This window comes from Pteronotus mesoamericanus, unplaced genomic scaffold (genome assembly GCF_021234165.1).
Source record: "Pteronotus mesoamericanus isolate MK-2021 breed Mesoamerican mustached bat unplaced genomic scaffold, CSHL_Meso_final contig_75, whole genome shotgun sequence".
Lineage (NCBI taxonomy): Eukaryota > Metazoa > Chordata > Mammalia > Chiroptera > Mormoopidae > Pteronotus > Pteronotus mesoamericanus.
In genome coordinates this window covers 1807570-1879658 of record NW_026555249.1, presented here as the reverse complement: position 1 = coordinate 1879658, position 72089 = coordinate 1807570, and positions in this window count along the sequence as shown.

Below are 72089 nucleotides of genomic sequence, written 5' to 3'. Positions count from 1 at the left end.
CAGGCTTCTGTTTTCTTTTCTTGCTTTATCACATTGGGTAGAATTTTGAGGACAATATGGAACAAGAGTGATAATCATGACTATCTTTTTCTCATTTCCAAGTTACAGGCAAAAATATTAGAATAAATAGAAAAAATATCAATATTATTTTGATGTTATGTGATTTATATCTTTTCCTATTGGTATATGTGATTGAGTGCATCTTTTCCTAATTTGTTAATAGTTTATTATTAACAGGTTTTGGATTTTATAGAATCCCATTACATTGATAAACTGATATTATTGTTAGTAGTTTATTATTAACAGGTTTTGGATTTTATAGAATCCCAATACATTGATAAACTGATATTATTATGTTTTTTCCTTAATTTTATTTTTGATAAATCACACTAATTCTAAGATGTTGAAAATATATTTTAAAATATTAAATCTAAATTTTACACAATGCTTTATTCATTTCATACAGTGCTGGAATGGGATTGATAATATTTTGTGTGTGAGTTTTCAACTATGACAATATGTGAAATTAGTCTGTAAATTTTCTTTCTTAAAACACCCTTGTCAGCATTAAAGGTGTTGGCATTAAAGATGTTTTATAGTCTTTATTTATTACAGAATATTCTGTTTCCTTTTTAAAGAATGTTCCTCCCTAATATTTGCTTTATATATTAAACATATATTTGTTTTATTTATAAAATATACACACATAAATATAATTGGTTTTGATGAATTTCTTTAATAAGTATATAGGAAAATTCATATTTTTGTGAATTGAACAACAATTTAAAAAAAAACAAGTTTCAGGAGATGTGGGGAGATAGGTGAAAAAGCTGAAGCAGATTAAACGGTATAAAGTTCTAGTTATAAAATAAGTAAAGCACTGGGATGTAGTCTACAGCGTAGGGAATATGTCAATATAATGACTTTGTATGGTGACAGAAGGTTACTAGAAATGATGTGGTGATCACTTTGTCAAGTATATAAATATTGAATTATTTTGTACACATTAAATTAATGTCATATTTGCCAACTATGTTTTAATAAAAGTAAATACAAATATGAATATAAATAAACTAGTTCCCTATTTTAGCTTATCTTTTATTTAACTAATTTATGCTCTTTATTCTACCATACTAAATTTAATTTTTTCATGTATTTCTAAATATCGTGATGTATGTTTAGTTTTCTGCATTTTAAACTTTCTTTTTTTAATACTTTTGCTTGAGACCACTAAATTACTCCTAAACTTAACTTTTGTAGGAACTCACATTTTTTTACTCATTGTATTTTTATTATCTATCTGACTTAAGAATTATTTAGAAGTACCAGTATTAATTTCCTATATGTTTAGGTATTTTTCTTTTGTATGTTTATTCTATGCAAATGTGATTATATTTAGACATTAATAACAAATTGTTATATCAATTTCTTCCCTGGGATGAATGTACCTCAAAATGACATCACTATTCCCATAAACAATTAACTCTGTATTTTTCTACTCTTTTATATTCCAATGAGTTGAATCGTTCTTTTTTTTTTTTAATGCTAGTTCCTGGAAAACAATTTGACCTTTTTTTGAAAATACCTATCCCATTATTTATGCTTTAATTTTGTTTAGTAAATACTCTTTAATTCTAGTCAGATGGAGAGTAATGCTAAAAATTAAAAAGAAAAACTTTCTTTTCCATTTTTTAATATAATGTTGATTCCTTATTCTTTCTGAAGTTTTACTTTTGGGAGCATATATAAATTTTAAACATAAAATGTACTACTAATGGAAGTTAATAGATAGGATAATTTACTCATTACAATATTTGTTCTAGATATGTACTAAACACTAAATATGTATTTATCAGTATTTAATAAAAGAAACTTATGGAAGAATCTAATTTTAATTAAATTTTAATTATATGGAAATATCAAAAGTGAATAAATATTATTGTTTACATTTCTACTGAAAGAAAAACTGATATTTTCTTTTCTTTTTTTTTTTTTAATTAATTTATTTACTTTTTAAATACATTTGTCTCTGCCTTCCCCCCACCTCTTTCCCTTGCCCCCTCCCACCTTCCCTCCCTCAGCTCTTCCCCTTTGGTTTTGTCCATGAGTCCTTGCTATCTGTTCCTTGACTTTCCCCTTCCCTTCCCTTTCCCTGCCCCCCCCTTCCCTCTTGTCTCTGTTGATTTCTTTTCCTTTCAGTGTTGCTGGTCATATTTGCCTTGCTTCTTTGCATTGTTGGTTAGGTTCCGCTTATAGGTGAGATCATATGGTATTTGTCTTTCGCCCCCTGGCTTCTTTCGCTTAGCATGATGCTCTCCAGTTCCATCCATGCTGTTGCGAAGTTTAGTACTTCTTTTTTTCTTTCTGCTGCGTAGTATTCCATTGTGTATATGTACCATAATTTTTTGATCCAGTCATCTACTGATGGGCATTTAGGTTGCTTCCAACACTTGGCTATTGTAAATTGTGCTGCTATGAACATTGGGGTGCATAGGTTCTTTTGTATTGGCGGAAAAACTGATATTTTCTAAGTAGCAAATGCATTAGTTATAAAATATAAATGTGAATAAATGTAGATTTATCCAAGAAAAAATTATCTATACCCAAATACTAAACAAATGAACATTGATTCATACCTGATGTCATATGCAAAAATTGACTAAAAATGGGTGATAGATCTATATATAATACCTACAGCTATAAAACTACTAGCAAATTAGAATAGACAATGTTTCTGATCTTAGGTTAGAGAAAGATTTCTTAGATGTGGGAGCAAAAGCACAGCCAAGCAAAAAGAATTAAGTAGACTTTATTAAAATTAAAACTTGCTATTGGGGAAGGCATGTTTAAGAACATAAAAATAGGAGGCGCACACTGGGAAACTATTTGCAAGTAATACATCTGATAAATCAAATGTATCCAGAATATACTAAAAGCTTTTAGTAAGTAAGTGAACAACCCAATAAGAGAAATGGAAAATGGGAAGACCATATAAAAACTCAAAAAGACGGTGGCCATCTACAAACCAAGGAGAGTCCTCCAAAGAAACTGACCCTGCCTGTGCTTTGATGTTATACTTCTAGCTTCTAGAATTATGAAGAGTAAATATCTGTTGTTTAAGTCTCCCAGTTTTCTGATACTTTGCTATGGCAGCCCTAGAAAACAGACACCAGGGTAATAGATAATGCTCAGCATCTTGCTTGTGATGATGGTTTCATGAGTGCATACAAATATCAAAACTTCTGAAGTAATACAGTTTAAATATGTGCCATTTATGTCTATTCCCCCCATCAAACTCTTTAAAAATGTAAATATTGTAAAGAAATCTTCCAAATAAATGTCTATCTCTCAATTTTTACTCACTATATCCAAGTTATCTTTCAAACTCTTCTGTAAATATACTTACCACTTTGATTAAGCCATCTGGAATATAAAATAAAGGTTAAAAATCTAACCAGTTTCCTTTGCAAATAACAACTAAATACCATCATATTAAAAATGTTATCAAATTGCTAATATGTCAAGGTTTTTATGTATATTGAGCAAAGCACAAATTCTGAGGCCAATAGGCATGTTTTCAACTCTTGGTCTTAACCATACTCTTTATGAGAACCAGATCAAGTTATTTTTTTCAAAATTCTTATTTTTTTAAGGTGAAGAAAGCAAAATACCTATCAAAAACTGTTAGAAAAACTATAACCATCAAAGGGTCTGTCATTGGTATTCCATAACAGTTTTATTTGATTCTACTCTTTCTTTCCTATTATGTTTATTTGTTTAGCATCCTTGGTTTTTCTTATTCTTTATCAAGTGCCTAATGTTTATGAATACTGATTTAATTTAATTTCCTCAGAAGGGTCTATTATATCTGCCTGTCTTCTGTTTTCTAAGCAAGGTATATGCACATCTTTGGAAAACGTCATATAAAGCATTGCTTAATAAGGCCCTTAGACTTTAAAATGTCATTAAAAAAAAGACAAGTGATGAGAGTGATCCATTTTTAGTATGCAATGTATGGAAAGCATTTTAGTGTATTCAATAGTAATCAACAGCCTCTGCTCTGTTATTTACTGATTGCTATTACATCTTCCTAAGGGGCCTGAGTAGAGAGATTAAGTGCTTCATAGAAGAGTTACGGAGCCTGAGCCTGAAGGCATTTCATAATGAAGGTAAAATTAGAGAGAGTATTTCTCACATCTGTAAAAATCACATTTTGCAAATATAGCTTAACATTCTGGGATTTTATTTTCCCTCTGAATTCAGATAAGCTGCAAACCTCTGTAGATATTGTAACAGTAAAGCTGTCAGTGTGGTTAGTTTTCTCAAAATAAATCCAAATCTCCCTTCTGAGTTCCTGACAGACATGTTTTTCTTTTACCAGTGGACTGATACAGGTGAAAAACCAAAACACCTTTCCCCATTAATCTAAATGTTATCAGATGACTCTTGGGTTCACGTCCTTTTTAGCGAAGAAAAAGAGGAAACAAGAATAGTCTCAGGGACAAATTCAAATTAAATACCAATTCTCTTTTCTTTGAGCACTGTAAATTTTTTTAGAATAATGCAAATGAATATTATTTCAAAACAAAATGAAACCCTGGGGCAAGATATTTACCACATGAACCTTGAACATCTTGTAGTTCTAGAAAAATAAAGACATATTCAAAAATAAAACCAAAAGGACACACTATCTCAGTGCAGATATGTTAAAGGTTTGATTTTTTAGTTAAAAATAATATGTCAGTGTTGCTTCATTAATTGGGATAAATGAACTATAGTAATTTAAGATGTTCAGTTTGGGGAACTGGATGAGTACTATGTGAGAAGGAATCCTTTTGTCTTTGTAATTTTTCTGTAAATATAAATTATTCTAAAATTTAAAAGTCTACTATAAAAAGTAACAAATATACTTAATGACAGGTATTTTTAAAATAACATGAAGGATCAAGTTTATCATTAAGTAATTTATTAGTCAATACATTTAACAAAACCAAAAGGGAAGAGTTGAGAGAGGGTGGGACGGAGGGAGGGAGGGGGCAAGGGAAAGTGGAGGGAGGAAGGCAGAGACAAATGTATTTGAAAAAATAAATAATTTAAAAAAAGACTCTATATAGGTATTTTCTAAAACATTTTTTGACAGTAATTTTCATGTGTTCATTTAAACAAGTTAATTTATTATTATGTGTAAGGAAACATTTCAAGATTAAGTTTATGTTTACTAGGATGATTTCTTTTGCTTATTATTATTATTATTTTTTTATTTTATTGCCAGAGAACAACCGTGACAATAGAAACATTCTTATACCTTATGGGTCAGAAAGATCTACAGGAGAAAGAAGTAATAATCCATAAAAGTTTTCTGAAGCCTATAGGGCTGAAATTATTCTCATTTATAGTGATTTTATTTTTTGTGGCAAATTGAACTATGTGTATATAAAATATGTAGTTGATTGAAATGTCATAAAATCAGTTTGTGTAAAGCAAATCTCATTTCTATAGTTATGGCCCTGAATTTGAGCGAGTTATGGAAACTTCATTATTCAGAAATGGCAATAGGATAAAATATAAGCTTTTGCAAAGTGTGATCCTTGGAACAAATCTTTTGAAACGTCACACATTGTATTCATCTATTGCACGTCAGAGCCATACCTTATTATACATGTGAAGAATCTTACATTAACAAAATCTGTTTAACATTGTTTAATTCAATTTGTCTCACATTTACTCAACTATAAAATGCCTTTTTATCCACTAGTTACTGACTTTGTACAAATATTATGTTCTAAGGAATGTGATTTGAGAAATGCTGGTATTTAAGAAATGTTCGAATGGGCTCAAATAATTGATACTATGGAAATGCCATATAATAGCTGTTTGGAAATGAGGAAACCACTTATATTTTCTTAGAGTTAGTTTATTCAGATCTAAAATTGGTATAATAACATTTATAATAAAGAATCATAAAAGTATTTTAATATATTGAAATATATATAAGAAAATTTGTCTCTGTGTATTTAAATCTTATATTAGGATTACAGATACTTTAGAAGTCTTGTATCTATCCATCTCTTGACCATTTATCTGCACATACATGTATGTAATGTGTATGTGCATGCATGTATTCATCATATTTATCTATATTTAGATATTCGTAGGCATATAATTAAATATCTAACGTTTTTCTCCTCTCTATAAATATCCCAGAATTTAGACTATTATAATGAGTCAGAGTGGCAGGCCTATCTGAGACTGTGCTAAATGGAGTCTACGAAGACCTGTTCTTTTATCACAGTTTTCAAGGATTTAATAACTACCATGTTCTTAAGTTCTCAATAGTTATAGATCAAGAACTGGAGATTTTGATAATTTTGATCATCTTAAATGAAAGAATTTAAAAGACAAATTGGGAAAAGCTAAAATAGTAGTGCCAGTTGTGGATTTAGAGATCGTCAAATGCATCTGTTATTTATGAAAAGGTCACAGTCTTCAATTCTATCCAGTTTTATAGAAATAAAGATAACCTGAGTCATGGGGTTGAATGTGTAGTGCTCTTTATGAATATCACACTGAATTGTATCCTGTGTATATAGAGAAATTGCTGTTGACTTTAGGAAAAATTATTTCTTCATGATCAAGGTAGACTTTTATAGCCGACAAAAGAAATGGTACACTATAAAACAGAAAATAGAGTAAAAGTTGGGTGTGAATACTGTCTGCCACTTAATGCCTTCATGTCCTCCCTTAAGTAACTTGATCCATCTAAATCTCCTTAGCATTATGTTTAAAATGTATATGTAATAGATAAACCACTTAAAGTATGGCTGTGAGGGTAAAAGTAGATACAATTTAGGAAGGGCTTAGCTTAGCACAAAATGAATTCTAAAAAGAAAGGCATTTTAAAAGTAATTTTGAAGAAATATTGAGTTAAAAATCCTATTTCAATTAAATTTTTATAAAGTCTTTGAGGGATAGATATAAAAATTGGTTTGGAGATCATTTTGTACATTTGTTCACTGAATGAGAAAAATTACCCATGATTATTAGACTTCTCTGTCAACTTGACTGGGTCATGAGTTTTTCAAATATTTGATAAATATTTTTTCTGGCCCTGGCTGGTGTGGCTCAGTGAATTGAGTGCTGGCCTGTGAACCAAAGGGTCACTGATTCCATTTCGAGCCTAGAACACATTCCTGTGTTGCGGGCCAGGTCCCCAGTAGGGGGCAAGCAAGAAGCAATCACACACTGATGTTTCTCTCCCTCTCTCCTTCCCTTTCCCTCTCTAAAACATAAATAAATAAAATCTTAATTTTGTTTTCTGGATGTGTCTCTGAAGGTGTTTCTGGGTGAAATTTATAATTCAGGGAACTCAGTAAAGCAGACTGTCTTCCCCAGTATGGGTGGGCAGCCTTCAATCCATTGAGGCCTGAATAGAACAAAATGAGGAGAAAACTCAGCTTGGAGAATTCCCCTCGCCTTCTGACTGATTAAGCAATGACGTCAGTCTTCTGCTTTCCGACTGGAATTTGAACCATCAGCACCTCTGGTTCTCAGGCTTGTGAACTGAATTTCACCACTGACTTTCCTGGGTCTCCTGCTTATAGACTTCAGATTGTGGGAGTCTCAGCTCCATAGGCAAATGAGCCAATTTCTTGTAATGATCTTTTTCTTTATACACATCTTATTTGTTCTGTTTTCCTGGAGAACCCTGATTCATACAGGTTTTGGTGTCAACAGTGGTTCTAGAGGGTCAGGATGTTAACAAGTTTTTTTGAGGTGGTTTTAGGGTTTCTGGAATTTACACTCTACTCCAATTTGATTTAAAGGTGCTGAGGACTCTGTTTCTAGAGATAAGAGAGTGCTCACAGTCTCTGTCATTATCTGACAATAGAGATGAGTAATATACCTGCATTAGATACTACTAAAAGTACTTGCAAGGAGTAAGGAGCCAGATGATTATGTATATGATACTTTTGAATATTTCTGAAAAGCTAATGAGTATAATAGCATTAGCTGGTTTCTACTAATGCCACTCGACAACATGGCACAAGTAAAGGATGAACTCAGACATTCAAATTCTCAGACCAAGCTCCACATTAATGACCTAAGAGCTTCTATGCCTTGAAAGAGATCTTAATCTCTTGTTACTGAGACTGCAGATAATCTAAAGCAGAAACTCACCCCAACACTGGTTGAATTAAAATACAAGTCAGACTCTCAGCTTCACTAGATGCTTACAGTTTAAGTGAGGGCATTGATTGGGAGAGAAGGGGATCCTGTAAGTTGGAATAGGTACTTGTGTGAAAATCCCTCAGGAAGCCAGGGCCATTGGGCCCCTAAATTCCCATGAGATTTTTTTGAGCGTGGAAGAAGACTCCTCACCCTCAGTGGAAGTGCCTTGCTCACCCCCACCGGAAGCAGTTTCCTCACTCCCAGTGGTGTTAGCCTCTGCACCTTCCTCTGAGGGGAAATCCTAATTGCCTGGGAAAATTATAATGGCCTTCACTGAGTCTGTAACTGTGCAAGACAAAGCAGATTTTCCTCTGTCCCTGTGCCCTTAACCGGACTCAAGTCTCAGCAGGCCTCTAACAGTGAGGTACAAAGTATGACTCATGAGAAGTTGCATTATGCTCCAAAATAATTACTTGAGTTTTCTAATATATAAAGATATAAATCCAGGGAACCTAAGTGGAAATGGATGCTGATGGTGTGGTATAATGTTGGAAGGTACATAATGTTGGATCAAGCTGAATTTAATGATGTGGGCTAACTCAGCAAAGATTCCACATTTAACATTGCAGCTCTGGAAAGTGGAAGGGCTCTAACCATCTGTGTGGTTGGTTGACTGAAACAGGAGCCCAAAGGGGGCCCACAGTATGTAAATTGGAAATTCCAGACCTGCCTTGCTTTAATGTGAAGGAAGAGATTCAAAGATTTAAGGGGTTTTGAATGTTAGAGTGGATTTGTCATTTAAAACCCACTCAACCACATGGAGGAAGTCCAAAAAACATATATTTCACCAATACTATGACAAATAACTATGTGAGAAGAACTAGATCCTTGAAGGGCTCTGTGATCACTTTTCTCTGTAAGACCTCACAGTGGTGACTGTAGCCACTGAACTGGGAAACCTAAATGCAGTAGAAGTGATTGGATTCTTATGTAGCTGGAGCCCCACGGTGGTACTCAGTTGCCAAATGCACAGTGGATGTGGTTTACCAGAACGGACAGCAAAATCAAAGCCACGATCAAAATAGTCTGATTATCACAGAGCTATAGCATTTAGGAGTTGTCATGGTGTCCCAAGAAGTGAAATTGAAAATCTACTAAATTATTACTCCATCTGTTTAAGGGAAAATTCTAGGTCAAGTGAATGAAAGTCTACTTTGAATTAATTGAGAGTCATGGGCCCTCAGTCAGTTCCCAGACTTGAGGTATTTTACAGACCCAGAACTTCATAAATGAAGAAGGAGGTTGAGTATCCTTGAGGAAGGACCTTAATATACTGTTGAAAATGCATACCGTTAATCTTTCTCCTACCCTCGTCACGGGAGCCTATTGTCATTTACCAAGGTAACTGTGCATTGGGGAAAAGGAAATGATCAGGTATTTCAGGAACTTTCGAGACACTGGTTCTGAACTAACAGTAATTCCAGGAGACCCAAATATCACTGTGCACCAGTCAGAGTCAGGCCTTACGGAGGCGAGCAACAGAGTTTTAGTCCAGGTTTGACCTACAGTGGGCCCAGTGAATCCATCTTGCATTTTTCTGCTAATTTAAAAATGCGTAACTGAATAGACATACCCAGCTGCTGGCAGAATACCACATGGCTTCCCTAACCTGTGGAGTGAGGGCCGTTATGGTGGGAAAGGAAGTAAAAGCCCCTAGAACTGATTTTACCTAGAAAAATAGAAATGCCTCCCAAAAATACCACATTCCTGCATAGATTACAGGTTCTATTTCAATCAATTTACATAAATTAGAGTCCACATAGGTAATTATTCAGTAGTCCTGCACTTTTTATTGTGAAGTAGGAATCTGCTGGTTATTGACTAGCAGAGGACAGATGGGTCACGACTGAACACTCTCAACTGCCCATTCCTTATCCATTGACTTCAATTGATCAAAATTTATTCAGGTTTTTATCCTCTCAACACGTACTTGGATCTGTATTTGACCCTAAGCTTGAATTATGCAAGGACTGCAATGCAGAACATCTCCTAAAAGCTTGTCCTGAGAACAGCTGATTCCAGAGGGAAAATTCTGTTAACATCCTTCATAATACCATCTGCTCACACCCACTTGCTATAAAGTTCCCATATGAAATTCCAGCTCACCCTGCATACTCTCCTTATGCAACAAGTCATTCTTTGTTTCTTTTCCTTTCTTTTTTCTTTTTCTTTTTGGATTGATTTGAGGCTGCAGACCTTGTGGTCAGAGAACAATTGTTGTTATTGTGATAGTATTTTTGCATAAAATCTCTACTTACTTAAGTCCAAACCTATTGATTTGACAGTTAAAACTCAAATTTGCAAGACAACCAAAGAAACCCCAAGATAACTACTATAGATTCTGATAGAGTGAAAAGAAACTTTACAAAAGGAGAAATTTATATATGAGAGAGAGGAGAAAGATGAAATCTCAGGTACAAGACTATAGGGAAGTGGAAATGCAAATGTGTCATGAGGAAACACTTGAGTTGCTTACTTTATGCTTTACATACATTAATTAAATGCTTACAACAGTTTTATGCAATATGGACTATTATTATTATGTCATTCATTTTTACACAAAAGTAAAATGAGAGACAGACGCTAAATAAATTGTCCAAGATCATGGTTTTGAAATGCGGTTGGGAGTAAACCTTAGTCACGTGGCTCAGGGCCTGTCTTTCCCAACCTCACCTGCTCCATGTCACTCTACTGGAGATTTAAAAAATCCAAGTTTGACTTATCAGAACACGGCAATTGACTAATACACATAAAAATGGAAACTAATGATCAATTGAGTGTTTCAGGCACCCTCCGTAAATTTTGTCTCAAGAAAAGATTTTTCACTTGGACATGTCTTTCATTTCTAAAAGAAAACGCAATCAGCCAGTATGATTGTACCTACTTCAGTTGTCAATTCTTTTTGGGGACAGAGTTGCTTTCTCCCCTCCATTCTAGACTTCCACACCTTCGTCTAATTAGATATTGCTACATTGTCAGCCTATTTGTAAATTATTAATGAGAACATTTTAATTTGCTGAAGCACTCATTCTTTTGAAATAAAAACATTAAAAAATGCTCTATATAAAATTTATGCTCCTGAAACATAACAATGTTGACAGGAGCAGATGTTTCCATCTCATTCTTAATCCCTTTGTAAGTCAATTCAAATGCTTTTAACTCTCTGAAATTCCAAAAATAATTAGTAAAAAGAAAAAAAAAGTGCTTGGAAAGGCATCCAAATTTGATAAAATCATAATCTTCCTTTTCAGATACATCTGACTAACACTGGATCTGAACAACAACTGGCAATCAGTGACACATTCTGTATTTTCATAAGTTAGAATGATGTCAACTCTTTTTATGACTAAATTTTAAAAATAGTAATTGAAAATAGCAGACTTTTATTTTCTACTACTCTTTTTGTAGGATTCAGTTTAGAAAGTAAAATTACAGCACTAAAATCAACTCTCGATTGCCTCAATTTATATCAAGATAACACTTTTATCTTTAAGATCAATTCTCTAATATTTAATCAATTTATATACTATTCTTAATTAAACTACTTTCCTATTTTAACACTCTGGCATGCTTTTCTCTGAATAGGATAAGAGCATACCTTATACCTTCTTTAAGTAAATGATGTTTCATTGAAAATCCTAATAGAACTGTAAAATTTGAAAAAAATAATACATATAACCTTGGAAAAGCAGTAAAATCATTTAATAAAATTGACCATACTGCAAGAGAATTAAATATATTTATTATTCAAAATTATCCTATATCTTTAATCGAAACCTTCTCTCCATATATGTCAACAATTTAATTTTAAAATTATTTTTTGTTTTTAAAATACTTGAAAACTTATTTATTCTTCATTTATCTTCATTAATATTTCAAATTTTTCTATAATCTCTCCTTCTTCTTGCTATCTCTTTTTTATTAGCTATTAGAAAATTGAAGACTCCCTGAGATTTACATACTTTAGCAGGTACCTTTGAAAAACATACCATATGATCATAATGAAGTTATTGCACCAGAGATTTAATACTGATGGAAATGTTATCTAATATATAGTGTTTCAAAAATTTTGTTTCAATTTCTGTTTTATAGTGTTCTATTTTTTATTCGCAGTTTCAATCTGGGGCCCAATGCATTTAGTTATCAAGTGATTTGAATCTTGATCTTATAAAATACCCTCTTTGTCATTTTTCTTTTTCATAACTGAAAGTTTGGAAGGATCCTGACTGTCTGTGATAAATTTTCAATACCACCTTTGTCTTCAGAGCATGCCGGCACATCTAAACAATTTTACCATTTCATGCCTGAGAGATTTCTTATTAGCCCATAACTTTATTGACCTCTTCTAAATGGTTAGAAGGAGTTAAGTTTGTTAATTGCTTGCAATTTGTGATGTAATTCTTTTCCAGAATTTTATTACTTATTTATATATACTTATATTTTATATGTATACACATATATGTATATATGCATATGCATTTTATGTGTGTTTATGTATATATGTGTTCATATATACATATACACACAGCATAGCAAACAATTGTTTATATTTTTCACAAACGTTGATATATACATTATTTCTCTTAAGGTAAATTATATTTTATCACCATTTTTGTTATGAGATAAATGGAGTTGAGAGCTAAGCATGGTATTTAAGGCCACTTGTAAGTGGGAGTTGTGATTTTATCTTAGGCTCTTATGGAAAGATGCCACTTAATGGACAGCATGTTGACAGAGAAAATCTGTAAAGTATTATTTCTGTTTATTAAATCAAAAGTGTGTAACTGGGGAGATGAGATAGAAAATATCAGGTAGCCATTGGAGCAACTGAAAGCTGGAGCTGGGGTGGAGGGCAATAGTTCAGGCAAACCTTTTCATTAAATAAATCCTGGTATTAACCTTTGCCACCAATCTCTTGAGAAATACACTATTCTCAAGATAAATAGGGTTTCAGCTTTTTATAGAAACACTATTACGGAATCATCATTTCATGGTGTGCTTTCTTTTAAATTTTTTAATGTGTGTGTGTGTGTGTGTGTGTGTGTGAAAGCTCACTTTGCTGTAATAAATCACAATTATATTGGTGCCTCAGAATATAATTTGGTTGCTTATTAAAATTCTGATTCCTGGGACTGTCTCTCTCAAAGATGTTCATTTGGTTGGTCTCAGGTACAAGAATTTCACGTTTAGCAAGCTTAGCAGGCTGGTCAATGCTCAAGGATTCTTTGAAAACAACTGTTCTGGTACCTGTGATAAAGAGGAGCTTTTGTTCTCAGTCCCAGCTCAGGAATCTGGAAGATACTATTGATTGCTATATCTGTCCTAAGTCACCGTACCCTTTGTCACTGGCCATCAGGTGAAACTTCATAAAAAATCCAGTTCTTGCTGCACAGTGAATGAGTGAAGATTAGAAGTTCCTTCTCTTTAAATTCCCATCTTTCTGTACACAGCTACAAAAAGCTGTGCGGCTGTAAGACTACTGCAGTGTTGAATGTTAACTAATAGGAATTACACCATTTTCATGCAGACTTGCTTTGCCTGTTTATTATACTAAGCATAAAGGAAAACAAAAACATACATCAATTAAGAAAAATATTTCTTTTACCCTCAGGTCGACTGCATGAATTGACTTCAGTGTTAAAACCTCAATTTCCTGTCTGTCCTTACTACCACCATCTCAGAAAAGAGTCACTCTTTCAAAACCTAAAATACAATGTTCACTCTTAAGTCCTTAAATACAACATTTAGGCTTGCTGTTGTCTCCATTTTAATTTCTTATTAGTGATTTCAAAAGATAGGTGAAGACAGAAAGTGGAAAGGGTCAAAGGATACAGAGTCAAGAACCTTGACCAAAGCCACATTACTAGAGAAACAGACAGCCGGATTTTGAGCTCAAGCATGGTACTTTCCAACTATGTCTCCTAAAAGAAAGTAAGTACCGTTCCTCTAGGATCAGCCATGCCAATACTACCAGGATGATAATTATATGAAATCCTTCATCTCACTGGAAAGCATCCATTTCTATATTCTTATTTCTTTCAGAATGCCAGAACTCATTATTCTCTGCAGTCCCTAATTATGCACTATCTAATGTAAGAGTTAATTCCCAGGTATCTTTGCACACAAGATGACTATCTTTGTGTAAATTTTAATATCCTGATGAGTAAGCTTTCAGCTGATAATTTTGGAGACTTCAGATAGAAATGAACAATCTCTACATAATTAAATGGGTGCTGACATATTTAACACACTGTCAGTCTTTTCTTGGTTGTCTGTTTTTTTTAAACTTCTTTGGACTAAAATGTTTTTCTTCATATTATAACTTTTGGTGATTTTCCTTGGGAACACTTAGTTCTTTGTAAGATAACACAACATTCATATGAGGGTTTTTGAATTCTGCTTCCATAATCACTGACCCATACACATTTCTGAGATACTGGAAAGAAAAAGCAATTTTCAGAAATTAGGAAATACACAGTTCTTTCAGGATTCGAGCTCACTGAAATGCTTCTTTTTACAATTGTATTTAAGGTGAGCTTTAATTATAATTTTTTATAGTATAAAATTTTTATATTTATAACTAGCTGGACTGAGGTTAGATGTTCCCAATCTGATCAGGGTGTTGACCTTGGCCAAGTCAATGTCACAGAGCTTTTTCACAGCCTGTTTGACCTGGTGCTTGTTGGCCTTGACATTCTCCAAATATGCTCAGTTGTATAGCCCACATCATAATCCCTGTGATATTGTAAAGTGGAAGACTAGGCCCCAACCCCAGAGTTCCTTCATCTGAATCTGTGAACTTTGACCCTTATATTTTCAGTCTTCTGTCATTTAGCAATGGAAGCAAGTATGTTCTCATCCTTCTTTAGCTATTCTCTACCAACATTCAGAGCATTCCTTCTCATATATTGAATAATAATAGATAAGTAAAAAAATAAAAGGAAGAAAGAAGGAAAGAGAGAAGAGAGAGAGAGTTATATGACCTAAAGTTTTCCTTTCTTTTCTGTTTCATAACCTCCCAGCAATTCCAGTATCTATAGAATAACCTGTAAACTTATGGTCTTTTATCGATTCAAGTTTTCCATGTATGAAGCTTTCTCATTGAATCCAATAATAAAATAGAATGAAAGTCATAACTTGGATTCTCTCAGTTTTCTTCCACCCATCTTCAAAACAGTTTGCCAACCATTCCACTCTTGACACACAGACTCTTATCCTTCTTTCTATTTTCATTCAAATTATTCAACTGACCTTTGAGTTTGTTCAGAGTATTCTGCTTTCACTATACCCATTCATTTTTTATGTTTCTTATTATTAACATCAGATTTCTTGCTCTGTCACTTCAAAACTAACTTCCCATTAATCCAAACTCTCTTACAGCTCTGTCCATTTCTTTCACAACTTGAAGGAATCTCAAGTCCTGGATAAATTCATCTTTCTGTTCATTCATCTATGAACCACAGAGGCCTGGCACTACTAAAGGAAGTCACACAATAGGGAATATGAGCTTGTGGGTTCATATACATTATATTGACCATAAGCCAATCTCAATAATCCTATTAATTTTCTCTGATGAGTATGCTATCATAAAATCTAAGATTAAATCTTCTTTCATCATTGCTATGTAGGTAGAAAATAAAAGTAATCTCATTGAAATATACTCACTTCACAGATGAAAGTCTGCAGAGTGATTTTCTTTTACATTTGCTGGAACACACATGACCTCATTTCTATTCAAACAACTACCAAATATTTTAGATTTTGTGACTACCACTTTTTTTTTACTTGTTCTTATAAATCATATATTCAAACTCTCTCGAGTGGATCTTTCTCACTTTTCTTTTTTTTAAACAAATTACGAAGTTTCTAAAACTAATTGAGGTATTGGGGTCTATGCTGCACTTCAACAAGGGCTCTGAGAAGATAACTATGAGAATCTTCTTAGTCTATGCCCCCAAGAATTTGATGATCTAGAAGTACATCTTTTAACCCATTATTTTATCCCACATGATCTCCTAACTGAAGCATCCAAGAGATTCCCATCTTATTAGTAAAATACAGATTTGGACCAGAACAGAGGATTATTTTTAGAAAACAATCCAAAAATTTTTTACTTATAAAACATGCCACTTTCGATAATAATAATGCTTATTACATATTGTTGGGACATCAATTGTCATCTCATTCCTTTCACAATAAATCATTTTCATCACATTCTCAAATAAAATTCATTTTTAATGAAAAGTAGTGACATGAAACATGGAGGATACACAAGGTTATGTGGATTTCAGAAGGGAATGACATGTCAAACAAAGGAGCCGATGGAGGAGTGGTATGTACTGGGAGGGGAGGAAGGAAGTCTGGTAATTTTTTAATTAGATTGTTTGTGCTTCTATAAATGTCCTCTTGTATATGGTGGTTATACTTTCTTGAGTAAAATAAAATGGAGAAATAGTTTAAAATTTTCACTGTTTAATGCAAACACAAATTTTGAACTGACTTAATGGAAATGGAATTTGTGCCAATAACCTCACAAACATCTTCATCATTATCATCATCATTACTGTTACTCTAAATTAATTGTGTAAGAATGCTACATTTTTACATAATAATGTTACACTTTTTAAACTTTCTTTTTATTACCACAGTGAAAATATACCTTGTACAATTTAGGAGTATTTAGCTGTTGTTGTTTTAAGATAAATTAAATATCTTTGTCTATAACATTTTTAAAAAGGGGACTAATCCATAAAATTAAAATAAAACATTTGCAAAATTGCATTTTTCTTTATCTTAATGATTACTACAGTCTTATATACATCATCATAGATTTAAGTACCTACACTTTCTAAAACCAATTTAGACCCTTACTAATATGCATACTGAGTAAGAACAATGTGCATTGAATGTTCTATGAATTAGAAATCAGTGCTTCAAAGACTATGTTCAAAAAAAATAAGCAGCCATAGAAACAGCTGGAAAAAAATTATGCTTATCCAGACTTATGAAATGTAGTTAAAATGAAAGGAATAAGGAAAACATTTTTTGTAATTTATTTTAAAAACAAAAGAATCATAAAAAGACCTCCCAAAGGACTAGTGCACGCAATTCTCCCTAATGCTAAAGAATCGATTCCAGAGTCTTTAAGAATATAATAATATGACTTGTCAAAACTGGATTTGTTTTTAGTTCTTATAATTTAGAGAAAAAAAAACCAACAAGAAAGCTCCTTGTTCGAAATACAGAACAAAATTAAAGTTATAATTATATAAAGACTACACAGTGGCAGCTGCAAAATCCTTTATATTACTCCCCAACTTTAATTCCCAGAATTAATCCTGATCTTATCGACTGTCTTATTAGCTGCTGTAAATAGCAAAGCAAAGGGTGTTTGTGGGAGGAAGTTGGAGGCATCTGAGTATAGAATGACAAATGGTATTATGATAATCTATTCTCTCCTCCTGAATGGTATATTCAATTTTCAAGTATATGAAAAATCATGTCAAAAATATTGATAATGATATCAGGAACTTATTACTTTCATAATTAAACCTGAAATATTTAATATATTTTTAACTTTACATGAGTTAGGAGCATCTGTTCTCTTGCTTTGTTAAAGAACACAACAGGCTATAATATAATTATTGTTGTTTTCTCCCTAGTAATTCTATCCTAATTTTTCCTGTGTTAAACTCGTTTTCTTTTGCCCTTTTACAATGTTAATTGCTCACAACTATTGATAATGGATTCACCCAAATCTTCATATTTTCATTCAGCTTGTGTCGTACAACCATTTCAAATTATACAATATAGCATGTTCATTTTTTTTTGTTATCTCTCTTTTGAATCTCTGCTTTAACTCTCTCATAGCTTTGTGTAGTGGATATTTTGAATAAGTTCCACATATGTATTTTATCTCTTCCATATGGTTTTGGAGTAATACACATCGGGGGATTTTACCTGCTTGGGGATGGCCTGTACTTAAATGTACCTAGTCATTCTAACTGCACACTCCTACAAATAGATGATTTAGGAAACTGAACCTGCATAAGCCAATATTGGCATTATATCCCCCTTTGCAATCATTGGTTCAGGAAAAGACACATGAAAAGGGTGTGTCAATTTTGATATGTCAAATTTGATTCTTCAGGTTCCAATAGTTACAATTCTTTAGGTCCCAATAATTTACTCCCATAAATACTAATAATTGAGTGAATGATTCTTGAACACATAGGAAGTTTCTTTTTAATTGAGATGTAATTAACACACACTACTTATATGGCATTATTTAATATTTGTAATGAAGAATGTAATGATTACCATGCTAAGTCTAGTTAATATTCATCTCCACATACAGGGGTCTGTCCAGAAAGTGTACAGCCATGTAATATGAAAAATGGAGACATTTGTTGAGGAAGATATAAGATAAAAGAAACAGTGTACATAGGACAATGATGCCTCAGTCCCCTTCAAAATAGGCACCATGTGGCCTCACACTGTTCTCCCAGTCGCCATCAGTTGACCTGGCATATTTTCTTGTGTCTCATCAATGGTCTTAAATCTCTTCCCTTTCAAAGGTGGTTTTTGTTTTGGGAAAAGCCAGAAGTCACAGGGCCCCAAATCTGAGCTGCAAGGGGGCTGAGTCACCCGGGTGATTTGATGTTTAGTCAAAAATCTCTGCACACGATAAAGGTGTATGAGCAGGCACATTGTTGTGATGAAGTTGCCAATCACCAGTTGCCCATAGCTGTAGCCTTCTAAAACATCTGGATAGTTTCTGTGGAGGAGTGTTCAAGCTTAATGTAAAATTTGATGCATATTTGTTGCTCTACTCACTCAGTCATTTTGAATAGGATGGCCACACAGTACACATGCTCACTCAGTGATGTCTACCACCCCCACTCACTAGTATAGTGAAGTAGTCATTGTTCACCCATGTACATTCCAGTCCACTCTCCTTGGCTGCCATGTTGCATCAATGTAAACTGTTCTTGTTATTTTAACAACGGCTGTACTTTTTCCAGACAGACCTCATATAGTCACAATTTTTTCTCTTGTGATGAGAACTTTTAAGATCTACTATCTTAACAACTTTTGAATAAGAAATAAAATATTATTAACTCTAGTCATGATGCTCTGTAGTACAGCCCCAGAACTTATTTATTCTATAACTAGAGATTTGGAGGTTTGGACTAATTTCACCAATTTCCTGTCCCTCACCCCTCATCTCTGGCAACAGCCAATCTAACTTATTGTGTTAAAATAGTAATAAATCTCTTCAGAAGTAGTACAACTAAAATATGTACATTCAAATATGAGGATCAAACAAAAAAGAAAAAAAAGGAAATAACTCATGAACATGGACAGCAGTGTGGTGACTGCAGTGGGGGGTGGAGGTAGAAGAAGGTATGAGGGGAATAAGTGGTGAAAGAAGAAACACAATAAAAAAATTATAAAACAAAAAAAATACCAGGAATGCACATTCAAACATTTACACTCAAAATCAAATAATTTTTTCTTCAGACAATATTCTATCTATTTCAAAATTATTTATTCCTGCATCTCTCTAGTAATTCACTATTATAAAACTCATCCATTTATTCATTGTTGCCAAGAAATAAATACCTCTGGTCCTCATTGGGCATTACCTGTTAGCAACATTTAGTGTAGATGGCATTTTCATCCTTGGATTTTCTGACACGTGACCTTCAGTTTTGTCTCCTTCTTATTATGTTACATGGGCTTATCATTGATTATGATAGCCAAGTCTCATTCCTTCTTTGTTCTCTACCTATTTTCCCATTTAATATTATCATATATTTGCAGTTTACAGATTTGTGCCCTATCTTGCACTCCAATTTCTTATATCTATTTGCATTGCATAATCTTCCACTTGCATTTCTAAAGGCATTTGAAACCTAGAAAGTTATAAGAATAAATCCTTGTTCTTTCTTCTTCTGCATGATAAAAGCTCATGCCCTGTCCTCCTCCATTCCAGTAAATATCATCACTGGCTACCCAATTGCTTCATTCAAAATCCAGGGGTAATCTGTAATTTGCCACGATCTCTCATAGTCCACATCTAATCACTAAGTGCCTTTGATTCCATGGTTTAAATATAGCCTTACTCTCTCTAATTTTATTTAATTTTGCTATCATTGCCTTAGCCCATTCACCATCTTGATCTGCCTGCACTTTCAAAATGAAGCAGCTTATTATCAGGTTCCCTGATTTCTCTGTTGCTGCCTCAAGATCCAGTCTCCACCAAATTCTAGAGGTAAATTTTTACATAAATCACATCCATAATTTCCTTAATTAAAACCCTCAAAATTGTCTCTCTGCACAATACCATTTAACCTCTTAATTATGCCTGCTAAATCTTGCATGATTTACTTCTATGTACTCTATAAGATTTAACACTTGTCCCCAAAATGTATTAAGACAATTAAATCAACAATGAGATACAAATATCAACTTTTAAAATGGCTAAACAGACTAACCAGAACAATTGTAGAGGAAGCACTTTTCAAACCTACCAATTAGAATTGAGTTTCTATTGTATTGAAATTACTCCAACCAATAACATTTAGAAACTACCCTAGCTGAACCTAAGCTTTGAAATTATCCTTATAACTAGCAATTCTCATTTACTTATGAGGTAGATGATCTTGGAGGAAAAGCTTTCATGACAAATAAGTGTATAGATAAAGGTTTCTGAAACTGGTGTTTGTGATAGATGGGGCCAATGAAAACCTGTTGTAACATACAGGGCTGGAGCTGATGCAGAATTAATTAGGACCAACTTTAGGTAAATAAAGTCTTTCACAGCAAGAAAATATATCAGTTTTTGAGGACCAGATTAACTCCTTTTACTTGTTGAAAGAGATTAGTTTAGGAGCTGTAAAGTAATAAAGAAAGAATGAATCATCAGAAGGTGAAAAGTGACAAACCTCAGAAAATGAATTTCATCAACTAACCACTCATTCATCCATTTAACAAACATGTTGAATGACTTACTTGTGACTATTATTTTTTTATGTGATGGAAATGCCACATGGAATAAAGCCAAACACTTTTGCCCTCATGGGTTTCATTAAATAAACCTGCCATGGCAAAAACAGCATAGAGGATGCCTGTCATTGTCTGTCATACTGGTCCCTTAACTGAGTAAAATGTGCATTAGACACTGGAATTCAGAAACACATGTAAACAGAGTTTTATAGGAAACAGTGTTACAAAAAATAACCAATGTCTATTAAAACAAGGGGTACCTGAGATGTTTGATTATCTTTTATACCAAAATATAGGCTACTTCAAAAAGAGGTGACAGTCCCTGAGTCCCTAAGACTCTAAGGCTCTAGTTAGCTTTCATGAAAACCTTAACACTATAAGGGAAAAATCAAGACTGTCAGCAAAAATATTTAAAGATGAGGAAGACAATATTGCTAAAACAATTGGATTAAGACCAATCATAGGTTAAAAACTAGATTTTCTCTCATGATAAAATCATATATCTTTTCTGGATTAATTATTTACCTAGAAGGAAACTAAATATCATTTTAATTTAAATCTTTCAGTACAAAGAAACTCAGACTCTAAAACTTCAAGTCATGGAGAGTGAATTATTTGTCTGAATGAAATGCATACTGTTTTTCTGTAAGATATGGTACTGTTATTTAAAATATATTCCAAGATTTTGTAGCTAACCTGGGACCCATATCCAGATTCAACAGCCATTTAAAAATAATTAACAGAGTAATTTTGTTGATTAGCACAGTATTGTTTGTTGTAGCTGTCCATTAGAACACATTAATAAGTTCCAAATGCATTTTGTAAAGTGCAAAATTAATGCATAGTACTATTATATATAAATTAAGTTTAGAAATTTTACCTTTTACATTGTTTATTAAATTGATTACTTGTGATAAAATCAAGATAATCCTGATTTTATGCTATAGTTGTGAAAATACACTAAAGTTGCATTAAGAAGGAACAAATCAACAAAAGGTAAGTGCTGCGAGGTTGTGGAGAAAAGGGAACCCTAATTCACTGTTGGTGGGCAAGCAGACTGGTACAGCCACTGTGGAAAACAGTATGGAATTTCCTCAACAAACTAAAAATGGAACTGCCTTTTGACTTGGCAATTCCACTGCTAGGATTATACCCTAAGAATCCTGAAATACCAATTCAAAAGAGCCTATGCACCCCAACGTTCATAGCAGCATTATTTACAATAGCCAAGTGCTAGAAACAGCTTAAGTACCCATCAGTAAATGAGTGGATCCAAAAAAATGTGATACATTTCCATACCATGAAGCAGAAGGAAAAAAGGAGCTCCTACCCTTCCCAACAGCATAGATGCATCTGGATAACATTATGCTAAGTGAAATAAACCAGGCAGTGAAAGACAAACACCATATGATCTCACCTATTAAGTGGAACATAGTCAACAAAACAAACAAGCGAGCAAAATAGAACCAAAGACATGGAAGTAGAGAACAAACTGACAGTGACCAGAGGGGAGAGGTGAGGGGGTTAATGGAGGAAAGAAGGAAAGAAAGGGAAGGGGCAAGTCAAGGAACACATATAGAGGACCCACGGCAAAAACAAAGGAGCAGGGGGAGGGTTGAATGTGGGAGGTCCGGGGCCCATGGGGAGAGTAATGGGGGGGGGGAAATGGAGAGTAATGAGGGGGGAATGGAGACAACTATAAATGAACAACAATAAAAATAAATTAAAATAAAATAAATAAAAAGTAGTAAAATAAAAGAAAAAAAGAATGGGATATTCCAGAAACATTTACCCTTAGTAATTATGTGTGATTGGCAAACATTTGTATAATACAGAATTATGTCAGATTTTCCAAGGCTCAAATGTTATTTAATATGATTGTTGTTTAATTTGCTTAGATAAATTAGAACTCTACTGTCTTAGTGATAGCTTTTTTTGTATTAATTAATTGCCTCATTCATTCAATAAATATATTTGGGAACCCAGAGTGCTGGTATATTAATATATCAGAGACCAAAAATATAAGCAGAATCTTTATTCCTAAATAGCATTTTTTTAAGTAGAGAGAAGCAAGCAGTGTCTCTTTACAGGATGGTTGGAAGCTCTAAATGAGACTGTATGAAAAGTGGTTAGTGAGTCTAGCACATGGTATGCACTTAATAAAAATTAGTCAATAGACAACAATGGCTATCACTTGCTCTACTGCAGCCATGGTCCACAACATGAGGACATAGGAGCAGAAGAAGAAATGCCACTGCATCTTCCAATGGTGCTGCTGTTTGAGCTGACAGGAGTGGATCCGCATCTACGATGTGCACACCTGCCAGTAGGGAGCCAGGTAGGGTGGTGGGGTGGGGAGGCTGGGGGCCTTTGCTGCAGGAACCTGGGTTTGCCCATCTCCTCTTCCTGATGATCCTGGTCTAGTTCTCAGCATTGTAAGATACAAGCTCCAAAGTGTCTGTTCTTGGGGCTACAAACAATTGATTAAAATTCTTATATGTGTTAGTCAAAAATAAAATACTGTTATATAAAAGAAGGACATACTTATGAAAATACCATAATAATATGAAATGTACTATGGTGATGGCAATAAAAAATGATGCAACAGAGAATGACTAGAGGTAGGGGAAGGGAGCCACTCTGATTATTTAGAGAAGGCAGCATCTGAAAAATTAGCATTTATTCACAAGGTGCCAGCCTTAAGATAAGGTAGGTGAAGCAGAACGTGCATGATGCAGATGCACTTGTGTAATAAAGATTAAAAGAGCATCACAGGCGGATCAGTTGAGGAGGTCTGGTCCAGGGAGAGGCCTCAGAGGGAAAGAGCAGTCTCATTCTGACAGTAATGGAATGGATGGCCATGGCCAGGGGGTTGCCATTCAAAAATGGCAAAAACTCCTACAACGTGAATCCAGAAAACTACTTACTCTGCCTAGGATCTACCTAGAAGATCCAAAAGCAATCAAGAATCAGAATCTAGGAAGCTGCAGTTATCAACTTTCAGGGCAGAACTCAATTTATCACAAGCAGAGAAAGGGGAAAGCGGACTATAAAACCTCAGCATATATATTTATTCAAACGGGAGGTAGAACTCATAAACTAGGCATAAAAACAATTAACTCTGGTTTGCTATGCTGGATGGGATATATTTAAGTAAAAAGAAAGAAAAAAATGCAAGGAACAAAATTAAAACCAAGAAAGCCTATAGGCAAAGAGATGGCATTTCTGCAGGTTCTATGGTACATCTCAGCATACATGAAATGCAGAACAGTTGAGGAAATAAAGAACAATCGTCTAGATTTTCTGGATTGCACAACTGACTTTTTTATGTATTCTGACAATTCCTTTGATCCATATTATTTGTTTTTATTTTTCAAATCAATCTACAATTTCACAATAATTTAAATGCATAAAAAATCAGATATTCTTAATATGTTTGTTTACCTCAAATGGTTGGACATAGTTTTTACCTCAATTAGAGTTTTTAATCTCCATCTAGTAAATCATTTATACAAATATATTTCAATCCTGACTGCACCTATAATAGGTGTACATCTATTGTTCACTGAAGATATTTATAACTTTTAGAGTTAATACAAAAATCAATATTAAGATGATGATTTTGCTTTTTAAGATGCCACAGTACGCCAGGAACTTAGATTCTAAAGATAGGAGATGATTATTTTGCTATTTATATGAGTCTGAGGTAAATGCAAAAGTCAATACATTGTAAAATGTGTAAATGCCTCAAGAATTCTTTTGGTAAATAACAATAAACTGTCTCTTTCTAATAAAAAATACAAAATTATGGCATTATTTGATTTAACATAAAGTTAAATATAATCTTTGAAAGTATTTGTTATAGCAACATCACACATATGATATATAAATGGCTTTTAGGCAAAATACCAACAGTATGATTTGGAAAAATAAAGTGTTTTTCCTAAAACTTGACAGGAATATATAAGTCTCTACCACTGTCAAAGATATATGTCATCAATAAAAAACCAAATATTTTCCTAGCACTGTGAGGCATTGTATTTATGGGTCAGGCCTTGAATTCTTGACATATTTGCGACTGTTTGAGACAGGAAATCATTGGATAATTTTCATGTCCATAAAAGAGTAAGCAACTATTACAACTGCTAAAGAGGCTTTAGAGAATGTTATTGCTGGAATCCAAATAATTTAATGACTGAAATGACTGCAACATTTCATCTCGACCACACTTTAACCAGCCACATAAGAAATATATAAAACCCACCAGAAGCATCATTATTCACAAGAAAATTTTCTTGATGTCCATATAAGTTTCCTCTCCTGCTGAGAAAGTCATGAAGTTCTCCATAATATTTAATATCATATAATACAGCGATGTTTGAGTCTGCTTTTTTTCTGACAGTGTTCTGATTACCTTGGTTAGTCAGCTGTTAGCACTTTCCTTTATCCATCATTGCTTCTGTAGTGGACTTGTTATTGTTGTTGATGTTGTTATTATTATTACCATTACTGTTGTTATGCTTTGTGCTCTTACCATATGCCAGAGAGCTTTCTGTGTGTTCTGTCAGATTGCAGAGAGTCTGGAATCAAACTATGTGTCTGTCTTATACAAAATCCAAGATGGTATCATTAATCTCTTGTTGGAAAGCATGTATGTTTTTCAGAGTAATTCGCTTGAACCACTATGTCCAGGAAGAGGGCACATATGAAGTAATATATAATGGCTACAAAATTAGAAAATCACTACTATAATGGCTCCTTCTTCCTTATTGGGGACAAAAGAAGAGCTCTCTTATGTTATTTGACAATGCTTAGAGTTGAATGACAGCTCCATGGATAATCTGCAACCTTCTTGGAGTTTACAAAACAAGCAAACAAAATGTGTTTGCAGAGAATATTTTGATGAAGTAAAATTCCTTTATTAATCAATTATTAAAGTATATACTGGGAGTGACTTTTAAATATTCATAGATTCCAACTAATAAGGGACTACCATTTGGGTAAGTAAATATTTCAGCAAAGTAGAACCTGAGAAAAGGTTTAAAGGAGATCAAAAGAGAAGAAAATACAAGTGAGACAACCAGTCAAATAAGATATAAGGAATACATAATGCACATGAGGAATTTCTATGGATATTGGGACAATTCAAAGAAAAAGGAAATTCTCCCTAGTAATCAAAAAATGCATAATTAGAGCAACAATGGGCTAAAACTATATAATCAGGAGAGTAATCTGGAAAAAATGAAGACCAGCAAGGCCCAATGCTAATAGGAATGGAGATAAGAAGGAGAAGAATAATCTCATAAATCAATGGTAGAAATGTAAATTGTTGTAACTTCCTTATACAACCTAAAAATATGTAACATGAAAATGTGTATGTATGTAAATATAAATTTCTATGTATATACACACTTGCATATAGCAGTTTGTTCTTCGAAGAAATATATTTTATATCACTCAGTGTTAGAAATTATTGAATAAATTAATAAATTGCCGATGCCTACCATAGAATACCATGCAGATAATATGTAGTTAGGCACATGGGAAGTCGCGTATTGCATGTTATAAACTGATAAAATTCTAAGTAACAAAATCTTAAAATAAGTGAGAACAACTTTCCCGTATATGTGATTATATATTTGTTTATATTTTATGATGAGCATGAGAAGATATTAAGATATCACAGAAATTACTTACTAAATTGAAAAGCCTGGAACTCCACAATGGGAATATGAGAAAGGGAGAGGTACAGTGGCAGGGGGAAACATGTCATAATCTCTACCCAAAACTAAAGGGCATTTTTAAAAAAAAAAAATAAATAAATAAAAATAAAAAATTAAAAAAAAAAAAATCCTGCTAAGTTTCACAGTTTTAAATACCCCTTATTTTTGTTACACACTCACTAACTTGTGTTAACATCCCTAGAATTTCTCTTGAATTCCAGACACATATCTAAATGTTTTCAAATTTCATTTGTTTATCTAATCTAATAGTCATCTCACATTTTATGTTTTAAACAATACTCTTGAATTTTTTCTACAAGCCTATTCTTCTCCATCTTTTCCAAATGAGAAAATTACAAAACTGTTCTTTCAAATCTTATTGCTCCTTTCAAAGTCCAACCTCCTCTACGCTTAAATGATATCCTGATTCTATTCTCAATATCCCATACAGAGAAATACACACATCCAAAGTGTTTTCCTAGTGTCAATTCTCTAAACAAAAGCATAGTTATTCTGCAAAAAAAAAATAGATAATATGTTAGTGCTCTGTTAACCTCTTACTATAGTTTTCAATCTTATGTCGAGTAACACATAGATTTTTTTAAAGCCTTAGAAGGTCAGTTTCTAGATTTCTTCTCTGGTCTCTCTCTCTCTCTTTCTCTTTCTCTCTCTCTCTCTCTCTCACTCTCATTTTTGGTTTCCAGCATTCTTCTCCCTCCACTGCTAGTCGAGCTCATCTAGCATATCTGTCCCCACCCCAGAGCATTAATTCCTGCTCATTCAATCCCATATATTTTTCCTCTTACTCATTGCTCCCTTACTATCTTCAGATCCCTGCTCAAATTTTACTTTATCAGAGTCAGTTTTCCTTGTGACCTACATAAAATGGTCTATTCCATTTGTTATACACCAATCCCTCCATCGACCTCATATTATTATCACTTCAAACATACACATACACACACACTAACATATAATAGATAGTTGATGATAGATGATAGATAGATGATTGATAGATAGATAGATGATAGTCTCCCCCAGTAACTTTTCCCCTTAACCACACCTATGAAATTTTGTTTTTTAAAATTAACATGCATAATATTAGATTTCTGAAAAAATAGTTATTTCATCCTTTAAAATTCCCAATTATTTTATCTCTTTCCAAATAATAGTTTTGTGTGTTTACCTTATTTCTTTACAATGGCAACAACAGTCCATAAACATCTTACTTGCCAGTATGCACGTAGACTTAGGCACATCCTTATTCTATATCACACCAGTGTGTGCAACGTGTCAGCATTCACCTTTTCCTTCTCATTCTCACTGCTGCCATCACGGGAGAACTCTCTCTTGTTATCTGTCACATAGATTTTGTAGATTCCACCTACTTTCCCTTCATGAACATGTCTGTCACAATGTCCCTAACCACTTTGTAGGCTCTAATCAAGCTTGTGACATATATCAATTCTACTTTTTTTCTGCAGTTCTTTCTCTATAAATACCCTACATGTATCTCCAACTTCTAAATGCTATCCTTTTTTAAGGACCTAGTTGAAATGCCAATGTTATTTAGCTAAGATTAACATGTTAATTGAGCTCACAACACTTTAGGCTTTATATCAGATCCAGCATGATATAACAGTTATTTGCACATATCATGAAAGCAGGATTATTTCTGAAAATATAAATAAGATATTGTATTTATCTTTATGGGCCTAAATGATTCTTGAGTTCAAATAACACAAAATCCTATAATAAAATCATAGTTTAAATGATAAACTGGATGAAATGTTATCACAATAAGAAAAAGGGGAAGTTAATTTCACCTCCTGAAAAATTAGAAATCAATAATAATACTTTAAAAAATACAATAAATGGATGATGAATATATTAAATATATAGTTTAACAGTCATTAATATGGGAACTTCATTTAATCTATTTTTCTCTAGAAAGTTTCCTAAAGTATCTATAAATAAAAGACATTAATAATAATGACTGTTGTTCCATCTTTTCTATCATAGGTTTGTAAACATTTTGGTCAGTGTTACTACAAGATCAGAGTTACCAACAAGACAGGCATTCTCCCCAGGATATCACTTTTTCTTTTTGAGGTTCCATTTTCACCTCAAACCCACACTAATAGCTTTGGTCAGCTGAAGCTATTAATTTTTCTCACTGAACATGAACATTCTGTACATGGCACCATTATTAACATTCAACCTTCCTCAGAGGTAGTTTGCAGAGGTTTATAAAAAGGTCTCCTTCCTTTCCCTCCTTTTATTTTTAATTATGTACTCTGAGGCCAGTTTCACTCAAAAGAAGTTCAACATTATGACACCTGACAAATAGGCATCTCACCTCTACTTAATACATCTTGTAGATTTCTTGCTTCTTTAGAACGGGTTACATACTAAGGCATATACAAAAAAAATGAACTCAGTTTTACTAATAAATTTATCAGAAGACTCTAGGTTTACAAAAAAATAAAGGTATAACATGTACCAGCCCATCCTATTACCTTATGATCCTATTTCAGTAAAACACTGTTTAGTACAGATACAGGAATCATGATCTTCCTTGTTTCTCTACACATACATTTCTCTACACTATGGATAACTTTTGACTAATTAAGTTTCCTTCCTCTCCCCATGATTCGAACACATACTCATGACTCCAGTGCATCTGTTCAAATATTTTACCTTTTGCATTTCCTTAGAAAAGTCATGTATATTTAACATTGTTTAGATACACCGACTTATGATTCAAAATAATTAAATATTTCCACCTATTTTGTCACAGAACACATACTATAACTATAAAAAATATAACTTCTCATTTAGCTATCAAGATGCCCAAGGCAAAGATAGCATGAAAGCAAAAACCCCAATTTAGGAGGGAGTGGGGTTGGTGGAATGTGGGGTTTCCTAAGGGGGCAAGCAGGGCAGTGCAGTTGGACCCCGCAGGGTGTGCTTGGTGGCCTTTGAGTGTATTGGGGGAGTGAGTGCCAGTCCCTGACGGAGGGCTGGGGAGGGTGGGCTGGGGTGTGCGCAGCGTCGCTGAGGCTCAGAGATTGGCGGAATAGCCTGAGGCGGGAACAGTGCCGCCCAGACCACTCTTGCCAGAACAAACCAGACCTGGCAGGTTCTAAGAAGCTCAACTGGGGTGGCAAGGCAGTTCTTAGGTGAGGAACACCCGGTGCCCTGGGTGTTGGACGTCCCAACCCAAGGTTCATCTGTAAGGAGTCGGGCACACGCCACCAGCAAGCAAACCCCAGTCCCCTTGTTGTCGCTCTCTCACTCACAGTCGTAGTCCAGTGGCCTAAAGGAATCAAAAAGCTATTTAAAAAGCTTTAGAAAAAACTTACAGAACTCCAGACAGCTGACACAAGTACAAATTAATAAATCAAAAAAGTAGAGAAACTGTGATGCTTATGGGCAGGTGATAAGCTGTGAAGAAAAACACAATATTAGTTAATAATGAGAGGTATGGTTATAAAACAGATGGCAAATACCCTTCATTATAAAAACAAACCATCAAACTTATAAGCAGTAATATACATAATATATACATAGGTATAAATATATATATATGTTAAACACAAACATTTTTAAACATCTGTTTGTGGAGTTATTTAATATAACATAACCAGAAATTAGAGTGAGAAACATACTATTCACATATATAATAGATAATATATTAAAGATATATACATATTAAAGGTATAAAAGTTGGTTTGCAGCTGTAAGTACACAAAACACAGTTTATTCTTGTATTAATTATTGTATTATTTTCCATACACACTGTAAGCCTACTTTTGTCCCAACCTGTATGAGAGAGGGAGAGAGAGAGAATGAATTGACTCTATTCATTCTCTTCTAAAATTGATTTAATTTAGATAATTTAGGTTGTCCAGGCTTCTGTTCAGCAAATATAGTTGAGATATCCATGAGAGGCCTTTACTGACAAAGTGAAATATTATATAAAATAAGTGAAAGATTCATTGATATTAGTTCTTGTCTTAATTTAGAAAATTGCACTATAAATTAATTTTTCTGAATCCAGCTTTTCTTAATAAAAAGGGTATACACTCTTTCACTATTCATTTGCTGATGTCTTCATTAAATGAGGAAATAATTACTAAGCATCTACTAGTGCCAGGCAGTAGAGTTTTAGAAGGTTGAAATTTGCCATGGGGTTTCAGTAATAAAGTTATAAAAAAAATTCACCTAACTAAATATCAAAGACTATTGAGAACTTGGGATATAAATAAGAAGAGGCAGAATATTAACTAACTTAATTGTTATCAAAATCCAACAATTTAAGTCTATTAATATTCCCTTTTACAAAGGGAAACAGAAGAAAGAAGGTACCTACTTTGTTCAAGGCTATGTTGCACATTTTTAGAAGCTCAATTCAAGGCTATTTAGCCCAGACTTTTTTTTTCTTCTCTAAAAGACTAAAGTCTATATTTTTTGAATATGAATAAATATAATTCCTATTATCAAAATCTTCATGATATGACAGTAAAAATGAGCATCTAAAGTATTTAATATTATTATATAGTTGGTATAAATACTGTAATAAAAGTTTGTATGGAATTTTATAGAGGCTTAGATTAAGAAGTAATTTTTCATATTTGTAATAGGCGGTAAAGTGTGAAAAGCTATACAGTGATGATGACCCATTTGAATTAGAGAGATAATTTAAAAGAGGGTCCAGTCCATTCCAGGAAATTTTAAAAAATATAATGAATTATTAAATGAGTTTATAAGGTCACTTTTAAATTTTGTGACTTGTATTTGCCTCTCCCTGTCTCCATAAAATAGCAATCTTAGTATTCTGAGTTGTGAATATCTATTCTTGGAACACATAACTTTATAAACACTTGAAAACTGAAAAGAAGAGTATTAACATTCATTAGCTGAATCCTTTATTCACTGTTAACGTGTCTTGCTTCCCACCCTCTAAATACAAGTGGTACCTTTCAATTCCACATACAGTAAAAGATAATTGGGTACTTGGAAATAACATAACCAAAGATGAAAGCCAGGCACATTCCATTGTCAGTCTGTTGCGTTAATAAAAGTGCAGTCATCTTGCTTTATTTTAAATATGCTGTGTGAGAAAACTTTTTAAAAAATCCAGCATCCCTGGTATGCATCATTGCCATTTTTATTGCCAGGTTATTCTCTAATGCAAAAAATCACAGATGTTGACCAAAATTAAAGTAATAGTTCACGCTCATGAAATCAGTGCTTTACAGATTACTTAGATAATGTGATAACTATGAACGTGGCCATATGCTTTATGTCCAGCCATTAGTAAGGTTACTACGTTTATTTGATTTAAAACTTCGTATTGCATAGTCAGCCATTAAAAAGATTTTGTTGCAATATTTTTATATTAGATAAGGTTGTAATTAAGATTTTCAACCTCGAATATTATCCTATAGTTTCAATTAACCTTCAAGACAACAGGAATTACTGGAAATTTCTTTGTATCTATGTATTCTTGCTTGCCATGCTCCTAAATCATAGGTAGTTTAGCAGAGATGCAAAGTCATAAAATGTGTCAAATTTAATTTTTGTAACGAAAATTAAAAATTTGTAATTTTATCATAAAAATTAAGGAAATACGTGTTATAATGGCACTTTTCCCTCTTTTATTCTCTAATTCTAGACAGACGATTGAACTAGACATATACTAGTTGAAACACAAATAATGCAATTTTGTATTGAGTTCCACTTCATGTCAGTGACTCTCTGGGTATTAGAAGTGCCAGTGTGAGAAGACATGGCAATCTCTATTCTTAAAAAACTTCATAAAAATAGACAAATGCCCATGTAGTCAAATAAAATAATACCATGTTATTGTGATTTCTTGTAGACAGGGAAATGATGATATAAAAAATAGCTGGGTTGATTTTGAGGGGTAAATATGTTGCACTTTAGTATTTGGAGATATGAATGGCCTATCTGAGGAGCTGAAATTTGACTAGTATGTCTCCTGTCTGCGAAATCTAAAGTACATTTACAGAAAACCATTTTTTTCCCCAATTACTATACATTCTAAACTTGTACCATGGCAAACAAGAACCAAAAGACTAGATCAAGTCAATTTCCTTGAACTCATAATACCATTCCTTTCTTACTGTGCTCAGACAGGTTTCTTTCTGGTGTTTTGGAGAAAGCATTACACATGGATTAGATATGAAATGGAGCCATTGCAAATGACTGTAAGAGAAAGATAAAGGAAAGAAAAGTGCTGAGCTCTTGGGTTTGAGCTTGAGTAACTGGGAGGATTTTAAAGCCATTATGAAGAAACTACACTTTCTTTCTTCCTCTTGTTCTTTCCTTTTTTATTTCTCTCCCCTTCCTACTTTGCCCCCCTATTTTTCCTCCGTCCTTCCTTTTCCTGCTCCCTTCCCTTATTCCTTCTTTCTCTTCTCCTTCTATCTTTCCCTCCCTCCCTCCCTCTATCCCTTTGCTTCCTTTCTTCCTTCCTCCCTCTCTTGCTTCCTCCCTTCCTCCCTTCCTTTCTTCCGCAAACATAGATTGCAATTTATTAATTTTAAATAATTTTAAATATTCTAGTGGCTAGCCATCCCCCTCATCCATTTATCTGTACCTCTGGGTGCTATAACTCAGTAATACTCACTTGAACTATTTAGCTTTTTTTGTTATTTATACCCATTTTTCTTAATGAAATATTTATGATCTCATAATAAATGTAAATCATAATATAGATAAAATTAAAAATACAAACTAGAGAAAATGCAGAGTAAAGAATATATTTGTGACTCATGTAACTAACTCTAAAAAATCAAAATTAAAATTAATTCCTTATAAGATTAGCAAAAGAAATGAAAAGGCATTTCACAAAAGATACTATCAATGTGGTTAAATAATTAGATGAAAAGATGTTCAACTTCATTAATAATTAGGGAAATTCAAATTAAAACCATTAGTGGACACTACTATAAACTCACAGAATGTCTAAAATTGGGAGATTGACAATTACAAGTGTTGAAGGGGAGGTAGAGTAAGGAAACCCCCCGAACAATCTCACAATTTCAGTGTGCTCATAGAATTTCTACATCAGTGTGGTTACTTTGGGAAAACTGTTCAACTTATCTGCTAGAGTTGCAGATCACTGCTTTCTACAACTCAGCAGTTCTGCTTCTAGGTAGGTACTCAACTTGAATGAATGTGCTAGTGAATCAGAAGACATATGGAAGAACTTTCATAATAACATTTTTAATGGTGGTCTAAAACTAAAAACAGCCTATGTTTATTTACTATAAAATGAATTTTTATTTTATTTTATATTTTTTAAAGATTTTATTTATTTATTTTTAAAGAGGGGAAGAGAGGGAGAGAGGGAAGCATCAATTGTATGGTTGCGTTTCACATGCCCCCTGCTGGGGACCTGGACAGCAACCCAGGCATGTGCACAACACTGGGAATCAAACCAGTGACCCCTTGGTTCACAGGCTGGCCCTCAACCCACTGAGACACACCAGTTAAGGCTAAAATGAATTATGCTTTTAAAATATAATGGTCTGTTGTACAGAATATAGATGAACAAAGTATTATGTGCATACAAATGAATGGAACTCATAAATATAGTGTAAAAACATGAATCCAGCAACAAAAAATTTGCATTGTGAAATATGAGGTCTGCCACTTTATTTAAAAAAAAAGAGCTTGGCTTGATTTGGCATTTTAATTGAGGCTGATCAACAAACCATAACCATTTTTGCACAAAATTAATATTTGACCTGAACAATCTATTTCAGATTGAGGGTTAATTGTTTCATTGACCCATAAAATAAGATGTACACTGAAAAAGTCAATTCCAAAAGGAAATATTAAACAGGTGATCAGAATGAAAAGGTTCAGATGGTATCGGTGAGTTTAGATTTCTATTATACCTATTTTTAGTTACATTAATCTATTAGCGCTGCCGTAACAATATACCATACAGTGGGCCCCTTAAATGAGAGAAATTTATCTTCTCACAGTTCTGGAAGATGGAAGTCTGAAATCTACATATCAACAGACTTGTTTTCCTCTTAGACTTCTTGCCTTGGTCTCCAGATGATCATCTTCTCATTGGATCCTCACACTATCTTTTTCTTGTGTGAGTGCATCCCTGGTATATTTTGTGTTCCAAATTACCTCTTTTATCAGGAGACGTCAGATTGGATTAAAGTGACCCTAAAGGCCTCATTTTTACTTAATCATCTCTTTAAAGGCATATTTTAAAATACAGTCACATTCTGAGGACTAAGGGTTAGCATTTCAAGGAATTGTAAGGGGACACAATTCAGCCTCTAACACTACTACTCTATTGTCATCACAACCTGCCCTCACTTGTGACTTTGGGGAATGTTACCTATGAACACTGAAAGGAAGTAAAAATGAACACAGCCTGATTTTCTGATTAATGAACATAGTATGTTGTTTATGGAGATGTAATAATTGAGGGGCAGAGGCCACTATTTTGACTTGCTGTTCACAGACCTGAAAAAATTATATTGAAAACCAGAACGTATATATTTATGGAAGATCTAAATAATAATGCAAACATGAAAGCCCATCTTGTCAACGTCAGTCAGCTCCTTTCTCTGCTTAATGAGCCTATGTACTGAGGGGCCACAATTTCCAGGACCAAGGTCAATGCTGGGCTCAACATTATGACCTTCCTTGTGTCCAGCAGACAGTCTGTCTGGAGCACCAAGGAGTCTCCCCCATCAGCCAAGACGGTGGCAGGCAGAGGTTCTTAGACTGAGTGTGGAAAGCTAGAAATACCAATGAATAGGGCTCTAGCACAAAAAGCCAGCAAGATAATTGGATAGAGCAAAAGGTTTTTCTCCCTGCTTGAGATACCAGATTAAGGGTGGAACAAAGGGAAAGCAGGCACATGTGCCAAAGAAGTCCAAATGATGCATGTGGCGGTGTGCTGTACCAAAGAGTTCTCAGTATAGCCTGGGAAAGAAAAGATTGGTTGGGGGGTGGTCCCATCCTAAGTACACAAATATTTGGGAGGTTGACTGGTCATTTTGAGAAAGCACCAGTCAATCCCACACTCAAGCTAATACAATCCCAGAGGAACAAAGAGGCTGACTGCCTCCTGGCTGGCTTGCTAGTGGCATGCACGTGCACGGTGCATTTGCCAATTCTATGGACCATGTGGTATTAGTAGCCATGTGGCCCATGGCCTCCAGCAGGGAGCCTCTCTCTCTTGCCCACCTGGTGATGCACTCACAGATGTACTCATTCTCTCTCCCAGAAATATGTGACTTTGTGGCCCAAAAGCTAAACTTTAAATTGGAGCAGGAGTTCTGGACACCAACTTTTGTCTTGGTCTTGCCGAGGAGCTGGGCTTTGAGACAGCGTTGACCATTCTCCCAGATCACACAGCACCGCAATAAAGCCTCTTTCCTTTTGCACCAGCATCTGCCTCACAAGTTTGTCTTTTGTGGCGACAGACAGCTGAACCTCCACTTTTTCTTTCTCTTTTTTTCATGTTTGGTTATTCTCCTGCTCACCAGTACTCATCTGACTGCCATCGCTCCTGAGTGCCCACCCCTGGAGAGGCTAACACATTACTCCAGGTGTGTCGCATTCCATGGCTGTTGTAGTGTGAAAAGGAATCAGACAGCTCTCTAGTGCAGAATAATTACACTTGACACCTTTTGTCATGGAGAATCAGTGCACAAAATCATAACTGGGCCATTTGGGAAACTCTTCCTAAATTAACCTGTTTTATTGTTTCATGTGACTGATTGAGATATTAAGAATAAAATAGGATATTAATACAAATTTTACAAAGGATAATTATTTCCATATTAATAGTCCCACAAATAGTTAACATCTCAAATAACCTAAAAAATCTTGGAATTTAATTCTATTTGCATAAATTACTTTTACTGGGCATCTAAAACAATTACTACATATTGATAGACAGAATTGGCTACCAAAAGCCTACTAATGTAAAAGATAATGAGGCAAAAAAGAAACTGTCATTTCAGGGAAAAAAATTTAGCAACTAATGGCACTTAGCCAAGCAAGATGCAGATGTTTAACTATAACTGTCAATGAGACATGAAAAGAAAAATGAATAGAATCATATGGTGGGAGTTTTAGTTTAGAAAGTACAGAATCTGAACCCTAATTTAAGCATCAAGATGGGAAAACCAAGGTGTCGTGGAAGCAGTCACCTTTTGTGTGATGTTCCTAAAGGACTGATGGTTCCTTTATAAATTTAAAGACAGTTATGATGGTAGAAAATTCAGAGTCAATGACTGTGATGGTTCACAAGATTTTGGGAAAGTTCACAATAAAACTCTTGGCAAGTGGTGAGAGCAAAGTTCAGTAAAGTGACTTGATTTCATTAACATTTGGCACATATATAGATTTTTAATGGATACAGAATCCAGGAAGCAGTGTACCAGTTTGAGGAGGTCAACAAAAACCATTTATATATCTATTTATAGATATATAAAATAAATTATATATCTAAATAAATATATATAATAAATCATATATAGAAATAAATATATATAGACTTGCTTATGAAAAGTTTTTCACCAGAGAATTAATATCTTTAACCCATTAGTTTATTTAATAAAATGGAAAGAAACTACTTACATGAAAGGTGTCAGTTCAGAGATACTTCTATGTTCAATTCACAGATCATCTCACAGGCAAATGTGTAAATCTCTTTTCCCCTTGGCCAGATAGCACTCCTTCCCTCTGCTTTCATGGATATTGAACACAAAGTGGTCCTTCCTCAACAAGCTAAATTTTATACTTGTTATTAAAGTATGCCAAACTTGCAACAGAAGTCTTATAAGTATAGCTTGGTTCTTTATTATATTGCTTTGTAATAACCCTTTGTTCATTGGAACATGTTCTTCATTTCTTTTGAGAATTTCCAAAAGAAAAAATATTAAAGCAAGGGTAGGTTTAAAAATTTGTGTCCAAAGGTAAAACCAGCATTTTTGTGATAACTTCTGAAAATGAAAAAAAAATCAAAGAATCAGTATACTTTAATGATTACTACATATTATAAACTCACAGGTATGATTGCACATTGTTGTTTCCAGTGATAGCCAGTACCACACAAACAGTCTATTCCCAAACAGATGGTGGAACAGATAACTCGATCCTCTTATGACTACATACTAGCTTTTTAAGAGTGTAAGAGTAAACTCTTAAAAGAAATACAAACTGGCAAACTTCTCTTCATACATAAATATTATCTGAGCTTAAATTATCCAGCTAATATGGTAGTCCATTTTTTTTAAATTGTTATTAATTAATTAATTTATTTATTTATTTATTTATTTATTGGTAAAACAGCAGTTTTAATGTTTATGTAGGTGTGTGCTTGAGGTCTGAGGGGATTTTCCCATCTTGTTTAAAATTTAGTTAAGAAGAATAAGAGAAAAATAGATATGATTTCAATCAATATGTCAAGGTTTCTATCTGAACTGTTTATACAGGCATAGAATGTTTTTAAAAATGACAATATGTTGGGAAACCCCCTGTCTGGTTTCAGGAACTATAACCCCACCAACAGGTCAAAGGGTCCCAAGGCTGGAAATAATCAGGGAGACCTTGGAGAAACAGGCTCCTGAGGAGACAAAACCTGTCCCCTCTGGGTGAGTCAGGTGAGTGTGCCATGTGCAGTAAGTGAATGCAAAGGCCTAAGACATGACTGTCCACTGCTGTAGACTTTATAAACACTGTACATGTAGGCCATGCTAAATTGATAAGTAATTTCTTTCTTCAACAATAAATTAACTGTAGCTAACTCTAGCATTGCTTTATAAACATTTTAATATGCTTTAAGTTTTGGACTTTTTTGTAATAAATTTTAGTTTAAAACACAAACACATCTGTACAGGTATACAAAAATAATTTTTCTTTATATCTTTACTCAATAAGTTTTTCCTAGTTATTGTTTTTAATTTTTTTTTTTTAGCTTTAAGATATTTCTGGTTGAATACTAAGACACAAGCCCATATATTAGTTTAACCTTACACAGGGCTAGGGTCCACCTCCACATTTTACCCCACAAGAAAGTCTTCAGGAGCAATAACAGGCCTGGAGTTTTGCTCTCCTATGATAACGATGCCTTTTTCTGAAATATTTCCTGAAGGACCTGCCCAAGACTCTACTTTAGGAGGTGTCATTCTTTTCAGAAATAATGTTCACAGTGGTTTGCTTGGGTTTTTTGTTTGTTTGTTTGTTTTTCTTCTTCTTTATCATAGATTTGCTAGCAATATGATGATGTACCATGAAAATAATTCTCTATTAAATGCAAACTTTTTGATGTCAGGGTCCCTGATTCCATACATTTTAAAGAGCTTATTGAGGTCTACAAAGATTCTGTTAAACCCTTCACACCATGAATTTTCTTGGGGGAGGTCTTCTTTTTCTTCTCCTGCAGTTTTCTTTTCTCTTGCCTTTTCTTCATCTATGCATTTCTGTTCCAGTTCCAGCTACTTTTCATTAGTCATTTCCTCAGGACTCCTCAATATCACCCTCATCTACACTCCCATTAAAGTTTTTTGCCATTTCAGCCACAGCCTTGTTGATTTTTGCAACCTTCTCAAACTTGGCAAATCCCTTGAAATCACGAATAAACTTCTTGAGGGTCTACTTTAAGACGTCACTCATATGTTCCTTGGTCACATCACCATAAGACCACGTAAGGTCCTTGAAGCAGTCATAGATGTTATAAACCTTCCAGAATTGTATCAGTGTCTCCCTCGATTGTAGTAATAGTTTAGTCAAAGGCCTTCTTCAGGTCGTAGGCCTTGAAAGCTGCTATCATTCCTTCATCCATTATTTGAATCAAAGAGGTGGTATTTGGAGGGGAAATGCCTCTTTAAAAATGAGATAAAGATGGCCAATAAAAACGGATGCCCAGGATCATTATCAACAATATTCTCCAAACAGTACGTCTCCATTTTGCTGGCATAGCAGTTCAGGAGGGCGCCTTGGATGAGGAGCTGAGTCACTCATGACTTACTGCTCCTGCAGTGCACTGGCAGTGTGCGCTGACTGATATTCTTGAAGGTTCTTGTGGTGCCAGATCACAAAGCGTTTCTCTTTGGGTCAAAAAACGTTGCCCCCAAACAAGACTGTTATCTTGTCCTTTCAGGCATCCCATTTCCAGAATAAAGAGGTTTCATCTATGTCAGATGTTTGCTCTGGAAAGTAATCTTCCTCCAAAATCAGCTTGTCTAGAATTTCCAAAATTTTTTCAGCTGCCTTGACATTAGCCTTGGCAGACTCACCACTCACTTTTGTATTATGTAATGAAAAATGATTCCTAATTCATTTTAATCACTCAGAGCTAGAAGTACGTTCAACATCATAGTTGGGCTCAGCATTACAAAAAACTTTTTGCTTTGGCTGTGATCTTCATGATGCTGAGAGGGATACGCTTCTGTATCTGGCCTTCAATTCAGGTCATTAGAAGTTACTTCATAAGTGATACAGGCCTTTCTCAAATCTTTTTTAGCCTCACTGCTTTGAATGAAGCAGATTCTTTAACAGCTTTTGACACTTTGCTCTTCAAGGACGTAGCTGTGGTGGAATGGGGCGTGCCTGACTGGCAAACAATAACCATCACTGATTTTTTACTTCAGTCTTTAATAACTTTTAACTCTGTTTCCAGGTCAGTCACTTGATGTGGACTCTTACTGGGCAGCGTTAGGAGTCAGTTTTGTATGCTGAGTGACCACAATGAACAAAACACCATGAGACTGAAACACAAGAAAAACTGATACAATCCAGAGATACAGTAAACACTAGATGTGTGAGGCTGCTGCCAGTATAATGTAACATACTGTTTGACAGAAGACTTTATTTTTCTAGTCGAGATAGTATACTCTAAAATAATGATAAAAAGAGAGTATAGTGAGTATGTAAACTGGTAACATAGTCATTTATGATCAAGTATGTACTGTACATAATTATATGTGCCATACTTTTATATGACTGGCAGTGTATTAGGCTTGTTTGTGCCAGCATTTCCACAAACACATGTGTAATGCATTGTACTAGAATTTTATGGTAGTTATGATGTCCCTAAGTGATAGGAGTTTTTCAGCTCCATTATTATCTTACAGGACCACCATTATAAAAAGCTAAAAAGAAGTACAATGTTCTGAATAATAGTTAAAGATTTATTTTACTATTATCCACTGCTAACAATTTATATGACACTTTCCAAAAATGACGTTTTTAAAGTGTGCACATCTTTCATAGCACATATTTTGCTTAGGAACTAAATACCTCCCAATATCCAAACTTACACTAATTTACAAACATGAAAGATTATTTCCAAAAATGTGGGTTAGGAGAAAGATTACACTAATTAAATCATTATTCTGTTGAAAACACAGATTATCTATAGGGCACATATTACAGAATAAATAATAAATGGTAAAATGTGTATGATAGAGTTTAGTCCAAATTACTGAGATATGAACATATTATTGGCAAAATATGATCTTAAGCTGAGCTAGTTGACATCATGCAGTTCTATAAACAGAAATAATTCTACAGGCTCAAGAGTGTGAATGGTGTGGAGTATCTGTCTATGCAGTGCCTGTAGCCAGAGATTTGCCAATTATAAATATCTACCCTCCTGACTTTCCTCCCATATATACCAGTCTGAACTCAACTATGAATGATTAAAGAATCATTATTCATTTCCCACTTCGCTGCAGTTGGGCTAGGTTATAAAAATCATGCCTATTTGACTATTCAAAACATATCAGTTTGCTTTTGTTGTAAGGTTTTCCACAGTAAGCCTTTTCAGAAATCCTGTGCAAAGACAACACTTTATCACCCTGATGTCAGTTCTCAGTATCATTAGGGCCTTCTTAAGGCCCTTTATTGAGCTCCTACCATACTCGCTTTTGATGTATTTAAAGGTGTGGAGTATGTTCTGGCATATAGCATAACATTAGATACTTCTAATATCAAGTGTGCATTGAGATTATATGGGTCAATTGCCCTGTCTAAATAATAACATTTTACAAGTCTCACAGTTGCTGCTGCTTCCCAAGTCTCCATTTGGATTGATTTTTTCCTGAACACTTTATGGAAGATGGCATGTACATACCAAATGAAAAGTGTGTGCCCATTAAGTCACAAATAAACCCGTTAAATATTGTGCTTCCTTCTTTTTTTTTGTGGGATCTTTCAGACACAGCAATGTGTTTTCCAGTGTATCAGAACACCAGGCAGTAATTTCCTAAAATCCCATAGTGATAACTGGCCTCTGAACTTAGCTGGTGGCCGGGTGTGTTGATCCACTTCCATATGTTACATGAATAACCTTTCCTGGTAAACATCCTATCTAAGCCTAGCTACACAAATTGTGGGGCTCAGCATAAAATAAAAATTCAGAGCCTTCTTTGTTTTCAAAAGCAGGTACACATTTTACCTCTCTTTACATCTCCCTCTTGATCTGCCCTAGTGTCCTATATTTGCTGTTCCACGCCACGCAGCCCGACCTTGTACTCACGGAGTCTGTGCCCGCCTTCACAGGCCCTCGGAACCCTATGTCATGACTTAGTGTGTGGGGGTTACACCTGCAGGCCTAAATTTCCTGTGTGTCTTTTTAGGCTCGCTCCATGGGCAGAAAAATTCTATACAATTTAGCCTTCGTTTCCCACCATTATACACAGGTCAAATATTTCCTGATTTTCCTTTCCTTACTTCCATGTTCTTTTCGCAGAAGTTTTCAAAGGGTTTCCCATTCACCTATCCAATGTTAGGTACGTAAGAAATTATATCTACTACTGTTATAAATATGTTTTTTTTCTCCCTTTCTCCAGAAGGAGGGCCACATGAGAAACATAAGTTTGAAGGACCTTTGACTTAAACATTCACACTATTTCCAGTAAAGGGATTTGGGAAGTGTCATCGTTATTATACCACCAATCTAACATAACTGATGTTTACAGCATTTCTAACCAGGTTAGCGAGCATGTTCTGTTGTGGGAGAGGGAATGGTGCGATTTCCCCTTTTTTGTATTAACTTTTTAACTATGCCTTTTACTTACTTGAAGAGAGACAAAGCTATTATATTTAAAGAATTGCTTGTAGCCAGTAGCTTCTAATAAGGCTCTTAACAATGCCCATATCCTTCAAACTCTTCTTAATCCCTAGGCTGGGTTTAGGGAGTTAATTCCAGCTAATAGATTATAGCAAAGACAATGGATGTTGTATTAGTAATGTGATTAAGCTATAAGAAATTGTGACTATTGCCTTGCTAGACTATTGTCTTTGTTGCCTTGTCAACTTGCACCCTTTGATGAAGCTTGGAAGAGGCTCATGTGTCAGAAATAACTGAAGGTGGCCTCCAGCCAACAACCAACAAAGAACTGAGGGATTCTGTTCCACTGCCCTTGATGACTGAATTCTACCAAGAGCCATGAAATTTCGAAGTGGAGCTTTCAGATGAGCCCCGGTCCCTGACATCTTGGATGCTGCTTTGTGAGAGATTGTTAAGTAGATCCAGTTAAGCCATTGCCAGGCTTCTGATCCACGGAAAGTGTGAGGTGGTAAAAACATTTTGTTTTAAACACTAAATCGGTGGTAATGTGTTATGCAAGGATACAAAACTAATAGTAAATATTGAATACCAAATCTAATTACTGATTATTCAGCACTTATCAAATAAACCCTTGATAACAGCAAATCTCCTATGACATTATTCGACACTTAATCATTTTAATCTGAGCATTCAAAATAGTAGACATTCTTCTGACATCTTCTGCTATTTTCTGTATATGTCTTAATTGTTACACTGTAGTCCTTAGTTTCACTAGATAATGTTTACTCCTTACAGTGAGCCTGGATAGCTGTAAATTTCATTACTAAATATCTCTTGGGATAACTCTGTGATTATTATATTTTTTTCAAGTCTTATGAAAGCTTTGGGAGGGCAATGTGAGCCAGTTCTTGTTTCCAATACTAAGCTTGAAGTAATATGATTAGGGCCTCCCTCCTCCCTGGTTATTGGTCTCATTTTTGCCAATATTTTCTATAACAACAATGGGATAGTATCATTTGTCTTTTCACTGTCACTTTGGCTTTCTCTGTCTTCTAATTTAGCCATTTACAAAAGGATCTTATGAAAAAATCTAAATCACATCGATGTTGTATGTCACATGGCACAAAATTTTCAGTAATTTAAAATTGGGATGAGTCGGCAACCATTCCAGCATAAAAGTGTTGTTAAGTACATCCTTCCTTATACTTTAAAAACAAATACGCCCGTTTCATGGTTCTTAGGGGTGTCTTTGCATCAGTATCACCACTGCTGTCAATGTGTGCGCCATGTAGTCACAAAGTCAAAGTCATTTGGTCCTACCTTCAGAATTCATGGAATTATCCAAAAAAAATGCTTACCTTGAAAGTTTACATAACAGTATTTCAGGTGAAGCTTCTGGAATCCTCAACAGCATGGTGAACAATTGATTGCAAGAGATAAGCTGAATGAAGAAAATGGAAGCAATTTCAACTTATGGACACTATACCTTCAGTTCACTACACATTTATGATATAGCCCCTCCAAAAGTGTATAGGGAGGTAAACTTTTATTTCTGTAGCTTCACATCCTCAAGTAAAAGCTTCAGAATGATTAATTCCAATAACCAAGTAAAATTTAAATGCCCCATCATTTTGTCAATTTTTTAACATTTTGCAGAGTGTTGTTGGCAAGAAGAAAGATCAATAATCGTGACATTATGTCTCCCTGGTGTAATTTTTAAAGAGGAATAGAACACAAGAGCAAAGACAAACAGAATTTAATGTAATAGTGATCATGAAGTGTAAAAAAAAAAAGGTTCACCATCTGCAATTTTTTTTCCAAATGAAAATATCTCAAGTGTGTAGGATTAATAGAAATAACAAATTTTATCATAAATATCAATATAAATGTATTACTTATCTATCATTAGCTTATAGTGTTGTTAGATTAAATGGGATAAATATGAAAATATAAAACTAAAATACTCTTTTAATACTGACAACATTATAAAGTTCATATTTATGTTTATTCATTTTTATAGAAGCATGACACATTTTATCAGGATACTGTATAAGAAATTTAGCATGCCATAAAAGGCATCAGCACATTAAATCCTTCAAACGTAGCACATAGAATATAACAAATAGGACAAACAATAAAATGATAGTCAAATATTTTAAGCTAATGGTTTCTCCAAATGACATTTTATCTTCAGAAGGATAAGCAGGATATAGCTAAAATACCAATGGCATTGTCTTTAGATTCAGTCGGTTTAACGACCATGCTTAGGATAGAGCTTTGGGTAACGGGATACTGATTATTTTTTCACAATGTGTTTTGTTTGCTCTGATTTTTACTCCTAGGCTGACTTAGATGTTAACTAAAAATAGTAATGATCTGGAGAAACCTCTGTTTTATTTTCAATGTTGTTATTGTTGTTTCAGCTTAAACAACAAACATTTGTTTCTCACAGTTCTTGAGACTAGGAGATCCAATATTAAGGTAGCGGCTAATTTAGTTCCTGATAGGAGCTCTCCTTCTGACTTGCAGAAGGCTGTCTTCTTACAGGGTGCCAAGGAGTTAAGTGTAAACTGTCTGGGGTCTTTTGTTATAAGGGCACTAATCTCATCAAGAAGGCCCCACACTCAAGACTTTAACTAAACCTCAGTGCCTCCCAGTCTCCCAGCAACTAGTACCATTCATTGGGAGTTAGGACTCCAACACATGAATTGAGAGGCAGGGTAATTGAGTCCATAGAAGTATTTTTAACATTCTAAGATTGATGAGGTTATTGACTTACAAGGGGATTTGGGAACTACAGTGGTTTTTATTTGGATTTTTCAATCTCTGGAATGAGAAAGGTGGGCATCATTTGAAAGGAGCATTAGAGACCACATGTGAGCTGATTCCTCCATCCACTGGCACCCTCATCATCCAATGCCAAAATGAACCCCTATTTATACTGTTTTGTAGTTCTCATAGACTTTCAATAAACTTCAATTAAGAACCAAATTATACTCAACATATGGGCACATGACTGGTTTTCTTACTTGTTATATTGTTGATTTTTTACTCATGTCCATAAACATTCACAGCATTGATTTTCAGAGCTCCATGATATTTCAGTCTGAATAAACTGCAATTTATTTCACCGAATGCCCACTCTTGTATTTTCAAAAAAATATGTAGCTTGTTCCTAATTTTTCCCTAATAGAAGCAAATTTATACGTAAAAAATGTAGAAGTGAAACCTAATGATAAATGACTAAGAACAAAATTGCTCAAAAAGTATGTACATATTTTAAAGACTTTGGATAAACATTACTAAATTTCCCTCCAGAAAAATTACATCAAATTATATCCACAGGTAGTGTTAGGGAATGTTTATTTCCCCATGTCTTTAACAACACTGCCTATTATCATTAATTATTTTTATAATTTGAGTGTAAAAAAATCTCCCTACCCCATTGCACTTTTTTTTAATTGAGAAGCAATGACCACATAACATTGTGTGAGTTTAAGGTGTGCCATGTATGGATTTCATACATTTGTATATTGCAGCATGATTACTACACAGTGTCACTTAACACTTCTCTTATGTCACACAGTTGCCATTTCTTTTTTACCTTGAGAACATTTAGGATCTAGTCTTGTAGCAACTTTGAGTTACATAATACAGTTTTGTTGACTGTGGTCATAATGCTGTGCATTAGATTTCAAAAACTTATTCACCTTCTAGCTGTGAGTTAGCACCCTTTGACCAATACCTGGTTTTGGAACTTTAATTTTTGAATTGTGAGCCAAAACTGGGAGGAATCATAGCATGAGACAGTAGGAATAAAGTTGATAATCAGCTATCCTAACATCTAGGCTTCTGACTAAAGCAATAAATAATTGTAAAATCTCACATGATAACTAACTACCCATAAAAGAAAACTAGAGAGAATATTTACACATACCGGAGTTTACTATTTTAAATTATATTAAAAGTTATTAAAACATTATGAAATAACATATACCCTTAACACATTCTAAGTAATTTATATGTATTAAATTAGCCACTCCAACAACTCCATAGAGCAGATAGGTCAGTACTCCCATTTTTTCCTGAGGAAAGACCTAAACTGCAGAGACAGTAAATAACAAATCAAGTCACTTAGCTAATATTTGAACATAGTCCACCTTACCATTGACTTCATACTCATAAGCATAATATTATGTTGCTTTCTCTGAAAACTTAGTAGATGGGGTAGTGGTCACTTATTGAGAATTAGATACTGGAGACAATGACAGTATTTTATAACAAATAAAGTATTAACAAAATACTGACATTTTATGAATAGTTTCACATTGCATTAAATGTATACAGTTTCTCACACAGATTCTAACATATACATATATAAATAAAGGAGACAATTTTAGGAAAATTATTAGGAACAATGTTTTGATTGAATAAAAAATTGTTTTTTAAAAAGCATTGAAAAATAACAATTACTAGTTACTTAAAAAATGAAATAGGTCGAAGTGAAAAGGTTGATAAATAAAGAGGACAGTTCACTGAGAATTAACAATTTTCTCATCTATATGAATTCTTAAAATGTATTTCTACAATGATATATTAGAATGAGAACATTTTGTATGTAATTTTCATTATTTATATTTTTAATGATTTTGCCTTTTCTTACAATCTATTTCTAAGCAATGAATATTTTAGATTATTAAAGTCTGAGATGCAATAAAATATATTTCAAAATTAAGTCTATTTTTATATAATCTTACAAAATATTTTCATAATCACATACATTTATTACAAATAACACAACGAAGACCAATTAATATCAAAACCATTGAAACATAAATTGGTTGTATTTTTAATAATGAGATAATAGTGAAAACAATGTTCTGTGTACTCTCCCTTCCACATAGGTTACCATTTGAACTGTGACTCTTATCAGATTTTGATTTATCTCTTTATTCATCCTTGTAGCTAATGGGAAACAAATTACTTATTACTCATGAAAGACACTAACTACTTAGTGTTGCAGAAAGAGAGACTATTACCATTTACATTTAAATGAGATTTGAAATGTTAATGAACAGCTCCAGTATTCTAATTATCTCTACAAATACTTTAAATTAAGGTGAACTTTTGTAGATGGATCATTCCTTGAGTCTTACTCTAGAGTGCCCTATAGGATTGCTTGATAGAATATAAAGCATATAGTGCCCATATGAGATACATATAATGTACAATTATATATCCATATAGTTGTGATTTTAATTAATAAATATTATTTTGTTATAATAAATAATCATCTTCACACAGAATATTTTTAAATTACAAAATTATGTTATGATAATGTTACGTTTTTGGGTTTTACTCACTTATTTCTTCTGGTTAAAAATATAGAGATATGTTTGGTTGGAAATACAGACATTTGGATTAAATTTTTTTCTATAGAGCTACAGAGATTGCTCTAACCTTAACACAGTAGTTTCTATAATGCATAAAATGTGTTTGTAAGCAGCAAATAACAAAAAGGAAAATAAGGTGATTTTTTTCTCCAGTTCATCAAGCTTTGGGCTATGAACAAACATGAGTTTAACATGAAGCCTTCTGCCCAACTAAATGTCATCAATCATAGGGGGAAGCACAGGACACAAACACCTCAGCTTTTTTCATGCCCCTGTGTAAATCTGCACTGTTCTGAAAGAACACATTGTGTTCTCCTCCCATGTATGTCCAATTTTCTTGATAAAAGTATTTGATAAAGTGTCACAAAATAAGAGCATCTCCAGGACACAAACATCCAAGTAATGACAGGGAAGAAAAGGTGATAAGTAATGAAGTTAATAAAACATTTTGAAAGAAATAAAGTAGATCAGTAGGACTAGAAGAATGCACACTGCACATATTAAAGGGCGTTGAGGGTAAGAGGAGGAGAGAAACAAAAGCTTATACATCAAGTTGTTGCAGTTATTATCTGCTCTTCATAGGTTGGAAAAAACTTGCAGTGGTTTGTGACTACAATGCTTAGCACTGCCCAATATCACATCATAGCATTTAGTCTCATTTGGAAACTAATCCCATCCTCTAACCTCTACCTATCCTATACTCCTATGCCTCTAAATGAATAGAAATAAATAGAAAAACAGGCACAGCAAACATTGGATTTGTATTTTAAATCACAGCAAAGGAAAACAGAAAAGTAAACCCCAGTTAGCAGTCCTTCATGATATTACAACATTTCACGTGGAGCATGATGATGTCCTTCTGTATGTTTTCTCAGAATGTTATAACAAAATGCCATAGACTGTGTGGCTTAAACAGCAGACATTTACTCTTCGAAGTTATGGAGGCAGAAAGTCTGGCATCAGGATGCCAGCCTGGTCAGGCTCTGGCCATGGCCCATTTTTTGGTTTACAGAAGACTGCCTTCTTGCTGTATTCTGCCATGATGATGGAGGTGGGGTGGGGGGAAGAGAGGGAGAGCGAGAAAAGTCTGGTCTCTTCTTATAAGAGTATTAAACTCATCATGAGTATCTCACCCTCATGATACCATCTATCTCTATCTCCCAAATGTCCCATCTTCAAATACAATCACAATGGGGCTTAGAATTTCAACATATAAATTGGGGGATACAATGCAGTCTATAGCTTTCCACCCCAGGCCCCCCCCCAAATTCACATTATTCTCACATATAAAATGCATACATTCCATCTTAATAATCTCTAAAGTCTTATTCTACCATCTACTCGAAAATCTGAAGCCCAGAAATGTCATATAGATATTATCAAAATTAGATCTGGGTGAGATTCAAGGTGTATTTCACCTTGAGGTAAAATTCTTCTATAACTGCAAACCTGTGAAATGAGAAGAATTATGTATTTCCAGAATATAATGGTTGAAAAGGCAAAAGACAGCCATTCCCATTCTAAAATGGAGAAATAGGAAAATAAGTGAGATTATGGATCCAAGCAAATTCAAAACCTAGCAAGGAAAAATCCCATTAGATTAAGGAACAAGACTAGTCCCCCCTTGCTTTAATGCTCTGCCTTTTAAGCTTATTGGGGTTACAACGGGCCCACTGGAACCAGTGAGGCAGCCTTGCAAATTTCAAACTGAAGAGCAACTAGCCTTATCCTCTGGATCTGTGGTCAGAGTGGCAAGCCTAAGAATCTTTCAGTTGCCTTTGACATTATTCTTGCCTTGTTCTTGAGGACAAGTGCCTGATCACAACAGAACAGCTTTACGTCTTATCTTGTAGAATCCAAGATATCTAACAATCTTCATTCATTCTGTTGGACTTTATCTGTCTCTTTTAGTTTGAACTGGCACTGTCTTTGTTGGTTTAGCGCCATCTGTATTTTTATTTTCTGCAAAAATGTTTGATTAAGTTCATGAGTCATTTCCATGGTCTCATCAATCAAATGATTTCTTACTCATATACTTAGTCTCCTCAAAACAAACGTTCCCATTTTTTTCACAATATGAACATGCTATTTCTTTTTGGCTTGAGGAATTTGAATTTCCATCTTCAACTTCTATCTCTCCTGTTACATTTTACTATTGGCGCTCAGGAAAAATCAAGCTGCTCTTTCAACACTTTGCTTCGAAATATCCTCATCTAATTATCCAGTCTCATCACTTACAAGTTTTACCTTAGACAAAAAATAGAATATAATTCAGCCATATTTTTTTGCCACTTTATTAAATGATCACCTTTCTTTCATTTTCCAGTAACTTGTTTCCATCTGAAACTTCACTGGAATGGCCTTCACTGCTCACATTCCTGCCAACATTCTGTTCATGATTATTTCTATGCTCTCTAAGATGATGGAAGCTTTCTCTACAGCTTTCCTCTTTTCCTTCTGAGTTCTCAACAGAATTCCCTTTAACCATTCCTTTAACATAATCTCAGGTTTCCCTCACATGCACCTTTAAACACTTCCACTCTCTACCCATTTCCCAGCTCCAAAGCCGCTTGCACAGTTTTAGGTATTGTCACAGCAACATCCCCCTGGTGACACCAATTTCTGTCTTAGCACAGGCTACTAGAACAAAATGCCATAGACTGGGTGGCTTAAACAACATCACATTCATTTCTCACAGATCTGGAGACTGAGTGTTTGGAATTAGTGTTCCAGTTGGGCTGGGTTCTTGCTAAGGGACCTCTCCCTGTTTGCAGATGGCAACCTTCTTGTTGTGTACTCAGAAGACAGATGATAGATAGATGATAGATAGATAGACAGATAAATAGATAGATAGATAGATAGATAGATAGATAGATAGATAGATAGATGGATAGCTTAGCTCTCTGATCTCTGTTTCATTAACCTCATCATGAGGAGTACATACTCATGACTTTATCTAAGCTTAATTACCTCCCAAACTCCCCATTTCCGAACACCATGACATTGGAGGCTAGAACTTCATCTTAAAATTTTTGGGAGACACCATACTATGTCAATAACACTTTCTTTCTATCTATCCATTTGCCATAAACCAAAAACTCACATTCACCTCAATCCAGAAAACTTCAGAGCTTTCATGCAGGTTCGATGCTATTTTTACTATAGCATAGCTCCATTAATTAGTAATCCAAGATATTTAAGACTGGTAGAAAGTTTCCCTTAAGTTTGTAGTAATAAAAATACTGAACAGGAATAAAGTGTTCTATCTTAATTCCAGTTTTAGCAGGTCACTCTTGCAAAAAATAAGATACATATATTTTAGTAATACCTATAGAATGTTTGAAAAAAACATAAAAGAAACAAGTCTCTTCCAAAAATAAATTTAACTTTTTAATTGAGAAGCTAAAAAAACAGTACTCAATTTACTATTACATTGAATTAAGAAATAAGTAGAAATCTCATATGAATTTATACAAAAGAAAGATAGAAACATTTTATAATTTTGTATAAAGCTCAAAGGAAATTTATGAATTAATGACAAAATCTGAAATAAGCAATTTAAATATTTTAAATTTAAAAGTCATTAAGTATGAAACAAAAGAAAATAAAGGTTAAACAAATTGTAATTTAAATGACTTCCTAAATGTAAATTCAATGGAAAAGAACCAGAAATAAAAAGACAGATAGGTTTTTTTACAACATACAAATAAAACATACAAAACATGCCTTAGGATCACATGTTTAGCTACTTTTACAGCCAATATTTTAATTTAATTTTTTGGGGGGAAGTGATGCTAATTAAAAAAGAAATTAAAGATGGCTCCAGATAATATGAAAACCTAATTCAGAATTTATAGGAATTATAAGTGAAAAGCATAAGAAAACTTTTATTGCCCATGCCACTGAAATTATGTAGCATATTGCTTGAGTTTATTTGATCTTTTCCTCATTTCTAAAAATAAAATCGGTTTTAATCACAGAGTGGGTTGAGGCTTCCTAGTGAAAATAATCCAATTCTGTTCTTGAAAGTTGATTGGTTTTGATCACTTGACCCTGATTAGGCCAATGACAATCTATTTCTTCCTCCTTGTGCACTTGGACAGAGTGTTTTGTTGAGAGATAATGCGTGTTCATGAAAGGTCAATGGACCTGAATAAAAATTTGTCCAAGGGAAATTTATCAACAAGCTGGAATACAGTGTTTTGTCTTTTTTTTCCCCCTCACCAAGTGGCCTAAAGAATCAGAGAATGACAAACTTTAAAAAGAGGAAGACAAATTAGAAGCATAGTTAGGAAGAGAGGCTAGAGAAGGGTAGGGAGTCATTATGATCATCACCCCTTTAGCTTTATTTTCTCCCGGATCCCAGTTATAGTATAATGCTTGAATTCTATATGAAAGTAGATTATTATAGCAAAATCCCTCCTCACATAGCCCAGTGAGTCTCTGTCACAAGGTCATGTGATTGAATATCAAGGTTTGAGAGTATACTTATGTAGGTCGTTCTTAAAAGCAAAGGATTCAAGACAGCAGGAGGAATAAAACAAAGAGTTAAGCAGTGGGGACTAAGAGACTTGCACACAGGGTCCCCAGGATGTACTTATCCAGATTATAAACAGCAAGATATGTGCAAATCTGGGTTTCTGAGGAGCTTAAGCAAAAAGTTCCAGCGGTGTCTTTTTACGTCTCGCTGGTTACAAAATCAAGCAGCCTGTGTAACCCTTTAGAGCAGACGTAAGTCATCAATCTACACACACCTAAATAATATAACATAACTGGCTTCAGGCACTGTCTGGGGAATTTAAAACTTTAATACATGTTATAAGCAATAACATTTCATTCTTATTTGGCTAAAAGAAACCAGCAGACTCATAAGCATGCCTGTAGTAAAAAATATTGCAGTAAGATAACTCTATCTTATACACAATCTAACACAAACAACTGGATAAAATATGTTGCATAGTATGTGTTTATTCTTACCTAGTTCCACAAATATTTCAATAATACTTTAACATGGAAATTTTTAAAATACACATAGTCAGAGATATGGACTAACATTTCTTAAAGCACTGTACACATATACTAGTCCTGAACAATTAAGTAAATTCATGACAGTAACAGGAGTCAGGTTTCTCACAATCAGAGGAAGAGATAACAGACAAGCACAAGCAGGGGGTTAGAATAACATATGTGGTACATATTAGAGTTGGAGACATCAGTATAAAGTCAGATTAAACTAAACATAAATGCAGATATTTACATAGAGAATATGCATATGCAAATAAATACGGGACTATACAAGGTTAGGTATAAACATATATGCCTTCATTTATCAGCTGCATGGGCCTAGAAGCAGGGCCCACGCAGCTGATACATCCAAATAGCAATGATTCCACACAGAAGTATCATCCAAATAGCAATGAACATATACAGCACCCCAATCTTAGTTTCTGATGTTATTCTCCAGTATTAGAGGGAACTAGTACTCCTTGGAGAAATGGCTGACTCTAAAGTTGACACAGGGAAGATACAAAATAAGCATGGAGTTTCCCATAGGGATAGCAAGTGAGACAGTATTTACACACACACACACACACACACACACAGTTAAAAGAAACAAAGGAGCCAACTAAAAGAGCTTCCAAAGACCAAAGGTCAAAATAAACAAAGGTGTATTATGTTAAAAGCCAAAGAATAAATTATTCACAAGCCCATAGTGACATAAATGATTAAATACATTAATAAATGTGAGAAAACAGATAATCTGTTGCACAGAATTCCAAATAATTTACATAGAAACGTTGTTTGCAGAGGTGATGAATAACTCTATTCCTTAAGTATGAATTGTACATAATAATTTCCTTCAAAAGGTACAGTATGAAAATGGGAGGGTACTTTACAGTAAAGAAAACTGACAAAGATTACCTCAGTCAGGTGACCAAGATCAACAAATTAAAAGTGATAAGACATATTAATGGCATGTGACTGTAATATGATGTGATAAGAGTGGGACTATATTTCCGTGATCTTCCTTTCAAAAATACATAGATCATATCCAATCATGAGAAAAACTATCAGGACATATCCCAATTGTCAGGTATTCTACAAAATACCTGACCAGTAGTCCTTAACCTGCCATGGTTGTTAAATAAACAACCCTCCGAAAAATATTCACAGCTAAGAAAACTTTAAGTAGATATGATGTCTAAAGGTAATATTATATCTTGCATGAGATCATAAGACAGAAAAATAATATTATGTTAAAACCAAGTAAATATGAAATTTAATTAATAATAATAAGGTATCCATATTGTTTCATTGGTTTTGACAAATGTATATGCTAGTATAAGTTGTTAACAATAAAGAAACTGGATGTGGGTTATATGGAACTGTATCATCTTTGAAAATTTTTTATAAATCTAGAAGTCTTATATTTATAAAATTAAAAGTTTATTTTAAAACATATAAGAACGCAGACAGATTAAATGAAGAGAGTCAATAAATCAATGAACATCCATTTGATAGAACACTATGTGGTCAGTTAGCATTTTAATAGTTGACATTTTCTTGCAATAATTATCATTTTATATGCAACACTACATAAAATATATTGACTAAGATATCTTACTATAAACAACATGTTTTTTGTATACATGTATGTGTGTACATACCACATCTTCATATACATCCACATAATTGCCAAATGTGTATGGGAAATTAGTTTCGATACCAGTGAAATGCAAAGTTTTATAACTTTGAATATTCCCTTTTAATGCAATACTATTTTGTGAAAAATAAACATAAATTTATATCTTAGTGAATACAGTATCCCTTATTTTTCAGAAGTAACCTATTTTTTATAAGTAGTGAGGAATCTATTTTAAATTTTTCTTGGCAAAGGCATTCAGCACTCATGGCCATCCTTAGGCTATCAAGCAATTAGAATTGGCACAGCAACCCTTTTGGGATGCTTAGTTATTTTGCTCATCTTCAGGATCTTATCATTAATTATAAGCCTTTTAGCAAGGTTCAGAACTCAATAATAATGTCCTATGATGTTAGCCCTATGAAGAGTGCTTAACTATTTCTTAAACACCAGAGTCTCAAACCGCAGAGAATTTTATGAGTCTTTGTTTAATAGATACTACATTTCTCTTGCTCTGTACTTCCGCCTCTACTTTGAAATCTACTTTGGCCTTACTACAGCAACCCTTCAGCAGAAGAAGGTAAAAAATATTACCTAAGCCCATTTTTAACCAAATTGAATATGAGACTCCAGAGGTTGGCAGGATGCATTATTTTGTTCTGTCTATAGTCTCCTTAATTTGCATCCCCTGGTGAATTACTCTTTCTCTCATACACATTTGGAATGTAAAACTCTATGAACATTTATTCTAAATAAGGGAAACCTGTAAAGAAAGCTATGGCTATTTCCATGTTTTGTTCTGTTCTTGTTTTTTCACTGCATTTACAGCTTTCTTAATGGCACTTTCATTTTATAGCGTATAAGAGAACAAATATATGTGAATGGATTTGGCCAGGCCTCAGCTGCATACTGCTCTTGTAATCCAAGCCATAGTTCCAGGGGTGATTGCAGTATTAAAATTTAGATAGAGAGGTAATGAAAAAGAGGCATTGAGCATACACAAGCAACTATCATTAATTTTAGAGTTTTTTAAAAAATGGCAAGTCATGGTCAAGCTATAATGCTTTTAAGTTGCACAAAAAAGATAATGAAAAAAGGTATTGGGTCAAGCTTCTATCAAGAAAAAAGGTATTGGGTGAAGCTTCTACACACACACCAATTTGTGTGTGTGTGTGTGTGTGTATTCAATTACACAGGGCATTTTCAAAGTATTTTCTGCAAAAAATCTCATTGACTTCAATTACAACTTGCAATCTAAGTACACCATATGGCTTTTCTTAAAAGCAATGAGACTATTAAATTTAATTACTTTTATATGTGTCTTGTGTGGTAAAGGTGCTTGTTAAAGGAGCAGCACTATATGAGAATTATCTCTAGTAAAAATTGAAAACTAAGAAGATGGCTCTCATCTGGTGGTTACTAATTGACAGTCAACCCCACAAAAAAGTAATTTTCAGTATTACTAACAAATAGTAGGCAGAGAATAATGTCACTTTGCTAATGTTATTGCTGCTCTATATAGGAATATTTGAATATAATATGAATTAACACAGTGCTCTAGAGCAAGATATTTCTTCTACTTATAAGTTTTGTCTTCCCTTCTCTCTTCCTCATAAAAGGAAATATATATAAAATATGTAATACATATATAATATATAATACCTTATACCTAATTACATATATTAACTACATATACTATATAATCCATGCATTATATATAACACATTTATTATATAGTATTTAGAAGTACAGTGATTTTATTCATCTTATTTCATTATAAAAGTGTTGCAAAGTCAAATCTCTAATAAAGTTAAACATGAAATGTACTGAATAGAAATGGGTTATCTTTTACCGTGCAAATATGTGTTGGGCCTTCAATAGGAAGTACTAAAGTCTGCTGCAAATTGGAAAGCTGACATCATTTTAAAAGTGTAATCTTTTGTTAGCTCCAGCTAATTTTCCCATGTAATAATTGCATTTTACCACTTGCCAAGTCTGTTGAATTCATTTTGAAAAGAAGGTGAAAATCTAGATGTGAAATATCATCTTCAAACATTAAAATATGAAAAAGTTAAAGTAAAAAAAAACTTACAAGCTAAACAAGAACATTTGCTCATTAAATATGGCTCAAAAGCTATATATATATACATATTTTCCCTTAGAATTCTGACTTCATATCACCAAATTGCTACCACATTAAACCAAAACCAAATATCTCTCTGCTTGTTTATACAAGCAATACAATCATAAATCTTAAGCAGCAAAAAAAAAAAAAAAATAGCTGTTTTTCCTTTAAACAAAACAATTAAGTAAAATTGAAAATAATTTTGCAATACAAAATTTCATTAAAAGCTAACAAAGTTCATTTAGACAATTCTAAAATGTAATATAATTTTCTTTATTTTTATGGTATATTGTTTTTTAAAATTTCATTTCCTTTAAAATTCAGCGGTTATTCCTAGTTCAGAGATGGTTTACTGAACATAGATAATTATCACTCCTCCTACCACAATCCCATTAAAATCACAATATATTTTTCTTAAATCAGTGCAAATTCTATTGTTGAAAAATCATAAGGGGTACATCCTACCTACCAAAGAAGCAAATATTTTTTGAAATATAATGCATATGATTACTACAGAGATATTTAAATTCAGTGAAGCAGAAACCTTCTTTTCTGTACAAGCAAAAGAACACACTCTCTCTCTCCTTATTGTCCTCACCAGCCAGTAAAAAATGAAAAAAAAAAAAAACCTTTTCACCTTCAGATCATGCTCAGATTATCTTCAAGATGAAAGGCAGAGAAGCAGTAGATTTTACATTTTTATTTCTTGTTTTGTTTCTTTGTTTGTTTTGTCTTTGTCTTTTGGCAGTGGCTCAGGCTCTAGACAGGGTGTTTATAGGGCTATGGAACAGCTTTATCTGGCACATGCTTCGGTTAGCAACTTTTTCCTTCACTCTCCTCTCATATAAAACTAGGTTCACATCAGTCAATTGGAGGATAGTCTTCTGGAAACACCAAGAGCAGAATTTGGGGCCTAAGCAAAAAACTTGGATATCTTGTCCCCCCGCAAAAAGGAAAAAAAAAAGTAGCTAACCTCACTCCAAACAGATGCTTTTTCCACATTTCCTTAAAACACCCTGTATTTACAAACCACTAACTCAGTATTAGGAAAACTCTATAATCGTTGCCAGAGATACGAAAAGTGTTTCTTATAGGAAGCATATATAAGCATATGCAAGCAAATATGTCTCAGTAGAAGCCCCTATTTATAAATATTATCAGACAACTACAGATAAAATTAACAGTGAAGCGAAACCAATAGTATGAGGGAAAAATAAACATAACAGAATTTCAAAGAGAAAACAAAGAATGCTAAAAAGTATCAAAAGTTTTACATAAATAAAATTAATACCTAAAAGTAACTAACAATAATGTTTCAAGTAAAACCAAAGTTAAGCTGTTATTGGAAAATAGGGACCAGAAGTCTTTGGAACTTAAATTTATGAGTTTTAGTTTTAGAAGAAAATACAGAAGATGAATTGAAATGAAAATTGCACATTCTAAAGAAAATATTGAGGTAGAAAATCTAACAGCGGCAAATTATCGAATGTTAGTGCAGAATATCAAATTGATTTTTAATGAAAAAATAAAACAAATAACGGATGCAATCCAATAGAAGTTGCAGAAGAGGGAAAGAAGATAAATAAGACAAGAACAAGAAGAAAAAAAAATCCCATGTTTAAGAATTTTTTAAATCTCTAATAGTGAAGACTTATATATTTCCTTATAAGAAGAAGAAAAGCATAAAGGAAAAAGTCACATGCTTAGATGTATTCTGGGGTGTTTATTAAATCCAGAGATTATGGAAGTGTGTTTCACAGGACTCCTTAGAGAAGGGGTTGATTCCAGGCCAGGAGGAAAATATAAAATAGCATGACAGCAGAAAGAAAGAGGCACTCAAAACAGGGCAAGGGATGTCGTTAAGTATAAAAGGATCAAGCTGAAAGCCCTCAGCGCTCGAAGCGAAGATGATTTGAACAGCAAAATAAGTAACAATAGCATTGGAGTATAACCCATTAAATAAAATAAATGTACATAAAACCATTCTGTGATCAATAAATGATTGCGCAAATAAATAAATACTCAGAGAAGTGACAGCTCTCCCTGATGGAAGATTTTTCTATTCAATGTGAAAAGAATGAAGGAAAAAATACTGTTATTAGAATACCAACCACTCTCATAATTGTTGAAGGACAAACATTTGAAGAGAGTCAAGATATATCACTTCAAATTGTCTCCTCCAAAATACTCATGAATTACAAAAGTGAAGGTAGTCACTTTGCAGTGGAAGAACCTAAAAGACACCACAATGGCATGAACTGGAAGCAATGGGTAGTATATCAATGACATTTAGTATTATAGAAAAAATATTAAATATACGGTATAATCATAAACTATACAGACTTAAAACATTAAAGAGTGCCCAAGGTTTGTTCATTATAAAAAGTACATTAAAAAAGTATCAGTGCTCTTAGCTTTAGAAGTAAACTTTTGAATGAATTGAGAATATTCAAACAGCTAGGGAAAACTTTAAATTTTGAATATTTGATTATCCTGCTTTCTGTCATTTGACTTAAAGTTATGCAAAATCGTTCTTTATCTTATTTGGTAGTCAAATGAGTTGAGGTTGCTCAAATAAGAAATGAAGTATATTTTTTCCCTGTCTAGATACATGATCATTCGATAGCAGAGACTTTCTACTCAATTTTATAATTCAAGGTGAAATAATTTTCTCTCTCCTTTTATAGACACACAAACACCAATAAATAGACCTAAACTTATTGAAAAAGCAGTAAAATGTTTACATAACCTAGAGATTAGCACCACATTTTTGTTTCTGAATTGTGAGTTTGTGCTTCAAAGTTTTTTAGCAATTCTACCACAACTCACTGGGTCAGTCACGTATTCTGTGAAGGGATGGAACCAAGTCTTAGGACAGGTTTTCATGCCTTTGGTTGGGATGACAAGCCAGAATAGGATTTCTTCTCAACATGCAGCCATTTGCCTTTTTGCTCAGCTAGGGGTATATTTCTTCTAATTTTGCAAAGATATTAAACTCAATCTCATTGTGTTATAAACTTATTTCATGATATATTCTATCTGATTTCATATGTTACCAAATATTTTATTTCTGATTCCTGGTCATTTCTCTAAAACTGAACTGTATTTTCTTCTTTAGAAAGGTTTTGAATCATGTTTCTGTCTGTTGGGATATATCCTCAAATTTAATTTAACTTGCCTCACCAACAGAATATAAAGTTATTAATAATATAGTAGAGGTCACAATAATCTTTTCAAAGAAGAAACAATCAGACATGGAACTATTCTGGATTTAAAAAATGACTTAGCACACAACATAACCGGAAATGGACAAGCTAAATCATTTGACTAAAACTTGGATTCTATAAAAAGTGGCATGGATGAGCTTTCAGTTGAGCATATCTAAGTTTATTTGTTGTGGCTAAGGGAAGCCTTTTCTCATGTTCATAAAACCAATAAAATGCATAATTTAATAGGTAGGTTTCATTTTGTGCTCATAATAAAGAATTAAATAAATTGTAAATTTATCTTCAGTTTCAAAATTCTCTTCAAAGTATGTATAGCTAATTTCACAAAATTTTATTTGAATATGTGTGACTTGAATATACATATCTGTACACAAATAAAATATAGACCATAACATTTTATGGTTTGGATACTCTTTTCTTAAAATATCTGGGAGCCCCCTCAGATCCTAGTGCTTGGCTCTCTTGAATCCTTTTTTTGCAGCTTTCAAATGCAATGGACTACTCTTCTTGTCTTCCTATAAATATAAATATCTGCTGGTTCTAGTATGTATACTTTCTCAGTATTGCACTGCTCATTCAACAAATCCTCATAATAAACTACTTTTCTGTAGGTGTAATAAATATCAACACATTATTTAGATGATGAGAACAAGCTTTATGATAATAAAATTTACTGGTCAAAGCAAAAAACAAGATTTCAGTCCAGAATGTCTCACTTCAGAGTATAATTATAGAATTTTTTATTCAATCATCACCCCTTAAAAATGCAAATATCTTTAGCTAATATGTAATATCCTCAGTGTTGTTTGTGATTTTCAATTATACGAATAATGTCAAAAATCTCCAACTCACTCTTCATACCCTTTAAATTATGCACACACCAAAACCCAGAATATTGGCTAAGTGTCTTATACCAACGACTGGATGATAAAGAATAGGCTATATTTGTAGAAATTTCTACATAAGATGCAATATTAAAAATAATGAGTTGATTCAAGATATGTCTGGAAGAGTTAAAATTCAACCATCAGAGGACCTCGGAAGAACTGAAAGATTGGTAATTCAAAGGCCAATAATGCGCCCTGGCTGGTGTGGCTCAGTGGCTCGAGCACCAGCCTGCAAACTAAAGGATCGCTGGTTTGATTCCCAGTACAGGCCCATGCCTGGGTTGTGGGCCAGGTCCCCAGTTGGGGGCATGTGAGAGGTAACCACACATTGATGTTTCTATCCCTCTTTTTCTCTCTCCCTTCCTCTCTAGCAATAACATAATTAAAAATCTTAAAAACAAAACAAAACAAACAAAAAAGACCAACAAAGAATATGAAATAAAAAAAAGTTGTGAATTTTTAAGCATGGGTTAGCTGGGGAGTAGCAATATGGTAGATCAAGCTCCATAAGATGTATTTAAACAGAATTGTCCCATTTAGTGCTAATGCTTGTCCGCATGCCCTTTGATTACCCAGTGTGGTATGATCATAGCTCCCAAAGAGTCTACAGGCTAATACCTGGAAACTGAATTTTATCTAATATGGTAAACTTTTTACAAATATGGCTAAATTAAGAATTTTGATAACATTATTATAGATTATCCTGGTGATCCCTACATCTAATCACGATTGTCCTCATAAGAGAGAATCAGGGAAATTTCAATGTGACCATAGAGACAAAGATTAAGGTGACATGGCTACCAGCTAAGGTAAGCCAATGCCTGTCAGAGACACCAGAAGACAGAAGAGACAAAGAACAGATTGTCCCCCACAGCCTACGAGGGAAGCACAGCCTTGCCAACACCCTGATTTTCCCATAATTTTGTAGATGCTCTCATGAACTTTGCCCAAATCGGATCTCCAAAACTGAAAATAAACTCCTGTTGTTTTAAAGCACCAAGGTTTTGATAATTTGTTACAACAGTCCCAGAAAATTAACACATCCCTCACCATATTCTGTAGATGCTGCATTTGGCCATTGAGAAGGTGAAGTTTTCTCATAGTGTTACTGAAACAGCAGTTGGGTTTCTACTGCCTGCTGCCCAAAAGGCAAACTCTGGAGGCAGAGATTTGGCAGAAAAGGAGAGGGGTAATGTATTAAAAAGCTTCATAATTTTAGAAGAGTGGCAGACTTCTGCCTTGGAGCCCATTCCCTTTAAAACCCCTAAAGAAAATGACTATGCCATCCTTTGTCAGGCCAGAAAAGTCCTAGGCTGTGCCTGAAGTCCCTTCTCCCATTTAAGAATACGGCCCTTTAGGAAACACGAAGGCTGCAATACAATAATCCAGGTGGTTTAGCTGATTCCTAGTTAGAATCCAACTTCCAGCGTCTTTGGGAGCCTGTGCATGCTGGCGCCCTATTTGCTGCATGCTGCCCTTTCTTCTGCACAGTGCATGCCAGTCTACGGCCTGTACCTTGTCACTCTGGCCATCGGCCTGCCTGTGTGCCTTGTGCCCAGCCAAGCTGGACTGCACCGCGCAACACCAGTCACTTGTGCTGCCACTGCTTCTTGCATGGCGACGGGCCCAGGAACACTGCCAGAACACTCAGTCTCTAGGGACAGCCGGTCCAGGATTGCTTGGGCCCCTAACCGGGTAAGTGAGGGAAACCAGAGCAGGGAGTCTACACAGACCATCCATTTAGAAGTCCAGGCACAAAAGCCCTTGTGCAGTGGAAGAGTCCAAATGCCCAGCCAATCCAGGCTAGCGTCCATCATGTTGATCAGCCTCATCAGAATCTCTGCCTTTCCTCCTTCTGACATGTTAACCTGCACGGTACACATGTGTTGTGACCTTTTCAGCAAGCACATACTCTGTGCAAGCGTTCTCCTGCTACGTCACAAGCTGCTAGTTTGTGTACCCTTTCCAGGGGATAGGGAAATCAGTCACATGCCATCTGCAGCTTCAATCTCATGATCCTGGCCCTTCCCTACCTGCCTGGGGCGTCCCTGCCCTCTGCCCAGCAATCTGGCCAGATCTCTCCTGTAATGATCGTATAGAACGTAGTGAGGGTGGAAGTCATAGACATTGCATAATGATGTCGTTATGGAGTGAATTAGTAGTTTCTATGTTTGTAATTGTATTCAAAGTTTGTTGATTATAAATTCAATCATGAATTAACTTTTTAATATATTTGGTAGTACATTTAATCTATCTGTGCATGAGGGGAGTAGGTCCTAATATGGAGTGTTCTGAAGAATGTCTCCCAAATCTATCTTGAAAAATGAAATTGGTGACTGTCATAGGCTAAATTGTGGCTCAAAAGACGTTCTATCCCAGAACCTGCAAATATCACTTAATATGATAAAAAAGTAAATATTACTTTATATGACAAAAGTTGTGATTAAGTTAAAGAACTGGACAGGGGCAGCTTTTCCATGTTATTGGAGGTCCCTAAATGCAAACACATCTATCCTCGTAAGAGAGAGACAGAGGACTTTCGGGGACAGGCACCAAGAGTAGAAAGCAAAAATGAAGGCAGAGACTGGAATGATGCAGCTACAATTCAAGAAATGCCATTGGGTCAGCCACCAAACACTGGAAGAGACATGCAATGAATTCTCTCCCTGAGTCCCCAGAGGGAGGCTTCTGGACTTCTTGCCTTTGTAAGTGATTATATTTTTGTTAGTTTTAGGGTCCAACAGCCACAGGAAACTAATGTAGTTATAAACAGGAAAAGACTTAGCCATAAAAGTGAAATATTACTTCGTGTTTCAGTGAAGAATCTGTGCAAATAATTGTTCAAGGCAGAGATAAAAATCCATCACTTTATGACTGATTTTTACCACAAGCACTATTTTCTGTGATGTTTTAGAGTGCATGCCCATTATTCCCAATTTTGTATTTTCTATCATTACTTATTTTGATTAGTAATTCAAATCACCTTGTGTATGAGCAGATGTTTGCTACTTTTTGCCAAGCAATTAAAAGATACTGGTACAGCTGAGTTTTGCACATGATTGAAAAGATGAACAAAGTGGTTGTCAGGACTTGTGACACTTGAATACTGGCCATTGGTAGCAATAATCTTCATGAAAAAAGTTATTCAAATGTATCCTGTTGCATACCTTAAAAATAAGTAATAAATAGAAAAACTATTAAAAATTAGTGATGTCTAGAGCTTACCAAATATGAACTTGTTATTTATGGTATAATGAGGGCCCTAGTTGTAGAAAGTTATCACAAACATAGTACCTCGGAAAATCCAAAGACATAATGTGGCAGGATATCAGTATCAGATTCCTCATTGAAAGATTAGTCTATTTAATGTAAACATACATACATTTAATTGGTTGAGATATATTTTGTTTGCTTTTAAGGCATTGAATTAAATTTCAACATGTTATCTTCTTAAAGGAAAAGCAAGAGCAAGAATAATTTTGAAGTAAAGAGAAGGAAGGAAAATTTGTATTAATAAAAATGTTCATATTCTATATATTCCATGTTACACCAAAATATGATTGTATTGGAAAAGCAGTGTAAATCCAATACAATATAAATAAATTAATTTCTTGCAATGTTAGACAACTTACAGGCTAAGACTATATACTTAAAATAATATTTTCATCTTTTTATATCCTAGCTTAGTAATTTGCTTAAATTATGCTATTTTTTATTTACAAGACATTTTTTACAATGCAGAATTTAAATATAATTATTTTCAAGACATCCTTGGCCGGTGTCACTCAGTTGGTTGGAGCATCCTCCCATAAACCAAAAGGTCATGGATGGATTAGATTCCCAGGCAGGATATGTGCCTGGGTTGAGGGTTTGGTCCCAGTCTGGACATGTATAAGAGGTAACCAATTGATGTTTTCCTCTCATATTGAGGTTTCTTCCCCACTCTCTCTTCCACCCTTCCCTTTTCTAAAATCAGTGAACTTGTCCTCCGAGGATAAAAAAATATATATTTTTAACACAAACATATATACATATGAATATGCGTGCATGTATAGAACAATACATACAATTATATAAACATAAATATTTAAGTCACATTAGTATTGATGCTACAGTAATTTTTATTCATTCATTTATTATTTACAATTATCTATTGATTGCCTCCTAAATGTCACTCACTGTTGTGATGCCAAGAATAGAGTTTGCATGGTTGTCTTAAAAGAGGAATTCAGGAAGTACATATTTAGCATAATTTCAAGTAGAAATAAAATATATAGAGAAATAAATTAAGGCAAGGTGAGGGGAAGGAGAATGGTGGTAAAGGTGAGGCATTCTTTCTTTTGATAGAGTGCTCCGAAAAGATGCATTTGATGAGGGGAAATTTAAATAGAGATATGGCAAAGATAGGAAAGTTAATTATATGATTATCTAACTAGAGTGCCTGCAGGGTAAAGATGAAAAACTGCAAATATCTTAAGTTGCACATTCAAGTGCACAACAGCGTGAAGATGAGCATAGTGTGAAAAGAGCACACAGTAAACAAAAGAGAATAGTGTGTGAGATGAAGTTGGAAATACACAGGGAAAATAATGAAAGCCTTTCTACATTATTAAATACATCCAGCTCCCTTCTCTACCATACTTTGTCCTAGAAACTCCTTCCTTTATCTACCGGCCAAGTCAACTGATCATCTTTATTGCGGGGGACTTGAGTGTGTACTTGTGTTCTCCTTCCATGTGTTGTGGTTGGGAAACACTCAAGACAGTGGCAATCATAGGGCTCACTTTCTTTTTTTCTCAACTCTCCAGCATTGCCTGATGTCACTTTACTTGAAAACTTTTATTTCATGTATATTGTTCAATTAAAAAAAGTTTTAGTTGGGAGAGTAAATATAAATCCTATACCTTCATTTTAGTCAAAATAGAAGTTCAACTATATTCATCATACTAGCAATTACCTATTGTAAGGTAAAAAATTTTAAACTCTATACCATCTAGAAACATAAAATATTTAGGAAAAACAGTAAAACATATAAATTATGTTATACTTAAAAACTGTAAAATATTGCTGGTAAAAATTAATACATCCAAATAAATTGATGTACATTTTTCTGTGTTTTGGAAGACTTTGTTAAAGAAATATACAGTATTTTAATTTCCTCCCCTCTGTTAATTCATTATAATACAAGTATAACAAATACATGCATTTGTATGCAAGTTCATGTTCATGTGTATACATGTATGTGTGTTATTCTACAAAGGTACATCAAATGAATGACAGCTTTTGGAAAAAAATATACAATACATATTTTTAATACTTTTACTTAAAGTACCTTTTATTTTGTTTAAATAAAATATAACTGGCTGATAGGCCTTCTATTTTTAAGACTTTTTCCCTTCCTAAACTTTCCAATAATGTGTAACTGACTTACTACTTTTACATGTTGTACGGTAAAGTTTAAATTTAGGAATTCTTTAACAACCTTTAATTGTAGTGAAACTTTATTCAAAGAGTCTTAATGATCTCCTTCCTTGTGTGATAGTTATTTTTCACATTACCTTAAGTACCAAATATTGTTATATGTTGTCTGTAGTTAATTAAGTACTGTACATGGTTTGATGAAATTACTAGTTTTCTAACCTAATGGACATTTTGGCCTATTACCTAAATAATTTACTGGAGATCACTGTGTATCTCCTGACAGAGTGTATCACCATCTTTAAACATGCTTGCTTTAAATAATAGGAGTTAGAGCTTTGAAATGAGTATGCAAAGATTATCATTGTTTGAAGTTTACTGTAGCTAGAGAACAAGTAGGGAAGAAAGTTGGGGGATTCTACTTCCCATAATATCACCAAAGATGACTATCCCATTTTCTCATTAATTTTATCCCTATGACTCTCATTTATGGAAGAACGTGAAATTGAACAAAAAAGTTATTCTGACCCTTCATATCCATCTATGTGCGTTTGCAGAATAAACAGCATAGCGCGCACAAACCAGAAATATCAACATCAGTGTCACTTCAGTCATGAATATTCTCCGATATTCTTGAGATTTTGGTAAATGGTTTTATCTCTTATTATTAGCTTCCACTGTTCTTATCTTTATTACTTAATTTTGTTAAATAATTGGGGTAAAATAGAGACGTGGTTTCTAGTCGCTACCAGGTAATTTACTATGTCTAACCTTTGGATTCTGTGAATATGTTTTATAACTGAAGACCAATTTCCTTGGAAATACCAACCTTGCACACATTCATCATAAACATCAAAGTATGGTTAAGTTATTTTAAGGAAAAAAACAATAAAATTACCCCTGTTTATGAGATACTTTGTCATATTTTACAGTTTTTGGTCAAGATAAACTTTAAGAAATTGTATTGAAAAGTTTACTATGTGAAAAGTTAAAGTTTCCTGATTATTTGAGGTGGCAGAAGTTTTCAACTTAAAAGAAAGAATATTTTAAGGCATTAATAATTTTGGTTTTGCAATATTTTAGGGGAATACATTCAAAAGAGAAAGCTGCTTCATTATGATTTCTTCCTCATTTTTTTTGAGGTACATTTCCATAATTTAGAATACTTGGTTTTAGACAATCAAACTCTTCTTTCAGAATTTCTTCTGATTTGCAAGTTCAGACTGACAGTTCAAAGAACTAAAATGTGAATATTTTTCTAAATCCCTTATGAAAAAGAAAGCTGTTGCCACTAAATTATATTCTAACAAATGCAGAACTTTTACAATTTTGTTGCTGAACTTTGTAGGTAGTTTATCTGCCCCCTCCTTGACATATTAATTTACATATAAGGATGCAGTTTCATATTTGACTATAATAATTTGGGTTTACACTAAATACCAAGAAAAAAACTCCTTAAACATACACAAAGTGTAACACATATGCAATTTATTTATATTCAAAATGTCATTCTTACGTGTAGAGTATGTCAATGTCATTTTTAATTTATAAAATACACATGAAAAGGAGATACAGAAAGATAAATATTCCCACAAAATAAAGTAACCATTGTGATAGCATTTTATTTAAATTTTAAGTTGTCATCATTTGGAGAATTTATTATCTAATAATAAATCACACGTACCACAAATTTCCCCAGAAAATATGTGTACAAAAGTTTTTACATTACATATCTGAATTATGTAGCCCATATCTTTAAAAAGTTTCTTGGTTTTAGAATAGTCTCTCAGAAATTGCTTGGAGGCTTAAGCATGCATTTTTCTTAAAGAATGCTTTTGTAATTGTTAGTGCTGAGCATTAACCCAAATACACAATGCTTTCAAACTGGTCCTTTTTAGAGCTTATTTAAAGAATAGAAGAAATACATTCACAACAATAAATAAATAGTGATGCTGGTAAAGTAAGAAAAAACAAAGCATTGAGAAGAAACTAGATTAAAAAAAAGTGTGTGTTTAAATTGAATTAAAGTGGTTCTTACAAATCTGCATAAGCATGTAAGTAAAATAAGTCTTGAATATGTGATTTTTCCCAATAGAATTACTAAAAATTTAAGATGAGAAAAATGCAACAGCTAGGAGCAGGAGAACAAATAATGAAAAAAGTAATAATATCCTTAATTGGAATATGTTGAGACTGTGTTGATATTTGTAAGTGAGGTAGGTATTTATTAATGAGATTTTTCCCTTGGAAATTCTCAAGGCCAAATAATATGATGTGTATAAAAAATGTAACAAAAAGTAGAGTATAAAAGCTTTTAAGCAAATTTAACAAATACATTTATATACAGAGTTGGACAAAAGTAAGTTTACATTTGTGAATATATGAAACTGAGTTTATTCTTGTATTATATTTATTAAGTATTATGTTATTTTCCATATGAGTATGCATATGTATATATACATATATACATATTTGTTTCTCATATTATGTACATTTCTGTTTATCAGCTTTTAATTAATACCAATGCCCCAAGTTACGATGCAAAATGACAGAACAATGGGTGAAGTAATGCAAGCTGTAAAGAAACCAAATAATACATAAGTTCTGTAATTATACTAAATTTCAAAAAGTTGCAATCTATGTAATGATCAAGGACACAAGAATCATAAGACATTAACACATGATAAATGTAAAAATAAAATGTTCTCAATGTAATGCATCAAGTTTATGTACATTACACTGTGTAACTAGATGTCATGCTTCAAAAAATCAATTGTTCAACACCTGAGTCCTGCACCAACCCATGACTCATCTTTTTTGTTTCCTCCCTTTCTTTAACTTAGGGTATGTTAGGACTACAGGAACCTTAGGAAGATAAAGATAGGAAAGCTTTGAAATTTAAAAATAAAACTAGAATACAGAGTATGGGATAAAATTAAATCCATGTTCATGTTTAAAACTGGTTTATGTATAATCGTAGTTCTATCTTTGAAATCATTTTGACAATTTATGTGTATTTTATTATGTGGTGTTTTCCAAAGCTAGTAACCAATATTCTGATTCTCCAAGTGGGTTTTCAACAACTTAATTCAATTTTAACACTAACTACTTGGAGTTAACATAGACCCCGCAGCTTAAGGGCCGAGTCCCACAAGACTGCCTCTCCCAACTTTGGAGGGAAACCTCAAGTCCCAGACCTCCTGCACTTTTGACTGACTGGCTATAAATCAGGGGTTCCTACCCCTACCTCCATGGTTTTAATAATTCTCTAAAGTGGCTCACAAAACTCAGAAACATGTGTTACTTATGCTTCCCAGGTTATTATAAAGAATAATTTAAAGGATACAATGAACAGGCCGACGAAGAGCACATAGGGTGAGGTCTGGAAAGATTCTGAGCAAGGGAGGGTCTATCACATGAAGTTTGGCTATGCATATAGATGTCCTTCTGGCATATAGATGCCCTCACCAACTTGAAAGCTCTCTGAACCACCATTGTTTAGGGGTCTTTACAGAAGTTTCATTGCATAAGCAGGTTCAATCAATCAACTAAATCTCCAGCTTTTCTCTCCTCCACAGCAGGTGAGGGTGCCAGGCTAAAATATTTGAGCTTCTAATCAATGCTTGGCCTTCCTGGCAACCAGTCTCTATCTTGATAACTAGAGGTCTCCAAGAGTTACCTCATTAGAACAAAAGATGCTCCTATCACCCTAACCACCAGAAAATTCTTGGAGTTTTATTATCTATGCGCTGGGAACCAGAGACAAGACCAAATACCTTTCTATTATACCTCAATTATATTTGGTAGCTTTTAAAGCATGTTTTTTTCCCTATCTGATACATTAGACCTTTAATTTTTATTAAATGTTTCAAAGGATTTGTAAATGAAAATTGCCAAGATATAGTTATTTATGTCAAGGGAACAAAATAGAGCAGGAGACTATGAGGAAATCTCTTATGCACGTCACAGCCTTGAAGTTATGAACTTTTAAGCCAACCTTGAAGCCATATCCCAGACTTTACTTCCTCCTTATGGTGACAACCTGATCAACTACATTCTTCATCTTGAAAGGAGCCAATTCTTCACCAACCAGTATCCTCATTTGCATAACAGACTTAATCAATCCCTGTTAACCCAACCAGAATCCTTCATTCACAAAGAGGCTCTAAGTAGAGACAATTCTTGTGGTTTTCACCTTTACAAACCCTGCCTTTCTTTGTTCTCTTTAGAGCACAATATGGGTTGCTATATCTACCTGTGCCACCCAAAGTGCCATTCGCTATTCAAATAAATGCTTTTTATTTTTAGTACAGCTTAAACAATGTTTTGGTGGACAGGTTTATAGAAAGGTTTTTCAGTGACTAATATGCTTTTTAATTCACAAGCTTTGCTTTTTTCATATTTATTTCTTTATAAAAATAATGATTTATAAATTACATGCAATTAAAAATGGGGAATATATATGTAGTATTGCACAAAAAAAGAAAAACAATTCAAGTGTTAAAGAATGGATATTCTCCACCCATGCAATATATAAGGCATTATATAATGTGTCAGTAACCTTGGTGAAGAGAAATTCATAAAAGTAACTGAAGTAGTTTCATCTAACTACTTAAGAGACATAAGAAGGGAAGATCACACAAATGTACATGAAGAATGTTTGAGGACTGAATAACACTTAACTTGAAAAAATTTTTTCATTAATATGAAGAAAATTGTAAAATGTGTCAACATCATCAATGGATTCCTGACTGACAAAAGCACATGGGTCCATGGAAAAAAGAGTTGTGTAACCAGGTGATGTGTGATAATTTTTAACTCAAAATTGTACACATATAATTTCAAGAACATGCCCAGGAACCTGACAGGACATGACCAGGTGGCATCCTTATTATGCACATGGACCCTGCTCCCCTTGTTCTAGTGTTTGCCTGATTATATCAGGAGCCTCTGACTCATATTTGCTGTTACCTGAAGTGCATAGAAGACATTTGCAGGTCAAAAGGCTGGCCTGGGATTCGAATACTCCAAATGCAGATTATTAAGATGCCCTTTAAATGGCCATAGTAGTCTTTTGATGAAACATTTGCTCCTTGGCCACTTACTTATTGTACAGTTTCTTCTCCTTCAGGATGTTTTCAATACTAAAGGTTTTACTTATTTTCTCCTTAAATGTACTGATGTCATGGTCTATGCCATAACTTTAACCTGTAACTACATTGTGATTAGTTGCTTTGATATAATTCCTCAGCTACCCATTTTGTAATGGGATAGTTATTTGGTGAACATTATTTTCAAATGTTATTAGTTGAAGCTGAGAGAAGAGATGGCCATTAATCA